General features: G+C 42.3%; 7 protein-coding genes across 11 annotated transcripts in view; 5 read left to right on the plus strand and 2 right to left on the minus strand.

Annotated features, from left to right (window-relative positions):
* Positions 1–14,158: 14,158 nt before the first annotated feature.
* Positions 14,159–25,048, plus strand: LOC135712749 (enolase-binding protein-like). The gene is made up of 5 exons (XM_065235799.1): positions 14,159–14,389; positions 14,465–14,740; positions 15,806–16,108; positions 24,298–24,462; positions 24,527–25,048. The coding sequence occupies exons 1-5, from the start codon at positions 14,273–14,275 to the stop codon at positions 24,878–24,880; spliced, it is 1,215 nt and encodes a 404-aa protein (XP_065091871.1). The 5' UTR covers positions 14,159–14,272; the 3' UTR covers positions 24,881–25,048.
* On the minus strand, positions 24,943–40,589 carry LOC135712762 (protein crossbronx homolog). The gene is made up of 4 exons (XM_065235819.1): positions 40,372–40,589; positions 40,255–40,319; positions 40,090–40,193; positions 24,943–25,560 (listed from the first exon to the last, which is right to left on the minus strand). Exons 1-4 carry the CDS (start codon positions 40,437–40,439, stop codon positions 25,105–25,107), a joined length of 693 nt encoding a protein of 230 aa, XP_065091891.1. The 5' UTR covers positions 40,440–40,589; the 3' UTR covers positions 24,943–25,104.
* A 151-nt stretch (positions 40,590–40,740) lies between these two features.
* On the plus strand, positions 40,741–42,396 carry Rpn8 (regulatory particle non-ATPase 8). Its single transcript, XM_065235830.1, has 2 exons — positions 40,741–41,076; positions 41,472–42,396. Exons 1-2 carry the CDS (start codon positions 40,905–40,907, stop codon positions 42,308–42,310), a joined length of 1,011 nt encoding a protein of 336 aa, XP_065091902.1. The 5' UTR covers positions 40,741–40,904; the 3' UTR covers positions 42,311–42,396.
* An 819-nt stretch (positions 42,397–43,215) lies between these two features.
* Positions 43,216–44,687, plus strand: LOC135712785 (uncharacterized). The gene is made up of 2 exons (XM_065235841.1): positions 43,216–43,725; positions 44,301–44,687. The coding sequence occupies exons 1-2, from the start codon at positions 43,216–43,218 to the stop codon at positions 44,685–44,687; spliced, it is 897 nt and encodes a 298-aa protein (XP_065091913.1).
* Positions 44,688–50,816: 6,129 nt separating this feature from the next.
* LOC135712804 (probable RNA-binding protein 18) lies at positions 50,817–51,877 on the plus strand. Of its 2 annotated transcripts, none has more exons than XM_065235864.1 (4): positions 50,817–50,905; positions 50,969–51,027; positions 51,166–51,240; positions 51,308–51,877. In XM_065235864.1, exons 3-4 carry the CDS (start codon positions 51,172–51,174, stop codon positions 51,704–51,706), a joined length of 468 nt encoding a protein of 155 aa, XP_065091936.1. In that variant the 5' UTR covers positions 50,817–50,905; positions 50,969–51,027; positions 51,166–51,171; the 3' UTR covers positions 51,707–51,877. The 2 variants fall into 2 exon arrangements, with proteins under 2 accessions (XP_065091936.1, XP_065091935.1); XM_065235863.1 differs by having other exon boundaries at positions 50,824–50,905; positions 50,969–51,035; positions 51,128–51,240.
* On the minus strand, positions 51,793–53,365 carry mRpS25 (mitochondrial ribosomal protein S25). The gene is made up of 4 exons (XM_065235862.1): positions 53,058–53,365; positions 52,870–52,976; positions 52,719–52,806; positions 51,793–52,098 (listed from the first exon to the last, which is right to left on the minus strand). Exons 1-4 carry the CDS (start codon positions 53,192–53,194, stop codon positions 51,924–51,926), a joined length of 507 nt encoding a protein of 168 aa, XP_065091934.1. The 5' UTR covers positions 53,195–53,365; the 3' UTR covers positions 51,793–51,923.
* Positions 53,366–61,942: 8,577 nt separating this feature from the next.
* The window catches only part of mahj (LisH and WD40 domain-containing protein mahjong), a 20,646-nt gene continuing 12,164 nt past the window's right edge, over positions 61,943–70,424 (plus strand). The window contains exons 1-6 of one of the 4 annotated variants that reach the window (XM_065235699.1): positions 61,943–62,541; positions 62,603–64,273; positions 64,324–64,823; positions 64,887–65,986; positions 66,136–66,426; positions 66,491–67,136. In XM_065235699.1, the coding sequence (XP_065091771.1) occupies positions 62,423–62,541; positions 62,603–64,273; positions 64,324–64,823; positions 64,887–65,986; positions 66,136–66,426; positions 66,491–67,136 (4,327 nt within the window). In that variant the 5' untranslated portion in view covers positions 61,943–62,422. The remainder of the gene's footprint in view (positions 62,542–62,602; positions 64,274–64,323; positions 64,824–64,886; positions 65,987–66,135; positions 66,427–66,490; positions 67,137–70,424) is intronic. The other 3 variants (XM_065235700.1, XM_065235697.1, XM_065235698.1) reach the window with 3 other exon arrangements.

Here is a 70,424-nt window from a genome sequence, read left to right on the forward strand (position 1 = left end):
GGCTAATCACGACCCGATTTGAAACCATTTAAGCACTGTGGAGCGAAAAAGTCAAATTTTGCATCAGTCTAATAACCATCTTCTTCTGCTTTCTTCGCATCATATTTTTTCATCTTCATCAGCTTCCATTTTTGCCCTAAGGCAGCGGCAACTCTTCTCCTTCGTCTTCTTGATTTTCTTTCGTTCTTCGCTTGATATTATGCCCCGCTTTCTTCATTTTGTTCTCCATTCATGACTACTCCTGCTCCCACTTTGTAAGTTTCTTTTCCATCATCCTCTGTTTTCTTCTGTTGTCCTTAACGTCCTCTGCATCCGCTTCTCTCTTTTCCTCGTTTTCACAATGCTTGATAGATATTAGCTTCATGCAGGAACTTCAGTAACCGCTTTTCACTGTCATCATCGTTGCATAGTGCCGTATAAAGACTAATTGGATCGATCTCATGTTTCGTCCTGATTGCACATTAAGATTATTTCACCGAAATCTGTGAAATTTTACCGATATTTCAACAGCTGAACCTTCGGTAAATAGGAAAAATCACCGAACAGGTGGTGAAAAATCACCGAACTGTTTACCGAACGTTCAGCTGTTGATATTTCGGTAAAATTTCACAGATTTTGGTAAAATAATCTTAGTGTGTGCTTCAAATTTTCTGCAGTGTAGAATTACGTGCCGGACATCCATAACCGTTCCACAGCATTCGCATGTTAGTGGTGATGATTTCTTTAATAGAAATTCGTGTGTCAGCCTGGTATGGCCGATGCGCAAACGAGTGAGTACTCGCTGGTCGGCAGAACTTTTCTGATCGATCCAATTTTTCGTGACACGTTTTATTTCCTTCAGCTTGACTTCTGTAAGTTGCGCCCATCGTGCCTCTCTCTGTTCATTGCCTTAATGGCATCTTTTCCTGGAATACCGATATTGATTGGCGGATTATTTCGTGCTTCTCCGGCGAGTCGGTCTGCTTCTTCGTTGCCACGGATACCGGCGTGCCCATAATTAATTTTAACATGGATATTATCCGGTTGGAAAGAAATGTGGTTAGGGATGGACTCCGTTTATTTCTATTCACTGGATAGGTCCATCCGGATAATTATATTATCCATACCATCCGGATAATTTTGAAGCCTAATCATTACGTTCAAGCTATGTCGTCAACCGCGATTGTTGCAACAAAGCTACACCGTTCAAAAAATTCATGTAAATTTCTGCGAGATATAGCGCACATAAAATTAACGCTAGATTTGGCATAAATTTACGCGGTATTTCGTGTAAATTTAAGCGCAATATCGCATCAATTAGCAATAGTGTATGCAAGATTGTACACAATTTCACTGTTTATGTCAAGTATACCTCAAAATTAAACGAAGGGAGATTTTACGCGATAGCTAAAATTCAGATTTTTTTTTCTGTGTAGCAAGCAATCCTATCGTTTCCTTCCACCTTTACGATCGAACTATATTATAGAGAAACTTTATCGTGGTAGTCGTCGCAAGGGTTATGTGTTGGTTGTTCTCTCTGTTTTGATGCCCTGATCGGGTGCGAAGCCTTCTTATTGCATTCCTTAGGTCGTCTGTGTTAATCTTCTTCTTCTTATTCTTTCCTTTATTTATCGTCGGTCTCTTTTCCGCAATCTAGTGCCAATCACCGACGGACATCGATTGCCATCCATTGAGGGCAATCGAATGTGCAGGAAGACAGCTTCCACACCTGCGTAGCATATCGCACCCATTCAACACACATGGGCCGGGACCAACGGCTTTACTTCCCTTCCGAAGGAAGACGTGACCAGAGATTTTTATGCCTGAGAAAAATCCCACCGACCTCAGCTGGGATTAAACCCAGACCCGTTGGGGTGAGAAAGCAATCACGCATACCACTACACCACCGGCGCCAGTGTCTTTGTTAATCAATAGATAAACAAAAAAACATTTGACAGATCCTCCAATCGGGGTCCTTTTTAAAAGTTGAACCGAGGTGCAGCTTACACTCTCACTCAAGCGCACCAAGGCATCTTCTGCTCAGTAAGCAAAAACGGTCGCTCTAAGGCCACCATGTCCCAACAAACACAACAAACTACGATCGACGATCGTTTAAGCCCGGGTACAAGAAGATATTCAAATGAAATGGCATCCCCGAAAGCAGTAAAATATGTTTTTCAAACCGAATCGTATACTTGACATTTTTCTAAACATATCACTTTTTCCGTACCTTTCCGCCCGAGTTCTGCCAGTAAAAATTTTCTACAATAGTCGGCCTATCCTAATATCTTCACCTAGCACGACTGAACTATGGGGTTCGAGTTGGAGCACGACTCAACATCCAATTCGAACATACAACTCTCATCAGTTGTATAGATTTACCTTATGAAAATAATGTTGACAAAAAAGTTAAAAAAAAAGGCGGCAGACTAGAATCGAACCATGGACATTGGCATTATGAGACTATTGCTTTGACCACTCGTCTATTAGCTCTAGTCGCGTTGAAGAATTATCTTGTGTAACAAAATAATCTTTCATAAGTCGCCCCAAAGAAAGTTCCTGCGAGCTGCAAGCGTGTTTTCGGAAATCGAAAACACTCGGCTGCGGTGTTTCCCGAAGTCAGAAACACTCGGCTTTGGTGCTTGCCGAAGATCCATACACCGGTGCAAACAATTATACACGGGCACCGGTACCGGTGCCTTGATCGCTGCGTTTGGTGTTTTCTATCGAGCACTGGTTAGGATTGGGCGATCTTCAGAGAAAGATCGATCTTGACGTATCGATCTTATATTTGGCTCTAGAATCGATCCACTGATCAAATCGGTACCAAAAAATCGATCTTTGATAGATCGATCTTATGGTTTTTATTTCAATTGACCTTTCTGACGTTTATAACTCGGACACTTGCATAATCCCAAGTGCTTAGTTTGCTATCCTTACTTTTGCTCTAGCCAAAAATGTTGGTTTGTTATTATTATCCTCACTTTCGGACTATGTATACGCTTGTTTACGTTGGAACCCCAAGAAATTCAATCAATTATTCTTTTATTTCATTAAATGTTATCGTAACGGTAAGAAGCAATGAGCACAGGAGAGAGGTAGCGAAAACCTTAAAATTTTGCTGAATTCATAAATATCACAAACGCAAATAGTGACGCCATTGTAGGGAGCAATGCTGAAGTCAATTTACCTCGCAGTCTGGTGTGAGAGTAAATCGTTTTTTCAATGTAAATACTATTACAAAATTTAACACCTATTGCTTTTTGAAGATCGAAAAGATCGAAACAAGAGATCGATTTTTTCGATCTTTTCGTGGACAAAGAATCGATCCGAAAAATCGGAAATCGTGATGAAAAAGATCGATCTTCCAAAGATCGATCCAAGATCGCCCAATCCTAGCACTGGTACGGAGCGTACATCTCAATGCTCTTCGTGTTGTGTAAAAGAGGCAGTACGCAGTGTAGTGTTGCGTTTAGACATGCCTGCTCGCAGCCCAGCTGCGATGCTGTTTCGATGGAGGAGTGTGGAGCTCCGCTGCTTCTGTATGCACACTTAGATTTTATTTACAGGAGTTAGTATTTTGCTGGATTTTTGGATTACTGACTCGGTTAAAATTTAAATTACTGTTATTCGTAAAGATTGGATAAAATCGATTTTTTTTTTATTTTTCATCATTACACGGGGTTAACAGAAGTTAGTCTGTAAATTTTCGTAACACATTTTCTCAACTTTAAATTTTTTAAATTTTACCGAAGAGTTCCGCAATTCAAAAACTCGGTAAAAATTACTGACTCGATAAGTGTGTACTGATGTATGGTTGGTGAAGAGGCTAGCATGTGGAGGGTATTCTCGGGCTAGTGAGTGCCACCCATCTCCACTTATAATTCAGTAATACACTATTTATTCATTTCTGTTTGATATGTTTACAAAGTTTGCAAACAGAAATGAGCATTGCAGTGTAGTTACCAATTTTCCAAGTCATAGACTTCAGATAACTGTTCAAAGTCCCAGATTTTTTATAACGGAATCATGAAAAAAACCAAAGACCACTATGACAAACGTGATCGGTCTGAAGGGATCTTTACATAGAAATTGCTTTAAGGTGATACGATCCAGAACCTCGGGCTCTGGTTCCACTTCGCTTTTTCCAGGAGTCCATTATCTGCTACCAGGAAATATACAATAACAAAACTGTGATGACAATTTAGTGCCTCAAATCACAATAGTGCCCGAGATTAACTCCCTAGGAAACTCGAAGTGGCAGTGAAAGTGCCTGTGGACGCTGGATCGTATCACCTTAAGAACTCAGTATGTTCCATTCCCAGGTTGGAAATTTTCTCAACTTCCCTGGGCATAGAGTATCACTGTGCTTGTAATAATACAGATCACTAGCCCGAGAATACCCTCCACATGCTAGCCTCTTAACTAGACTGATGCAAAATTTTACTTTTTCGCTCCACAGTGCTTAAATGGTTTCAAATCGGGTCCTGATTAGCCTCCCAAAGTTACAACTCATTTGGTTAGAAACAGACTTCGCACAAGCCATTTGAAGTTTACATGTAAATTACTATGGGAAATCTCAACTTTTTATTCATTGCCTTCTAGTCTTTTTCCATATTGAGCTGCGAAACGGTTCGATAACCATTCTTATAGAAATTTTCTCAGCTACAACTTTGCTGAAGATCGTTTCTATGTAAAACGAGACAGGAAAAAGTTATTAATTATTTAAGAGATTGGTAAACTTATGACATGATCAAGCAGCTACTCTGTAGGCAACACTGTATTTTGCAGTGTGACATAGTAGGCATGATGTTTGTGTCCGGATTTTCTACGTTAAACTGTAAGAGAATACTATAGAGAACATGAATACGAAATAAAAATAAATCGAATTTGCTGTAAACAGAGCTACGTTATCGTTTTTTTTAAATCATGCTTAGACATTCTGGGACACTCTATAGAATGATCAAAATAAACCTTAAAGGGCTCTGCACACTATACCGTACAGTGTCCGGGCCGAATGAGATTTGCGTTGTTATGAAAGAGGAAACTAAAGCTAGTTGACTCCCTTATACCACCGGAAATACCGTCCGGCCCGGACCTATAATATCATATTTCACTAAAGCTAGCACTCATTAAGTGAGTCGCTTCCTTCTAACGTCAAAATTTGAGGCTCACGTCAGAGAGCGGTGGCTACTTATAATTAAAAAAGCTTTCCACACACTGATGTGGCGGAGGTGTGGCATCTGCTAGCATGTCAAAACATCATGTCGACGTGTGCTACATGCCACATGAGTACGACATGATGTTTTGACATGTTGCATAGTGTCTACGATTATACCTTACCAATTAGGTTAACAACGTACGCAGCCAGCACAACTTTATTACTACTGTCCAAATCGTGGGTTACTGTCGGAGTTCACGGATCGAGGATTATCGTCGGGATGCTGAGAGCCTTGAGAGGAACGAATCGTCAACAATATGTGATCTATTCTAACGAAGCAGAGATCAGTCACCACTCGATCACCGTCGGATACGTTCGAAAAGGGCAAGACCCTCGCGCAAACCCAATTTTAAATTGTTTATATTTAAGAATAAATGTTGCTTTATAATAAAATGTTTTAATGTAGTAAACTGTTAATAAAGTGAATTTAATGTGTTAAGTGTAGTGTTTTGTAAAAAACTGAAGGTGCATGCTGCATGACCCAGTGGACATACAAACCAGAAGCGAAGAAGTCCCCAAGATACTGTTCTTATCAAGGTCAGCAGAGGTCAGCATTCGGAGGTAGGCTGCTGGGTACGGTTTTGGTCCCTCGAACGTACACATAGTGCCGCATCACCGCCAGACCAGTGGGCGCCCGGCTTCAGGGGAATCGCTGTACTCAGAGGCGATGGAAGTGGGTGGGACATGTCCTACGCATAAAAATGCCCGAGAGGGACAGCTTAAGCAATGTCCCACCCATAATTTTACAAATAATACAGATGCAGACGGCGAAACTATTAAGAAAATGAAGTATAGGTGATAGCGGCGCCGGTCAAAAGGCCTGGGTTCAACCCCAGTCGGCGCCGCCGGGATTTTTTGAGGCATAAAATCTCTGATCACGCCTTCCTTCGGAAGGAAAGTAAAGCCGTTGATCCCCGGTCTATGAGTTGATAGGTCGATAGGTAGGGTCCAGGAGTGGGAGTTGCCTCCCTGGCGTCGGTAGCATTGGTACTCAGTACGGAAAACAATCGACGGAAAAAAGTATAGGTGAATTGTCCATTGGTGACCCTGGTGAGTAGACACGGTATACTTTCAGGAGTAGCCAAACGGATCCGCGAATTGCAGCTTCTTTTTGCTTATGTACATTACAATACACATCCCCTGAATACTAATTCGTGGGGGTTCGGAATCTGAAGTTAATTTTCTTCTTCTTTTCCTTTATTTAACGTCGGTCTCTGTTCCGCAATCTAGTGCCAATCACCGACGGACATCGATTGCCATCCATTGACAGCAATCGAATGTGCAGGAAGGCAGCTTTTCCACACCTGCGTAGGATATCGCACCCATTCAAACACACATGGGCCGGGACCAACGGCTTTACTTCCCTTCCGAAGGAAGACGTGACCAGAGATTTTTATGCCTCAGAAAAATCCCACCGACCTCGCTGGGATTGAACCCAGACCCATTGGGGTGTTAGAAAGCAGTCACGCTTACCACTACACCACCGGCGCCGGCTAAGTTAATTTTATAAAACAATAATTTCACTTTTGAGTGCTTTGTTAAGCTGTTGAGAAAAATTTCACATGAAAAAAACCGAGGAAATTATGAAGCAAATTTTAAGGAGAATTCCAAGGGAAATTTTGTGAGATAAGTTAGGAAATTCTGAAGAGAATTTTAAATGGAATTTCTAAGAATCTTCTCGAATATTTCATGCAAATTTTCATAGATTACCTAGAAAATGGTGAGACTCAGACGACGAAACTTTTAATTCCTCCTCACACGAAAGTCTCGAGGAAGTTGTGGAAATGGAAACCTTTGACGTCCCAGTTGACTCGCTCTCCAGCAAAAATACTGGAGCATATCCCAAGAAAAAGTATCCTCCACAACCCTCTCCCCCACCATCTTCTCCTCGTCCACCTGCACCCCCCACACCATTGCCCTCAAAAATCTCTGCGCTCCCCCGCCTAAACGCTTACCCAGAAGCCTCGAAAGGCCCATGGGTTGTTTTTTTTCCGGCCCAAACAAAAACCTTTGAATATTCCGAGGATCTCTAAGGATCTAACAACACATTTTTCGGCCGTTACCGATATTTTCAAGGTAACACCAATAAAACTGCGCGTTACCGTTGATGACCGGAAGCAGGCTAACCAAATTGTTGCATGCGAGCTTTTTTCATTGGAATACCGAGTCTACATACCCAGTAGTGAGGTAGAAATTGAAGGAGTGGTCACCGAAGCGAGTTTGACTAGTGATGATTTCTTGGGTCCCGATTCCTTCGGAATCTTTGAAAACCGTGCTCTGCCGAAAGTGAAGATATTGGACTGCCTTCAAATGCAGTCAGTATCCGTAGTAGGCTCCAAAAAAACTTATTCCTTGTCAAACTCGTTTCGTGTGACCTTTTCGGGTTCAGCGTTACCTCACTACGTCGCTATTGGCAAGGTTCGGCTGCCTGTACGTCTGTTTGTACCTCGGGTAATGAACTGCTCGAAATGTAAACAACTTGGTCATACATCGGACTACTGCTCGAACAAACCACGCTGCGATCAGTGTGGCGAGCAACATCAAGAGGGCCCTTGCGGTGCTCCTCCAAAATGCGTGTACTGCAAGGAAAGCCTACATACCCTGACTGACTGCCCGAGGTATAAACAGCAGGGAGAAAAACTTAAGCGGTCTCTGCAAGCTCGCTCCAAGAGAACACTAGCAGAACTCTTGAAGAATGTCGCTTCATCTTCTCAGACCACACCAAAAAGCAGTAACACGTTCTCCATTTTGCCAGTTGATGATCTAGACTCTGACTCAGAGGTCGGTGAGGGTAGTCCGTTTGTCTTTAAAGGCAATACGAGAAAACGAGCAAGAAACACACCACCGAAAAGCCTCGTAAGGCCACTCGTACGGACCACCCTTCCACCTTAGAAAAATCAAGAGGTAACGGAAATGCACCGAAGCCCATTCCACCGGGTTTTCAAGCTTGTAATTATGACAAGAACTTTCCGTCACTTCCAGGAGCATCTAAAACCCCAGATGTCCCAGTTTTTCGGCCAGAAAAGCAGCTGAATAATCAGCAAGAACATGCTCCCATGTTCACGTTTTCTGGTATTGTGGATAGCTTCTTCAGTATATTCAATGTCTCTGACTCAACGAGGAGCATTATTAATTTAGTGCTGCCAATGGTGAAAACTCTTTTGAAGCAACTAGCTTCTAGGTGGTCCTTCCTTGCATCGATCATATCCTTTGATGGATAATTCTCCGAATGAGGTCGGGGATACGATCTCTGTTCTTCAGTGGAACTGTAGAAGTCTTATGTCAAAACTTGACACATTTAAATTTTTAGCTAACAATTTACTTTCTGATGCATTTGCCCTTTGTGAAACATGGCTCTCTTCAGACAACGATCTTGCTTTCCACGATTTCAACATTATTCGCCTTGATCGGGCAGGTTCGTATGGAGGGGTGCTTCTGGGGATCAACAAGCTCCATTCCTTCTACAGAATCGATATGCCTTCGGTGACAGGCACTGAAGTTGTTACATGTCAGGTTAACATTCGAGGTAAATGCCTCAGTATTGCCTCAGTATATCTTCCACCGCGAACTGCGATTTCTCGTCAAAGTTTCTCGGATATCTACACGGCTATGCCGGAGCCACGGTTGATCTTGGGAGATTTTAACTCTCACGGTACAAGCTGGGGGGAACTGTACGACGACAACCGCTCAACCTTGATATACGACATGTGCGACTTCTTCAAAATGACAATTCTGAACACCGGGGAAGCAACACGAGTAGCCAAACCTCCAGCAAAAATAAGCAGATTAGACCTCTCACTTTGTTCGAGTTCACTATCGTTGGATTGCTCGTGGAAAGTAATTCAAGATCCCTACGGTAGTGACCATTTGCCAATCAAAATTTCTATTACAAATGGTTCATCTTCTACTCGCTCGGTCGACATCGCGTACGATCTTACGAAAAACATTGACGCGAACAGCGAGAAGTCCGCCGCGTTTAAACGCTTCCGCAAACACGGTAAGGTCGAGGATTTCGAGCGGTACACCGACCTCGAGAAAACCTTTAAGGGCTTGACTAAAGTCAAAAAACGCGGTTACTGGCGTCGGTTCGTCGATGGTTTGTCGCGAGAGACTTCCATGAGAACACTCTGGAATGTCGGCAGGAAAATGCGAAACGCGTCATCACCGATTAACGAAGACATGGAGTACTCGGACAGTTGAATATTCAGCTTCGCACGGAAAGTTTGCCCGGATTCGGTGTCGGTTCAAACCAACGTTCGTGATCGTCCGTCGGGTAATAACGAAATAGATTCCCCGTTTTCGATGGTGGAATTCTCACTTGCTCTCCTCTCATGTAACAACTCAGCTCCAGGAATGGATAGAATCAAGTTCAACTTGCTTAAAAATCTCCCAGACGTCGCGAAGAGACGCTTGTTGAAATTATTCAATCAATTTCTGGAGCACAACATTGTTCCGGATGACTGGAGGCAAGTAAGAATTATCGCCATTCGAAAACCCGGTAAACCCACGTCGGATTATAACTCGTACCGTCCCATCGCGATGCTGTCCTGTATACGGAAATTGTTGGAGAAAATGATTATTTTTCGTCTAGACAAATGGGTCGAGTCGAATGGTTTACTTTCAGATACGCAATTTGGATTTCGGAGAGGCAAAGGAACGAGCGACTGTCTTGCGTTGCTTTCAACTGAAATTCAACTGGCCTATGCGCAAAAACAGCAAATGGGTTCAGTTTTCTTGGACATTAAGGGGGCTTTTGATTCTGTTTGTATCGATGTCCTTTCGGATAAACTCCACGATAGTGGGCTTTCACCAATTATGAACAACTATTTGAGCAACTTGTTGTCTGAGAAATATATGAGCTTTTCTCATGGAAACTCGACAACTTCACGAATTAGTTACATGGGTCTCCCCCAGAGCTCATGTTTAAGCCCCCTTCTTTATAATTTTTACGTTAAAGACATTTATGGTTGTCTTGATGAAAATTGCTCGCTAAGGCAGCTTGCAGATGACGGCGTTGTGTCCGTTATAGGGCCAAGTGCACCGGACCTGCAAGGACCATTGCAAGATACCTTAGACAATTTGTCTACTTGGGCTATGAAGCTGGGTATCGAATTCTCTCCGGAGAAAACTGAGTTGGTTGTTTTTTCTAGGAAGCATCATACTGCACAGTTACAGCTTCAACTAAAGGGTAGAACAATCACTCAAAGTATATCTTTCAAGTATTTAGGTGTCTGGTTCGATTCCAAAAGCACGTGGGGAAAACATATTGCGTATGTGAAACAAAAATGCCAACAAAGAATCAATTTTCTTCGTACAATTACTGGAACTTGGTGGGGAGCACACCCGGAAGACCATCTTGTCGGTTCTAGAGTACGGTAGCTGCTGTTTTCAATCCGCGGCAAAAACACATATCCTGAAGCTGCAACGGGTTCAATACCGTTGCCTCCGAATCGCGCTTGGCTGTATGCACTCGACGCATACGATGAGCCTCGAAGTACTCGCGGGTGTTCTCCCACTGACAGATCGTTTCGCGGAACTGTCCTTCCGGTTTCTTATCCGTTGTGAAGTAATGAACCCATTGGTAATAGAAAATTTTGAGAAGCTGCTCGACAGAAATCCTCAAACAAGATTCATGAGTCTCTATTACGAGTACATGACGCTGGAGATTGGCCCTTCTTCATTCAATTCCTCTCGTGTTTGCCTCCAAGACTTTTATAGTTCCTCTGTAAATTTTGATCTGACCATGTTGCAAGAAATCCGTGGAATACCAGATCACCATCGGTCGATGGTTGTTCCCTTAATTTTTGCAAACAAGTACCACCATGTTAGTAACAATAAGAGTTTTTTTCACAGATGGGTCAACTATAAACGCTTCCACTGGATTTGGAGTATTCAACGAATTTCATAGCGCCTCATATCAACTGCAAAAACCCTGTTCCGTATACGTTGCGGAACTAGCAGCCATATTTTACGCAGTAGAGCAAATTGCCTCACTACCATCTGATCACTATTTTATTTTCACTGATAGCCTTAGCTCGTTGGAGGCTATTCGATCAATGAGGCCGATGAAGCACTCCTCGTATTTCCTGACCGAAATCCGAGCTAAATTGAGTACTTTATCTAACTGCTCCTATACTATCACCTTAGTTTGGGTCCCATCTCATTGCTCAATTCCGGGTAATGAGAAAGTGGACTCGCTAGCTAAGGTGGGCGCTATGGAAGGCGATATTTTTGATCGACAAATCGCCTTTGTGGAATTTTTCTCAATTACCCGTCAGCACGTCCTCACCAACTGGCAACAAAAATGGAATGAGAGTGATCTGGGAAGATGGTTACATTCTATTCTCCCACAGGTATCGAACAAGCCATGGTTCAAAGGATTGGACATGAGCCGTGACTTTATACGTGTCATATCAAGGCTCATGTCCAATCACTACTCGTTTGTGCGCTTGTGGTAGTGGCTATCACGATAGCGACCACGTGCTTTGGTCATGCACCCTCCATTGTGTTGCTAGATCCGAGTTATCCGCATCCCTCAGGGCCCGAGGAAAATAACCCATGCGGCCCGTTAGAGACATCTTGGCGAGCCGAGATCTCGACTATTGCAATTTAATTTATGTGTTTTTAAAACGGATAGATCTGAGGATTTAGTAGTTAGTGTCATCTTGTGTTCCCCCAAGTTGTTAGCTGCCCATCGGTGTACCCCCATGTTTGTCTTTTTCATCAGTTGGTCGCTTAGTTCGAGATCAAGAGCACATTGCTCTCCAAACCTTGTGTTCTCAATCCCTACCCTGCCATCCATTTGTTACAATTTGTTACCCCTAACCTCGAGATAGCAGCGAGTAATCGGCCCCCGCTTTACTAACGTTAGTTTTAAGAAATTTTGTAACCTAAACAATGAATATCGGCTCCGCAAAGCTACGGCAAATGAGCCTAGAAAAATGAACGCATTAAAAAAAAATAAATCAACATTTGGCATTAATAGCATGCTGCGGTTATCAGTTACTTTAAGCTTTTTCATTGAAATGACAATAATTAAGAGTAGAATTCTGTGGAAATTTGACTTTCTATAGTTATTCTGAAAAAAAAAATCACTTCACGGGTATGGGAAAAAAATTTAAGCGTGTTCTTGAGATTCTTAATTATTGAATAGGAAATGAATTGTAAAGTGAATTTAAAGAGTTTTATGGAGAGAACTCCTAAAACTTTCTTAATTGGTTTTCAAGGGAATATCAGAGAGAATCTTAAGGTGATTGAAACAAACGTTATACAAGAACTTTGAGAGAATTGTAGAAAACTCCTAAGAAAACCTGTGAAGTATTCCAACGCAATTATTAAGGTAATTCAGTCGACGGCGCAGAAGATGCAGTTGTAAGCGTGACTGCTTTCTCACCCTACCCTAGTGTTTCTGGATTCAATCCCAGCCGAGGTCGTTTTTCTTAGGAGAAAAATCTCTGGTCACGTCTTCCTTCCGAAGGATAGTAAAGCCGTTGGCCTAACTCATGTGTTGATGGGTGCGATATCTACTCAGATGTGAAAGCCACCTTCCTGACTTTCGATTTCCGTCAATGGATGGCAATCGATGCCCGTCGGTGATTGGCACTAGATATATATAGGAATCAAGAATCAAGAAGGTAATTCAGTCATAGGAAAACATTAAAATTTCCAAGGTAGAATAAATTTTCAATATTTTAGAACTTGACTTGTGAGTTCACAAACTTAGAAAGGTTTTCCAGGAGATTTTTTTTTGTGATGCTGGAACAAACAAAAACATTCGAAATGCTGTACCTCGGAATATGATAAAGTTTGCGGACTTGAACAGAATCAAGGATTCTGATACTTGAATTTTTTTAAACCTTTCATATATTGGACAATTCGTACATCGATACATATTTAATTTCATCGAGAAAAACATAGAAGATAAATTTATATCCTTCGCTCAGCTTACATTTAGAATTCCAGACGAATTACCCCCGCTATTTCAAAAACGTAATTTCAACAATTAGGAAAGTGGTTACCACAAGCCTAGCAAACCCTTACTACATTGTCCTGCCCAAATATTCAAACGTGGATGCCCCTTAACAGAAAATCAGACAAAAATAAGGAAGATGACATAAGGTTGATTGCCTACTTCGGACTAATCCAGCTTGTCACGTCTCAATGAATAAATAGGCTAAAAAATTCCACCATTCAAATGAACGCTGCTTCCTCACCTAAGTGCTCTCCGAAACCATATTTCAACATGCATAAAGAAATATAAAATTCTTACAAGCTCCTCCCTTATCAGACAGTTCCTCAAACAGCAAGAGCAATAACAAAAATCAAACCTTCACAAGATTAATCACTCGACTCCAAAAGTTGCAGCGCAGGTATAGATAATAGGTACACAAGCACACACACTCACGGTGTCTCTGAAAGAAGACATTACATTTAAAAAAAAAACATTGCTGAAACACCCACCCCATATGAAAGCATTGGTTAGACCCTTTCATATGAGCCTAGTATCGAAATGTTCTTATCAGCAATCTATAATTTTCGAAAATAATGTTTTAAGCCCAAAAATAAAAATAAATGATACTGACCTCAATTGAAACCTCATATGGAGACAATAATGTCTTGTTCAGACTATAGACATATAGGGTAAATGTTCCAGTCAAGGCTTTACGTTCATATTATGGCATGTTCTAATAATTATCGACGAGAAAAAATACATCAAGATAGCCTTATAACATGAAGTAAGTCCACAGTCTGGCCAAAGTCTGGTCAAAGCTTTTGTTTGGTGGGTGCCTCAGCAATCTTGTTTTTTTTTATAATGCTGTTCTACCAGAGACACCGTGACACATACACGTACTGGCGACGAGTGCGCCTACAGGTTCAATCAATGCGGATCCCTTTTTCAAAATCGCAACACATGCCGACGGCTGTGTGATGTTGCGCTATGGCGATATCAGCTTATCAGCTCCTAATATCAGAGCTGAATCGATCCAAAGCAGTTGCAAAGCCCGATTTCACACACCTTGATTCAGTAATTTACCGCGAGCAGAGCTATTCGGGCGTTTTTACTAGGAAACTATGGAGACCAAATCTCGATCGTGTGCGATAGCTTCAGTAGTCCTGCTAGTGCTGCTGGGATGTGCTCTAGGTGAAAGTAACATATTCGAAGGCAGCCAACAGGAAGTGGACGTTAAGGTCAGAAGAAAGCAGTGTGAGTCACCGTCGCCCGCAGAGTGATCTAATTTGGTTCATTTTTCTCAACTCACACAGAAGTTCCTGTCGGAAATTTGTGATAACAGCTCGCCGTTGATGAGCGTCACGGTGAAATCATTCGATGTAGACCACAGTGACCGTAGTTTGGAACACGTTTGCAAGGAAGGTAACCATGGCCTACTGCTGTGGGTCAAGTCTACGCACTTTGCTGACCTACCGGAGTTGGAACCCGGCTTGAAGTACGTCGGCAGGGCAGCTTTCGATGAGGAATTCAACGGGTTCTGTACCTATGATCTTTCAACGCAGGTTTGCTCTAATGGGGATGGTGAAGTGGTAAGTCAGAATGATTACAGACTTATAAAGGATTACCGACTTTGGTATTTTTAACCGAATTTTCAACAGCTGAACTGTTTGGTAAAAATCAGGCATTTTAATTCCTTAGTTTTAGGGCTCCAAAACAAGGAAAACTTCATCACAATATTTAAGTAAGTCTGACAGTGGTTTGAAATTAAAATTAAGGGGGTATTCCCAATCTTTTGCCTTTTTTCGGCCTGTTTTTCAATTAATTTTTTTCAAGGAAAATGAATAGTAATGCGCCTAACTCTTTGGGATTCTTGTTTATTGAACATTAAAGTTTACAAATAAAAATTTTTCGACATAAAAAAAGACATTATTGACGTCACAAAATGGCGGCAAACAGACCCCTGTTTGCCGCAAACGCCTGGACGGGCGAAGACTTTTCTCGGAACGGCTTCATCTGAAACAGATTTCGTGATGAAATTAATAATCTGCATAAGATTCTCTGGAGCTTCTCCCGTTGGCAGCAAAAAATCTTGCAAATTAACAAAATGGCGGCTATATGAAAAAACAGGCGTTTTTTAGCCCGCTTTTTTGCAGCTTTAAGGTGCTTCAAACAATGTTAAATGTTAATATTTTTGGCTGAAAGTGGGAGAAGCTCCAAAGAATTTAATAAGGAACAAAATGCGCAAAGATTCAAGTCAATATCTCTTATAGTTTCTGAGAAAAATCTTCGCCCGATAAAAAAATGTGGTTTCGAGAAAAACGCGTTTAAAGTTTTGACTTTAGTTAAAACCATTTGGGGGTTCTTACCATTAGTCAGCTATGCCTGGACACCGAATTCGCTGATCGGAAAACGGCTTGGGGGGATGAAAGTATATAGTCTAAAGTACAAAAAAACGTGAAAAAAAAAATTTGATTTTTTGAAAAAAAAGATCGGGAATACCCCCTTAAGAGAAAGAGCCTTTGAAATGAGGGTCAAAGTTTTACCGAACGTTTGAAAGCTCGGTAAAAAATTACCGAAGTCGGTAATAATTTCTAAGCGTGTACGCAGACTACTGTCACATAACCTAATTTTGAACCTTCACTTTCACTCTTTAGTCTGCACCGGTGGTGATCCTTGGCGAAAAGTATCCCGAAAGATACGAGCTGCGTGACATGGTCTTCAAGAAATGGACCAATTCGACCCGCCTCGGTTCGCCTATTCTAGCCTACGCTACGCTGAAAAACCGCGATACAGCATACAAGTACATCGACCAGGATATTTCCTACCTATCGGATATGCGAATGGAGTTCCAGCTGCCAGCGACAGTTATAGCCAGTCTGCCACTTTCCGTCTATCGGGGTAAAGTGGAAACGTACAAAACTATTTCTGGCGAAACGTACTACGGCCGGAGTTTCAAGGTGAGTTGAAATAGCCTTAGTAGTACGATAAGAAGATTGCAGGCAGCTCATGAAAATACACTGTTTCGGGGTGCACGTGAAACCAGAACCGACAATGAGGTGTCGCCTCTGATTTGTAGTGGAATTTTTATTTGTCTTACTGATGGGACGTCATTGATGGGAATTTAACGATAGATAAAACCGACACAGCTACTGCAAATTGGTTGACGCGTTCGATGCTGATAACAGGTATCTGCTGCAGGTAAACTGGTTTCTCAATGTGTCGTTTTAATTTGGAAAATCATCGGTCTTGTATGTCGCATAAAGATAACATAATGTTGCAGGTCGTTAAATATCGATTACCAATGGAACCGTTTCAGAGATTCACTTTCCGAAGAATATTTAGAACGTTCATAACACTGCACAGAGGTCCAGGATGGGAATTTAGCGAGACAAAAGTCCTATAGTGCATTTGTCTTAAATTTTAGAGGTTGAGTGTCTTCTGTTAACTTTTTCAACTTTTGACCGTTTTTTAAATCTAATTCATGGTTTTGAAATTATTGATATAGATAAACTAACTTCTTTATTTTTGAAAGTAAAGACGCATGTTCTTCAGCAAAGTTGTAGTAGCTAAGCTTCTTTGCTGAAGAAACATTTTGGCGTAGAACCAACAATCAATACGAAACTAACGATTTCAAATTGGCTCACTACTTGACTAGCCTATTGGTCCCAAGCAAATCGACTAACGTACCCCATTCTAGTATAAATTCCAGTACTACACTATGTTTGTTTTGATTTGGTATGAAAGTTTGACAGATAAAATGAGGGGTAAGTGGATTTTCCTATGTTTCTAGGCGTGAATCGACTAGCTTAGGACCGAAGATAGTACCAGAGCTGAGCCAAAAAGTTGAACTCGTTTCTTCGGGACCTTCTGGTCTTAGAGTTACCTCTATGGTAGAACTACGTCTTTGTGGACTATACTGGGGTGAAAATTTAAAAAAATGTGTGGCTTTGTCATTTATAGATGCAATTAAAATCCAACTACACCAATCGATAGGAAACAACTCTACGAATCTGCTGCGAATAAACGTTTTCCCCAAACCCAGCCGTCATAATCGAGTACCACTTGGTTGCACATCGTTTTGCTTGAACCTGAAAAATTATAAAACACCGCTGCTTGCGTGCCTCTGCTCATTCCCGCTTCGAACGGCGTGGCAAGTGCAAGAAGGAGCAAGAGGTGGATTTTCTCCCTCTCTCTATCTACCGTCGTGATGAACATTCTCGCAGGCACAGCGGAGGCGTGATCACCTTGACAACCAGCGATGGGGTGGAAGGAGACACACGTCTTCAACGACTATCCGCACCTACCCGATATCCTCCGATCCGACTGGCGGTTTTACATATTTATCTCGCTCTGTCATATTTATCTCTCATTTGTGGAGAGTCGACCGGGTGATATCGGGCAGGTGTGGGATGAGCTTTAGGTTAAGAACGATGTCGTACCAAAGCTCATTTTCGCATCGGACAACGTAGTGGAGATAGAACAATCGGTCCTTCTCAGGACCACATATTTTTACAGAAAGAGTTATATTCCTGGGATAAATCGGTGGTATTGAACGATTTTCAGTGAGACTACAATATTATTTCCCTCTTGGGTCCCGTTCACATATCAAGAAAAGCGAAAAAAAAAAATTTTACAAAACACCCAGAACAAGAACTATATTCTGAGTTGGTTGGAAATGCTATCTAACATTAAGCTTGAGTGTGATAATTTATTAGCTTGATAATGGTCTTAGAAGAGGATATGTGGATATTTCCGTTAGAGTACGGCAGTATGAAAATTGAATAGAAGTTGAAATGCGACAGTACAACACACCATCGACTGGAAATGCTTTCGGCAACGTGGGGTTTTAGGTAGTGATGAAACGTCACTAGAACTATTCCACAGTCGTAGACAGGGTAAAGGCACACTGTTTTGCCTGTAGAGTTGAAGACATACTTCAAATCTCCGCGTATATCGTACGGGTTAAGCATAGAAGTGTACGTTTGACTTTGTACTGTCGCATTTTCAACTTCTATTCCATTTTCATACTGCCGTACTCTAACGGAACTATCTACCTACCCTCTTCTAAGACCATTCTAAGACCAAACTTCGCGTATGAAGTAACATAAAAACACTTTGAATATAAGAACTATATGTTGTATATAGGATGTCCCAGAATGTCTAAGCATGATTAAAAAAAAAACGATAACGCAACTCTGTTTACAGAAAAATCGAATTTTATATCGTATTCATGTTCTCTATAGTATTCTTTTACAGTTTAACGTAGAACATCTGAGATCCGATCAGTCGCAAGCCAAGGAGCGGATTATTGATCTCACGCTACTCATTAGCTTCAGCACAGATGCCTTTCCTACAATTTTGGATACTTTTCCCAGTCTCTCGTAAACTTTGTAACGGAATCCGCTGCCTTTACATGTTTCCGCAAATATGCTTTGGTCAGGGCCCGAAAAGTTAGGATTGGCCTGGCCTTGGGTACGAATTGGACCTTGTTGGCTTTATATCAGGCTACCGTGTCCTTGGAGTAATGAACCGACGCCAAATCCGGCCAAAACAGTACTGATGCGTCATGTTTGCGGATCATGGGTAACATACGTTTGTTTAAACACTCACGCACGTAAACGTCGGTTATCATTGTCTCCGTTGTCACAAACGGTTTGGAAAGCATACCACACTCACAAATTACTTGCCAAACCATAGCCTATTTACCGATTTTTTCGGTAAAAATCGACTTATCCGTGTCGTCAATACTGATCACCAGGAAGAGTTTTGTAATCAAATTTAACGTCGTTCATAATCACGCACACCGATTTTCCGCACAGTAATTGGTCGTATAACTTCCGCGCCCTCGGTTTGACGGATCCACCAATTCACAATCAGGCTAAGGCCTTGTTGTCCTCTACTCTCCGAAGAAGTCGTCTCCACTCTACTCGATCCATGGCCACACTTCGCCAGCCTCGTAGTCTGCGATGGGTCCGCAGGTCGCCTTCTACTTGGTCGATCCAGCTTGCCCTCTTCTTCTTGTTCCTGTTGGGTCGCTTTCTAGAACCATTTTCACTGTGTCGTCGTGCGGCATACTTACGATGTGCCCAGCCCACCGTAGTCGCCCAATTTTTGCAATGTGGACGATGGATGGTTCTCCCAGCAGCTGGTGCAATTCGTGGTTCATTCGTCTCCTCAACGTTCCGTCATCCATCTGCACTCCACCGTAGATGGTACGCAACACCTTCCGTTCGAAAACCACCAAGGGCGCGTTGGTTCTCCACGAGCATAGTCCAGGTCTCGTGGCCGTAGAGGACTACCGGTCTAATCAGCGTCTTGTTGACAGTCAACTTCGTGCGGCGGTTTATTTTAATCGACCGCAGCGACCTCCGGAGTCCAAAGTAGGAAGGATTCCCTGCCATAATGCGTCTTTAAATTTCTCTGCTGGTATCATTTTCGGCGGTCACCAGTGAGCCCAAATACACGAACTCATCGACCACCTCGATTTCGTCCCCGTCAATCTGAACTCGGGGTAGGAGGCTAACATTGTCTTCCCTAGAACCTCTTTCGCTCATGTATTTTGTCTTCAATGCGTTGATGGCAAGTCCAATCCGCCTAGCCTCAGCCTTCAGTCTGATGTACGTTTTTGCCTTCGTCTCAAAGTTCCGTGCCATGATGTCAATGTCATCGGCGACGCCAAGAAGCTGGATGGACGTCCTGAAGATCGTGCCACTCGTGTCTATCCCAGCTCTTCTGATCACACCTTCTAACACGATGTTGAATAGCAGACACGAAAGTCCATCACCTTGCCGTAACCCCCTTCGAGATTCAAAGGGACTCGAGGGTGTCCCCGATACTCGAACAACGCACATCACTCGATCCATCGTCGCCTTGACCAATCGCGGCAGTTTATCCGGAAATCCGTACTCGTGCAAGATCTGCCATAGCTGATCTCGATCGATTGTGTCATATACGGATTTGAAATCGATGAGCAAATAATGTGTGGGCACGTTGTATTCGCGGCATTTCTGCAGAACCACGAACTCTCTTGCAAATGGTGACAGGCGGCGGCATAGAATTTGGGAGAGTACCTTGTAGGCGGTGCTCAGCAGTGTGATCGCGCGGTAGTTGCAGCAATCCAATTTGTCGCCCTTTTTGTAGATTGGGCATACGACACCTTCCATCCACTCCTCCAGTAATATCTCCAGTGCTTCACCACCGTATTTTAATAGCTCACTGGTAGTTGATCTACACCAGTTGCTTTGTTGTTCTTCAGCCGACTGATCTCCTCCTCAACTTCTTGAAGATCAAGGGCCGGTAGCCTGTCGTCTTCTGCGCGTGCTCCAAGGTCCGTGCTCCCATCAAACCTCCGGAGTCAACTTCCTTGGCACATTTGTTCCACATTTTGGTCATTTGAATCGCGTGCCGAGCCGTTTTTCCACTTTTCTTAAGCTTCCGCTTCATTATTGCCCAAAATCTCTCGATGGGCCGGAACTGCGGGCAGTTGGGTGGATTTATGTTTTTATCGATGAAATCTACGTTATTATCGCGGTACCACTGGATGACTTCCCGGCTGTAGTGGCAACTCGCCAAATCTGGCCAAAACTTCACGGGACCTTTGTGGGCTTTAATGAAAGGTAGTACGCGGTTTTTGAGGCATTCTTCCTTGTACAGCTTCAAGTCCATCGTCTTATTCGTCACGAACACTTTGGTCTTTGCTCCGCAGCTGCATATCCCTTGCCAAATCATCAGTTGTTTGGCAAATTTGTCCATAAAAGCAAACTTAAACTTCGCAGGAACATCTCCTCGTGCCGTCGCCATGTAGAATTTTTGGCCAGGAAGCTGTCCGAAATCCATTTTGACGTAGTTTTCATCGTCGATGAGCAGGCATCCTTGGTACTTCGTCAAAACCTGCTGGTAAAATTTCCGAGCTCGAGTTTTGGTGACGAAACTTTGCTTCAACGTTTTGTTTGGTTGCTTTCTGGCTCGATAAGAACGATATCCTGCTCGCAAACGAATTCTTCGAACGGTATTGCGAGCAGCAGCGTATTTTTGTGCGATTTCATTATCTGATAGTCCAAGCTTTGCTCTGACGGTTCTCAACACCTTCTGGTTCAGCTTGCGGTCATATGTTTCACTACGACGCTTACCTTGGAGGCACTTTCGATCCACGCTCTTTCGCTCCCTGAAACGTTTGAGCACATCATACACGGTTGATTTGGCGATTTTCAACGTTTTTGCGATTTTTATTGCGGACCACGTTCGATTATCTGAATAATTTTTGACTCACTGCACGAAACACCGTGAAATTTATACCACAGAAAGTGGGCGCCTAGGTAAACAAACCGCTGTAAAATAATTCTTGCAGCGGTCACTTTCAGTGCCGCTGCAACACAATAAGTGATTCCGGATTCTAACTGGACAGAACTTTATCTATAGTAAACTATGATCGAAGACAAAAAATCAAGAAGACTGGCAACTCTTCCATTTTCTCATACGAACATTATGAGACAGGTACAATCGCGTCATTTGTCGCTCAAAGGTAAATGCTTCGAACGAATTTGATAGCAAAGATTACATCCTCAGAAGAAAGGCTTGTGTATTTGCTCATTTTTCTATGCGTTGCTTCCACCTTCACTCAAGCGCAGCGCTATTGTATCTGTCGCTTGGATTCTGGCAAAGTTGCCAGTCTTTTTGATATGATGTCTTCGCTATGATCCTAATGTACTAAACAAATTCCAACAACTTATGAAAAGTTATTAACAAATGAGCAGTTAGTGTGTACAGCTGTGCATGTCAAGCATGTCAACCGCTTCCAGTTTGTTTGCATCTAGCTCCAAGATATTGTCGGTCAAATTGGACAAGGAAAACCCCTCATGCGACATTCGAGTTTACTTTTGTTCTGTACGTCAAACATAACGTCGAACATAGTGCGCATTATAGCGCATCATTGTGTGAATACAGCACACTATGCCCGACATTATGTTTAACTTACAGAACAAGAGTAAAATCGATTTTCGCGTGTGGGGTTTTCAGGTTTTCAACTGTACCGATAATAACCCTACACACTTAGTTTTTTATACCGAGCTCGGCTGTGCAAATCTCGGCAAAAATAAGTTTCACTGAGATCTCAGCAAAAGTGACATTTGATTGCTGAGTCTCGGATAATGCTTAGCTGATTCTCAGCAAACAAATGAAATGTTTGCTGAGATCTCAGTAAAACTTATTTTACCGAGATTTGCACAGCCGAGCTCGGTAGAAAAAACTTAGTGTGTACTGAATTGTATCCCGATCGGACATTTGCTTCCGGAGCTATGATTCCTACTGAGTAGAGCTGTAGCTGATATGGTTTGCCTAAGAAACCGCTGATACGACTGATTGAGTAAGAGCCCTATCGTCGACACCTGGTGCCAATAGGCCATCAAAACTAAGCCTTTTGTGGCCATCTTGAAAAAAAGCTTGATGAAGCAGATTTCAAAATTTTGCCCGATGAGGTATGGGAAATTTTAAAATTCTTCTATGTCTCAATAAATCTTTTCTAATTTTTTTTTCGATGATTCTACGATGATTCTTTAATATTTGATAAAAGTTGTTCAAATAAGTAGATTTCGACTTTTTTTTTATCCTCCACAGTAACACTAAAATTAATTTAAAGAACTTTATTCTAAAAAATAGGCGTTTTAAAAACTTATCTCCTATGCCTTACAGTGCAAACTTTTGAAATCTACTTCAAGCCTTTTATCAAGATGGCCGGTCCCGTGTATGCTATAATAAAAATAATTGCACACCGTTTCAGTTTTTTTCTCAAGTCCATGGCTATTTCGTCACCAATTAAGCTATCAACCCCCATAAAAAATACTACACACGGAAGATAATACACTTCAATCCCCAATCAAGAAATTAAACACTAAGAGGTACCGTTGATTGCGGATGGACTTTTAGTCAGTATTATGTTTTCTGGATTCCATATTTGGTTTTTGCTATTATAGATACCATTTGCGGTTAGTATGTTTACTACCAAAGAATTTGGAAAACGAAATTCCTGCTTAACTCCATCCGCAAACAACGGTACCCCACTGAATTTTGCCGCAAGCGGTGCGATCCACACGGGCTTTCTATGCTAACTCACTACCTCGAAGAATCTTATCTGCAGGCACTACTTATAACGCTAGGTGTGCTAGCGTTCACCTATAAAAATAATCACTCGAAAATCTATTTATGATATAGGGGAAATGACGGCTTCGAAATGTCAGACTATTTTCGGCAACCCAAATTGAAACACTATTTTCACTGGATTTTCTTACGTAAACACTTCGCTGAATGCATGCAAACGATTCTTTATGCTTTCAGCTTCAATTTGATTATATTTTTACCACTGAGAAAAAGCAATCTAGCAAGGTTTTCTTGAAATGAAACACACGCACTACAAATTGTAGCTGATTTCGAGTTGCCGATAATAGAACAGCAGATTTACATGCAGTTCAAATGGAATGGTTGCCGACAATATTCGCTCTCACTAGAGAAGATTGGAGCTTTGTGAAAGCGTTTCAAAACAGTTTTTGACAATTCTTTCGACTGAAATTGCTAGAGCAGCTGGCAGCAAAAGATTGTAAACAAACCAATACTGCATATGTGTGCGTTTCTTAGAGAAAAAGGCTATAGAAAGAAGGTCGCTGCTTAGGTTGCCGAGAATACGTAAATTCCCCTAAATACAAATTTGGCAGTTACTTGACCGTCATTACAAATTTAAGAGCAGCAAATTTTTCGGCCACTTTATATTGTTCAAACCATATCAATTTGATAGTTAGCGTTCTGTTAACTTTGAATGACTCCAGTGTTGAAAAAACACACTAAAGGGTGTCCCACATCAAATTGCATCACGGAAAAAAACGCTGTAGAAAATTATCCATTGGGTATTTTCTCTTGAAAACTTGGGTAGAAGTAGTTTGAGTGTATTGTATACAATATAGTTTTATCGCTGTCAGTTTTTCGAAAGTTGGAAAAACTGAGAGATAAAATCAAAAGTATGTTTTTTTTCAGATATTTATTAATTGTTGTGCTTACAATACCGTGCAACCCTTTAATTTTGAAAATATTCCAGATTTTTAAAATTCTTCTTGCCTTGATACATTAAAAACTAATCATCGATAATTACTTGCATCTCCAGACCATCAACGCCGTTCGCTACATGAGTCCGGCCACGATCATCAACGTCACCGTCGTCGGTACCGAGGAGCGGGCCTACCGGGAATTCCGTGGAAAGCTGGTCAGCATCTACACCGACGAGGAAGGCTTCGGATGGTCCCGATCGCTATTGTCAGTTGAAGGAGCGGTAATAAGGGCGGAACCTCTAACATATCACGACAAGTTTTAATCCCCATTCTTTGAAATTGCAGTCGATCGAAACCACCCTGACGGAAACCCACGTCGAATACGGTGTGGTAGCGAATTTGTACGACGAATCTCAACTGCAACCGGGAGCGCCAACCCTGTCGCCGAGCATTCCCCACACGGACCACAAATACCCGGGGCAATCCAACTCACCCAAGGCGGAAGGCATTCACATCCACATCAGCGAGACCGAGCTGAACCAGGTTTATCCGGGATTCCGTAACATTGCCATCGGTGCCGCTATCCTATTTTTCTCCGTCGTTGGAATCGCCCTGCTGGACATCATCCGTCGAGTTTTCAATAATCGTCGTGCCAAACGGTTGCGCCTCGGAAAATACAGCAAGGTCAACGGAAGTTAAGCGGAAGGTGGGATTTCTTTTGCGCTCTATCCAATAGGTGGCGTAGCTTCATGCTTCATGCGTTAGTAAATTATAGTCTTTAATTAAATACGTATAAATAGCGAATATTATTGCCATTCTTGTTCATCCTAATTTCATTCTAAGTTTTAATAAATAGTTACACGTTATTTAATCCTCTTCGAAAAAAAATGTGTTTGAACTTGTGTTTTAGTACTAGAGAACCATTAGCCTTGTTTACTCAGCGGTTGAAATACCCCTTCTTTGACCCAGGAAAGCCCGGAAGCGGGAGGGGTCGTGACCTCGTTCGCTTTGCCCTGTTTCAGTGATTCCAACACCGGACCGTGAGTATCCTTGTCGAACCGATCGAACACGATGTAATTCCTATCCTGAACCGGTGCTGGGTCGAACAACCTGCTCTGGCTGAGCCGTACGGATTCTTCGACTTTTTGCAGAAACTCCGAACGGTTTTGGCCGTACAGTTCATAGGCCACATTGTTGGCGCTCTGTTCCGCCAGGGACATGTACTCATCGAAGCTGGAGAAAATGTACTGCATGAATTTAAGCAGCTGCCAGACGTGGTTGTCACCGGCCTTCCACTTTGGGAAGGCCTCGGTCAGCTCGAGGGTTCCGTTGTACGGGTCAATCAGCGGGTGGAAGGTTTCGCTTTGAAATACGACGGTCTACAGGATGGAAATGAATTTTGATCTTTTAGTAGGTATAGGAACAAGACAATTATTAAATAGAATAGGACGTTCTGTATCAAATTATGTATGGGAATTTTTATTTTAACATGCTTATCAACTAATTTTGTAACTTTTTTGCACATAAGATGTACAAGTTTGGCCCAAATAAGTGAAGCAAATATTAAAAGGAATAACGTTGAATCGGGTTGACATTTTTTTATTGGTACAAGTCGGCTTCTTTTACTAGCATATTAAAGAATGACGGGATACATCTTCAGTTCAATTGATTACAACGAAATAGTTTTCATGTAGCGTCCATTGGAAACGCAAATGATTTTCATCCATGAACAAAATTAATTGACTTTTTCTGAATTTCACATAACATTTATGCGATCACGTTAATGTTATATAATTTTTCATATGAATTTCATCGGCCTCATAATATTTCTGTCATTTTGTGGTGGGATTTTTAGCTATGTGATCACATGAAAGCTATGTGAAATTCACATGGTTTTCATCCATTAGATATGTGATAAATTTTTTGAGTGTACGACTGGGATTAAACCCTGGCCCTTTGGAGTAAGAGACCATATTTTTACGTAAAAGTTACGTGATTTGGTTGATGGTTTTGTCAGTATTTTGAGGTGGTAATTATTTTAAGGCTCGCTCTCAAATGCTGCCATAAGATTCACTATTTTGAATAGGTTTTCAAATGCTGAGCGCAAAATGCTCATTTTTTTTAAAATTCTAAATAGGATTAAGGAGATACGGCTAGTTCATCTCCGAAATACTCAAATACATTTATTTGTGATTCTATTCTATTCTATTTGCAGGTGGAGCTAGTGCTCTAGCGTATTCCAATTTGATTTTTTGGAAACAAATTTTGTTTGTAGCAGTTAATACCACCGAGCAGGAAACGGAAAATTCTAACCTTGCAAGGATACCTGCCGGCAAACCTTCGACGACTTTAAATCCAATCTTAGATTGTTTCGGAAATGTGATTCAACAAAGACGATGATACCTTCAAGGACACGAATAAAATTTGTCTGGTTTAGAAACTGGTGTACGATCTGAGTGTCCTTGGGATGACGTTGTTCAAGCCAGAAATTATTATTTGGTTTTCGGTTCGACAGGCGGCTACGTAAACTTACTTACCTTACCAATCAGGCTAAGGCCTTGTTGTCCTCTGCTGTCCGAAGAAGTCGACTCCACTCTACTCAATCCATGGTCACACTTCGCCAGCCTCGTAGTCTGCGAAGGATCCGCAGGTCGCCTTCTACTTGGTCGATCCACCTTGCCCGCTGCGCGCCTCTTCTTGTTCCTGTTGGGTCGCTTTCTAGAACCATTTTCACTGGGTCGTCATGCGGCATTCTTACGACGTGCCCAGCCCACCGTAGTCGCCCATTTTTTGCAATGTGGACGATGGATGGTTCTCCCAGCAGCTGGTGCAATTCGTAGTTCATTCGACTCCTCCACGTTGCGTCATCCATCTGCAGATGGTACGCAACACCTTCCGTTCGAAAACACCAAGGGCGCGTTGGTCCTCCACGAGCATAGTCCAGGTCTCGTGGCCGTAGAGGACCACCGGTCTAATCAGTGTCTTGTAGACAGTCAACTTCGTGCGGCGTCGAATTCTATTCGACCGGAGCGTCCTCCGGAGTCCAAAGTAGGCACGATTCCCTGCCATAATGCGTCTTTGAATTTCTCTGCTGGTATTATTTTCGGCGGTCACCAGTGAGCCCAAATACACGAACTCATCGACCACCTCGATTTCGTCACCGTCAATCTGAACTCGGGGTGGGAGGCTTCCCTAGAACCTCTTCCTTTCATGTATTTTGTCTTCGATGCGTTGATGGCAAGTCCAATCCGCCTAGCTTCTGCCTTCAGTCTGATGTACGTTTCAGCCATCATCTCAAAGTTCCGTGCCATAATGTCAATGTCATCGGCGAAGCCAAGGAGCTGGATGGACTTCCTGAATATCGTGCCACTCGTGTCTATCCTAGCTCTTCTGAGCACACCTTCTAACGTGATGTTGAACAGCAGACACGAAAGTCCATCACCTTGCCGTAACCCCCTTCGAGATTCAAAGGGACTCGAGAGTGTCTCCGATACTCGAACAACGCACATCACTCGACCCATCGTCGCCTTGACCAATCGCGTCAGTTTATCCGGAAGTCCGTACTCGTGCATGATCTGCCATAGCTGATCTCGATCTATTGTGTCGTATACGGATTTGAAATCGATGAGCAAATGATGTGTGACCACGTTGTATTCGTGGCATTTCTGCAGAACCTGCCGAATCGCTAATCCGTGGTAGCGCGGACACCCATGAATCCCCCCTGGTATTGCAAATGGTGACAGGCGGCGGCATAGAATTTGGGAGAGTACCTTGTAGGCGGCGCTCAGCAGTGTGATCGCGCGGTAGTTGCAGCAATCCAACTTGTCGCCCTTTTTGTAGATTGGGCATACGACACCTTCCATCCACTCCTCCGGTAATATCTCTTCCTCCCAAATCTTGGCAATTACCCAGTGCAGCGCTCTAGCCAGTGCTTCACCACCGTATTTTAATAGCTCACTTGGTAGTTGATTTACATCAGTTGCTTTGTTGTTCTTCAGCCGACCGATCTCCTCCTCAACTTCTTGAAGATCAGGGGCCGGTAGCCTGTCGTCTTCTGGGCGTGCTTCAAATCTATGTTCGCACTGCGGTACGTGCGGACGTTGATAATGTCGGAGAAGAATTTCCCGTCGATTAGAACGTGATCGATTTGGTTTTCTGTGTGTTGGTCAGGTGATCTGCAGGTGGCTTTGTGATATCCTTGCGGGGGAAAAGGTACTTCGAACTACCATACCCCGTGTCACGACGAGACCCCTCATCGCGGCGGCGCTGCAAACGCTACGGCCCTGCATTTACGGTGAATCAAATGACAGTGGGAAACGTCACTGGTTGAACTTAGAATAACGTCAAACGAAAAGAGGAAGAACAAACACGAAGAACAAAAGTTGACATAGTTGTTGATCTATTATTATCCTTATTCTAGTATTCTACTTATCTAATATACACATTATTTGCCGTGTAGTGCTTAAATCTAATCATAAATTATAAACACTGTAAGTACGGATGAAATTAACGGAAATTGAACTTAACGCTAGTATTAAATTAAAATTATAGTACGGTCTAAATTGAAGAAGTAGAGTGGGAATTCGAGCCATACCACTTCCAGAAAAAGTACACCAAATTTGTAAGTCTTAAAATTAATAAGTTACGCATCTTTACTGAAATAAACTCTAAATTGCAGCTTTAAGCTATCACAAACACAACTCACGAAGTGTAGCTATAAAGAGTTGGTAAACGCATCCCAACATTCTTAAAGAAATTTGTTTTGGGTATCGGAAGTATGGCAGATGAAAATTCCCCTCGGAACTGCCAGGCATGCGAGCGAACGGATTCAGCAGAAAGTGAGATGGTCCAGTGCGACGTGTGCAAACACTGGGAGCACTTTGGCTGCGCAGGTGTAGATGAGGAAATCCGGCAGCCGAACGCCACTTATGTATGCAGACGATGTTCGAAGCAGGGCAAATCCAACGATGATCATCTGAAAGTTCCCGTTGTCCAACCACGTTCTTCTAAAGGATCTAAGACGAGTTCAAAAGCGAGCTCTAGAAGGGGAAAGAAGAATCCCAACCCGCCGGGAAGTACGACTTCCAGCGTTCAGGCTGCTTTGCTGGCAGAACAGTTTAAGCTCGTCGAAGAAGAACAGAAGATGGAAGAGCAAGCACTACTGGAAGAGGAAGACATCAGGAAACGTATGTTGGAGGAAGCAGAGCGTCAGATGGAGGAGGCGAAACAAATTCGTGAGCTCAAACTGCAGGAGGAATTGGAGCTGAAGCGCAAGCAGCAGGAAATCAGGAAGGAATCTTTCGAGAAGCGACAAGCTATTCTTCGTCAGATGGCAGAAACTAGCAGTAGAGGTGGCTCTGTAATAAATTCAGACCAAAGGGTGAAAGATTGGCTAGACGAACAGGACGCTGAAAGATCAAATGGAAATCGGTTTGGGAAAACGAAACACCCCAATTTGAATCCGACTCCCGCCGACTCAGCGGATCTCCCCATTCCTCGGCTGCCATCAATATCGCTGAATTCAATCCATCCAATGCCAAGTTTGGATGCGCCAGCTCCACAGGATTTTCCACCTCAATTGCCACAGCCTCCAGCCCCAACCCCCACTCCACAGCATCTTCCCGTTCCTATATCGGAGCCTCCAATTCCAGCACCTGCTTACCCCATTCCAACGCCACAGCCTGCGCCGACAGTTCCCGTTTCCTCTGTTCGCACACTATCGCAGGTGCAAATTGCAGCACGACAGGTTTTAGGAAAAGACCTACCATTATTTAGTGGAAACCCGGAGGATTGGCCCATTTTCTTCAGCAACTATGAACAGTCTACTGCTACCTGCGGTTACTCGGATGCGGAAAACTTGGTTCGCCTTCAGCAATGCTTGAAGGGAAACGCCCTGGAGTCGGTGAAAAGTCGATTACTTTTGCCAGCAAGTGTACCGCACGTCATCCAGACCCTGCGTACTCTTTTTGGAAGACCTGAGCTCCTCATTAAATCGTTGCTGTTCAAAATACACCAAATCCCTCCACCGAGACACGATCGCCTAGAGACCATCATGCACTTTGGCCTAGCAGTGCAAAATCTGGTGGATCACCTCAAAGCAGCGCAGCAGGCAAACCACCTTGCAAATCCGGTTCTTATGCAGGAATTGGTGGAGAAACTGCCTGGCTCGTTGCGACTCGATTGGGCAATGTACAAGAACCAACACCCACCTGCGACTCTCGACACTTTCGGTGAGTTCATGTCGGGGTTGGTAACAGCAGCAAGCGAAGTTTCCTTCAACCTCCCAGGACTTGGTTTTCAAAAGCTCAGCATGCAGACAGAAACCCGCAGCAACAGGCCGAAGGGGGGAAACACGGGTATTCTACAAGCTCACTCCACGGATCAAACATCAAATCTCACCTCCAGTAGTATTACCAGTAACACGAAACCTGCCAAGCAATGTCTATCGTGTGGTCGAGTCGGTCACCGAGTGTTCGAATGCCAGCAATTCAACGGTGCCAGCGTGGATGAACGTTGGAAGCTAGTTCAGTTAAAAGGGCTGTGCAGAACGTGCCTGAACAGTCACGGCAAATGGCCTTGTAGGTCTTGGAATGGCTGCGGTATCAACGGGTGTCGTCAACGGCACCATACTCTACTGCACTCCATCACATCTCCCGAGAGAATAAATACAACATCTAGCCACGTCACGTCAGGTAATTTCCAGTGGCCACTTTTCCGAATTGTTCCCGTTATTCTATACGGCAACGGTTCCTCCCAAACTATTTACGCCTTTATAGACGAAGGTTCGTCGTACACATTGTTGGACGAAACTGTAGCAATGGATCTGGGCGTCAGTGGGAAAACAGAGGCACTTACCTTGAAATGGACCGGAAACGTGACACGGGTCGAACCCAAATCACAATGTGTGCAGTTCGATATCTCCGGTAAGAGCACTCATTCTCGATACGCACTTTCCCATGCTCGCACGGTAAGCCGCCTGGTGCTGCCAACTCAAAGTTTGAAATATCAAGATCTTGCTAATCGTTTTCCACACTTGCGTGGCCTCCCGCTCGAAGATTACGAGTTAGTTCAGCCCAAGCTACTAATTGGTCTAGACAATCTCCGACTATGCGTTCCACTAAAGCTGCGGGAAGGAGAGTCAACCGATCCTATCGGTGCGAAATGTCGATTGGGTTGGAGTGTATATGGATACGTCCCACATCGATCGACCCAGTCAGCGATTATTGGGTTTCACGTCGCAACAGTTCCTGATCGTGATCGTGAACTAAATGATCAACTACGTGACTATTTCACTCTAGAAGATGCCGGAGTTACCGAAACACGAGAAGTTCTGGAATCGACTGACGAGAAACGTGCGAAGATGCTGCTGGAACAGACAACACGACGTACGCCTGACGGACCGAACTTCGAGACCGGCCTCCTATGGAACACTGATAATCCAAACTTTCCCGATAGCTACCCCATGGCTATCCGGCGTCTAGAGTCCCTAGAGCGTCGGCTTCAACGAGAACCAATGCTGCGAGAGCGTGTGCGTGAACAAATCTCCGAGTACGAAAAGAAAGGTTATGCACACAAAGCTAGTCTGGCCGAATTGACTTCCGTCGATGCCAATCGTGTGTGGTACCTTCCTTTAGGCGTTGTCATCAATCCCAGAAAGCCTGAAAAAGTGCGGTTGATCTGGGACGCGGCAGCAAAGGTAGGCGACGTATCCTTTAACTCCAGACTGCTCAAGGGTCCTGACCTACTGACACCGCTTCCGATGGTGTTATACCAGTTTCGCCAATACCCCGTAGCAGTGAGTGGTGATGTCATGGAAATGTTCCATCAGTTGAAAATTCGCTTCCCTGATTGTCAATCGCAACGCTTCGTATTCCGTGAAGACTCGACCGACCTCCCATCAATCTACGTTATGGATGTAGCAACTTTCGGATCGTCCTGTTCTCCGGCATCGGCGCAGTACGTGAAAAACATCAACGCAGACGAGTTTGCTAACGACTATCCAAGAGCAGCAGCAGCAATCAAGGAGAGGCATTATGTCGACGACTACTTGGACAGTTTCCCGACGATCAAAGAGGCAATTACATTGGTTAACGAGGTTAAACTGATACATTCCCGTGGGGGCTTCACCCTCCGCCGCTTCTTGTCAAATGAACCCGAAGTCTTGCGAGGAATTGGCGAGCTGGCTGAACTGGACTCTAAGAGCCTACATCTGGAACGCGATGGAAAGTGTGAATCGGTGTTGGGGATGAAGTGGATGCCTAACGAAGATGTATTCGTTTACACATTCAGCACAAGAGATGATCTGCAGCGTATTCTACATAGCGGCCACATTCCTACCAAGCGAGAGGTAGCAAGGGTGGTTATGAGTCTGTTCGATCCACTCGGCCTCGTTGCATTTTTTCTGGTTCACGGTAAAATGTTGATCCAAGAGCTTTGGGCAAAAGGGACAGAATGGGACCAAGAAATTCCGCAGGACATCAATGAACGCTGGCGACAGTGGGCTGATCTTTTCCAGGCGTTAGACCTGCTGCGCGTACCGCGGTGTTATTTCAACTTATCCAAGGACTTCGCCCGTTTACAAATCCATCTCTTCGTCGACGCGAGTGAGGCCGCATATGCCTGTGTGGTGTACTTTCGCTTGGAGACTGATCGTGGTACAGAGGTGGCTCTTGTTGGTGCTAAGACCAAGGTTGCGCCGCTGAAGACGCTCTCAATTCCTCGACTTGAACTTAAAGCGGCTGTCCTTGGTGTCCGATTAATGGAGACGGTTCAAAAATACCACTCGTACACGATCCACCAGCGCTACTGTTGGAGTGATGCCAGCACTGTGCTCGCGTGGGTGCGCTCAACCGATCATCGACGTTATCACAAATTTGTCGCCGTTCGAGTCGGTGAGATTTTATCATCAACGCAGCAGTCGGAATGGCGGTGGGTTCCGTCCAAACTAAATGTGGCAGATCTGGCCACTAAGTGGAACACTGGACCACAAGTGACGACCGAGAACCCTTGGTTCCAAGGACCGGCCTTCCTATACCAGCCTGAGGAGCGCTGGCCTGTTCAACGTAAGGTTACTTCAACTGAAGAAGAACTCCGACCTGCTCACTGTCATGTCGTCCACTTCGTTCCAAACATGAATTTCGAAAGATTCGATCGATGGATCAAAATGCATCGGGTAGCTGCGTACGTGTTTCGCTGTATTGATAATCTACGTAGAAGTAGAACCAAAGACAATTTGGAACTCGGCAATCTAACCAGCAACGAACTCAGAAGAGCCGAAGAAGCACTTTTTAAAACAGCTCAAAGTGAGTACTACGCCGATGAAATCGTCATCCTCGTCAAGACCCAAGGGCCTCCTGATAATCGGCACGCCCTCGTAGACAAATCCAGCACAATCTACAATAAATGTCCGTTTCTGGATGAGAAGGGTATCCTACGCAGTCGTGGTCGAATCGGTGCGGCACCGTATGCACCGGCCGAAGCTAAGTTCCCCATCATCCTACCCAAACAACACCTAATTACTTTCCTTATTGTAGACTGGTATCATCGCCGCTTCCGTCACGCCAACCGAGAAACCATATTCAACGAGATTCGTCAACGCTTTGAGATCTCATCACTAAGAAGGCTCTTGGATAAAGTCGCAAATGCTTGTGCATTCTGCCGCCTAACGAAGGCGATTCCAAGACCACCAGCAATGGCTCCGCTTCCCGAGATGCGCCTGACAGCTTTCGTTCAACCGTTCACGTTCACCGGGGTGGACTACTTCGGGCCAGTACTGACCAAGGTGGGTAGGAGCAGTGTGAAACGTTGGGTGGTCCTCTTCACATGTCTCACAATTAGAGCGGTACACATGGAAATCGTGCATTCACTAAGTACGGAGTCGTGCATTATGGCTGTTCAACGCTTCGTGGCACGCAGAGGCAATCCAAGAGAGATCTGGACCGACAATGCCACCTGTTTTCAGGGCACTAGCAACGAGCTGAAGGCGCAAACGGATGCCAAAATCAAGGCCCTCTCGGAAAGGTTTACAACCGCCGAAACTGCTTGGAAATTCATCCCACCAGCGGCACCACACATGGGCGGTGCATGGGAGAGGCTCGTCCGGTCCGTAAAAGTAGCAATTGGAGGCTTGCTTAACGGTCCACGAAAACCAGACGACGAGACATTGGAGACAATCCTTCTGGAAGCGGAGGGGATGATCAACTCCAGACCGCTTACCTACATCCCTCTGGAGTCGGCAGACCAGGAGGCCTTGACACCCAACCATTTTTTGCTGGGCAGTTCTTCTGGGTCCAAGTTCCTACCCACCGAGCAGTTAGACTATAGGTCAACCCTTCGAAGCAGCTGGAAGCTAGCTAGGTATATCGCTGATGATTTTTGGTGCAGGTGGCTTAAGGAGTACCTTCCTGTGATCACACGGCGATGCAAGTGGTTCAACGATGTAAAAGATCTGGCAGTAGGCGATTTGGTTCTGGTCGTTGGCGGAACGGCGAAGGACCAGTGGAAACGTGGACGTATCGAGCAGGTGTTTCCCGGCAGGGACGGTAGAGTGCGCCAAGCTCTTGTGCGTACATCTTCGGGGATTCTACGAAGACCAGCAGTGAAGTTAGCTGTATTGGACGTCGAGTTTAACAGTAAACCCGGGTTCGGTACCCCAGAAGTTTCGAACCTTCACCAAGGTTTACGGGCGGGGGTATGTCACGACGAGACCCCTCATCGCGGCGGCGCTGCAAACGCTACGGCCCTGCATTTACGGTGAATCAAATGACAGTGGGAAACGTCACCGGTGGAACTTAGAATAACTATTTGTTATATGCGACAGTTAGAAGATACTGAGAGGTTAGCACATATCATCGGCAAGAGACGTGCGTGTGAGAAAATTTGCGAAAAAATCTAAGGGCACCGGTGGGATTCGAACCCACAATTCCCATTCAGTACACGGGTGCATTGCCAATTATACAACGGTGGACCTATGGTCTACGGATGTATTTGGCTAATGACATATGAGTTTCGAATCCGTTTCCCTCCCTTAGTCTTTTTGCGCAAGCGTTCTCAATACACAACAATCGTCTATTACCGACGATATGTGCTTGTACCGCAACCACTCAGTATCGGTCGATGTGAACAAACACAACTCGTCCAAAGATGAATACTAAGATGAAACTGTCGGAAGAAAAACTTTCTATTTTAGTGTCTTCTTTCACGGTCCCTTTCATCCAATGAGAACCCCTCGTATTCAAGGTAATTTTGTGGTTTTGCTGCCCCCTCGGAAGAGATGAAAGTTTGCGCTCATTTTTATCAAAACAATCACACCAAAATCAGAGATGTCCCATTTTTTAATTACTCGATTAACAACTAATCGAATATTTTTTGTTCGCTGTGCTGCCATTTTTCCACCAATGAGAGTGCAGCACATGTTTGAAACGATCGGTGATGATCCTGTGGAGGTGTTAATGCTTATATCGGCATGATATAACCGATTATAAATAGTTTACTTTTCGGTTCGTTAATCGATTAAACGATTATTCGAATGAAAATCGGACATCACTAGATGAATGTGAAACGTCATTTTAAATAAAAGGCCGTTCATAAATAATGATACAATTTGAAAGGGACCGGGGCTAATCACAAATTACGTCTCCATGGTAACTGAAATAAACACGAGTGTTCACCGGTTGACTCGTCTCTGTTCTACATCACACATGTTGGATACGGGATGTCCAATGCAGTATGAATAGAGCAATGAGCTGCTGGCCTCACCTCCGACCACCGGGCCATAGTGATGATTTATCATCAAATTAATTTTCGATTTGGGTTAGCGACTGGAAGTCAATTTTTATTTGTTATATGCGACAGTTAGAAGATACTGAGAGGTTAGCACATATCATCGGCAAGAGACGTGCGTGTGAGAAAATTTGCGAAAAAATCTAAGGGCACCGGTGGGATTCGAACCCACAATTCCCATTCAGTACACGGGTGCATTGCCAATTATACAACGGTGGACCTATGGTCTACGGATGTATTTGGCTAATGACATATGAGTTTCGAATCCGTTTCCCTCCCTTAGTCTTTTTGCGCAAGCGTTCTCAATACACAACAATCGTCTATTACCGACGATATGTGCTTGTACCGCAACCACTCAGTATCGGTCGATGTGAACAAACACAACTCGTCTCTGTTCTACATCACACATGTTGGATACGGGATGTCCAATGCAGTATGAATAGAGCAATGAGCTGCTGGCCTCACCTCCGACCACCGGGCCATAGTGATGATTTATCATCAAATTAATTTTCGATTTGGGTTAGCGACTGGAAGTCAATTTTTATTTGTTATATGCGACAGTTAGAAGATACTGAGAGGTTAGCACATATCATCGGCAAGAGACGTGCGTGTGAGAAAATTTGCGAAAAAATCTAAGGGCACCGGTGGGATTCGAACCCACAATTCCCATTCAGTACACGGGTGCATTGCCAATTATACAACGGTGGACCTATGGTCTACGGATGTATTTGGCTAATGACATATGAGTTTCGAATCCGTTTCCCTCCCTTAGTCTTTTTGCGCAAGCGTTCTCAATACACAACAATCGTCTATTACCGACGATATGTGCTTGTACCGCAACCACTCAGTATCGGTCGATGTGAACAAACACAACTCGTCTCTGTTCTACATCACACATGTTGGATACGGGATGTCCAATGCAGTATGAATAGAGCAATGAGCTGCTGGCCTCACCTCCGACCACCGGGCGCTAACCCAAATCGAAAATTAATTTGATGATAAATCATCACTATGGCCCGGTGGTCGGAGGTGAGGCCAGCAGCTCATTGCTCTATTCATACTGCATTGGACATCCCGTATCCAACATGTGTGATGTAGAACAGAGACGAGTTGTGTTTGTTCACATCGACCGATACTGAGTGGTTGCGGTACAAGCACATATCGTCGGTAATAGACGATTGTTGTGTATTGAGAACGCTTGCGCAAAAAGACTAAGGGAGGGAAACGGATTCGAAACTCATATGTCATTAGCCAAATACATCCGTAGACCATAGGTCCACCGTTGTATAATTGGCAATGCACCCGTGTACTGAATGGGAATTGTGGGTTCGAATCCCACCGGTGCCCTTAGATTTTTTCGCAAATTTTCTCACACGCACGTCTCTTGCCGATGATATGTGCTAACCTCTCAGTATCTTCTAACTGTCGCATATAACAAATAAAAATTGACTTCCAGTCGCTAACCCAAATCGAAAACTTAGAATAACGTCAAACGAAAAGAGGAAGAACAAACACGAAGAACAAAAGTTGACATAGTTGTTGATCTATTATTATCCTTATTCTAGTATTCTACTTATCTAATATACACATTATTTGCCGTGTAGTGCTTAAATCTAATCATAAATTATAAACACTGTAAGTACGGATGAAATTAACGGAAATTGAACTTAACGCTAGTATTAAATTAAAATTATAGTACGGTCTAAATTGAAGAAGTAGAGTGGGAATTCGAGCCATACCACTTCCAGAAAAAGTACACCAAATTTGTAAGTCTTAAAATTAATAAGTCACGCATCTTTACTGAAATAAACTCTAAATTGCAGCTTTAAGCTATCACAAACACAACTCACGAAGTGTAGCTATAAAGAGTTGGTAAACGCATCCCAACACCCCGAGTGGCTACGTAAACATGGCTCCTGATTCGTTTCCCCGTTTCCAACGCAAGCATATTTGAACGCTGCGCCAAACTGTAAAGAATCGTTACTCCCAGCCGCATAGCGTCCTCGAATTCCGAAAATAAGTTTTCCCAGCAAGCCATAAAAGAGAGTTTAACCAAAGATGAATACTAAGATGAAACTGTCGGAAGAAAAACTTTCTATTTTAGTGTCTTCTTTCACGGTCCCTTTCATCCAATGAGAACCCCTCGTATTCAAGGTAATTTTGTGGTTTTGCTGCCCCCTCGGAAGAGATGAAAGTTTGCGCTCATTTTTATCAAAACAATCACACCAAAATCAGAGATGTCCCATTTTTTAATTACTCGATTAACAACTAATCGAATATTTTTTGTTCGCTGTGCTGCCATTTTTCCACCAATGAGAGTGCAGCACATGTTTGAAACGATCGGTGATGATCCTGTGGAGGTGTTAATGCTTATATCGGCATGATATAACCGATTATAAATAGTTTACTTTTCGGTTCGTTAATCGATTAAACGATTATTCGAATGAAAATCGGACATCACTAGATGAATGTGAAACGTCATTTTAAATAAAAGGCCGTTCATAAATAATGATACAATTTGAAAGGGACCGGGGCTAATCACAAATTACGTCTCCATGGTAACTGAAATAAACACGAGTGTTCACCGGTTGGTTTAACCACGTGTTCGGGGTATCATCCAAACCATTTGTGGGATAGTTTACCCATCCGGGATACAGTTCGTTTATGGTATTTATTTATAAGGGAGGACCAATGAGAAAAACTCGAATCTCAGTTGTATCACTTCAACTCAGTTGTATGATAAATTTATAAAAACTGCAAGTACTCAGCGCTGAGTTTCTGAGCAGGTTTTAGAAATGTCTCCATACCTGAGTTGAAGTGACTCTCGCTCTGAGTTATTTTTATTGGTTATGTGTGCTATAAATAGCAGTAAGTGAGGCCTCTGAACCATTTGGTGGATTATTTTAACTTTTGGTTAAAATTTGACAGATGGAACGTTATCGATTAACCCTGCTCTCCGGCAAAATGGACCAACCACGGTCTTAGCCGTCATCAGACACCAGCAAAAAAACCCCTGTTATCCGAGCGTGGTTACTTCTGGCAGAGAAGAAGTTAAATTTTGAAAACCTTGGCTAAGTTCTTCTCGTAAACCGGTCGATCGACAGTACGGGGATTTTCGAACATAGAAAATAACTTTCGAAATGTCACTTTTAACCACGAGCTAAATTTAACTCGGCAAATGGTTCAGAGCCTTAGTAGTAGGCTACCACTTTAGATACGTCAGCTCGGGTAGAATAAATTGTGCTTCTGGAAGAGTAATACCCCGTTCACATTACAGCCTATATCACGTAATATAGGCTGTCTTGCAATGAGTACTTATACATAGGATTTCCAGTGAAAACCTCGGTGAAAACAAGATGTAACGTGTTTTCTTTACTACTGTGTAAATCTGATTCCGTGCAATTCCCATTCTGCAATAGTTGCAACTTTTCTTTGTTTATGTAAACAAATAAATGCTTGTCATGATCATGATAAATTAGACGTTTGTGATCACTCGACATTCAAATTGACCGTTGCATATTTTTGGTCATGGTCTGGAAACTAGTGTCACGTCGGCTTGTCGGTTGTATTAAGATGAAGGTTCATGGAATCCCTCCACTTCTCGTTTTCACTGGCACTGATCTTGCTATCCAGAAGTCATACAGAAGTAAAAACTTAATGCCATATTTGCTTCTCTGCAGCAGAGGTGTTCAAGTACAAATTACAACAAAAAAAAAACAAAATTGAAAACCTACTGACTTTGAAACTTATTCAACATGAAACTAAAAATGTTTCATGAAACTTAATGCCCGTGTCCAATTGTCCAATACTTGAAGAATATTTTGGACAATAATAAGTTTCAATAAGTATCCTCTAGGTGAAAATAACATACTGTTGTATTTTCTACGAGTGACTTCTGAAAGGTTAAAGAAAATTTTTTGACGAATAAATTGATTTTGAATGGTGCTCTGGTTTGGTTTAGCTAAGCTGATTCCGTTAACATATTTTCTATGCAAATGCGCGCTTGACAAATAATTTAATAATTTAAATTGAACTAACTCGCAGCGAATCATATGATGTCTTAAACTGTATCCCGTTAATTAACATTATTAAAATTTTAAATGATTCGTCTTTGTCATCATACTTACCGGAACACTGGCATCATTTGGAAACTTTTCCGAAAAGGATATCGTAAATCGGAGAACCCCATCTTTGTAGGGCCCATTCCGAACAAATATTACCCCAAACCATACTGAAATCAGAGAACTATCTGTTGAATAGTTTTCAGAATTATAAAATCAAACGAATCTTACAAAAGCTGTTTTCGAACGATGGAATCACGTAGAGTCCTCCCAGGTCTTCGTTTAGTAATCTTTTACTGGAATTGAACAATTTATTAAATGCGGAACCAGTATTTTACATCAACTTACTATTCACTCAAAATTTTGTACTCCTGCAGGACGGTTCCGAGCAATTTGTCGTACGAATCCAGGGTCATCTTCTAGCAAACGGTTCTTAGCTTCTGGTAAAGCGCACGTCCCCACTTAAAATATACCTTGTCCTACAAATATTAACTACCTCGTAAAACTTTAATCATATCTAGCTAAATTGCACAGTAATTTTGCAGAAAATCGAAATTTTGCTACGAAAAATGTAAACAAAAACAATCTGATTTTGACAGCTGCCGAATGAACAAAAGTGTTCACCATTTCGATTACACCGTCCTCGCACGGCATTGCCAACCTGACGGAATTAATCAATCTCACAAATCTGTCAAACACGCGAGAGAGCAAAAGTTGTTTTGTCATTCTGTTGGTGGGTGATTTGCCGAAAAAGCATTTAGTTCGCTTTGTTTCGGAACGCAAAATAAGGTAGATTTAATTCGGCTGAAAGCAGTGAAATCGATTGGTTTTTGTGAAACGTTTGACCCCCCAGCGTAAGAAAAAGGAAGCAATCCAGAAAGATGCCATCGGAGACGAGTACGACGAAGGTGATTGTCCACCCGCTGGTGCTGCTAAGCGTAGTGGATCACTTCAACCGGATGGGCAAAATTGGCAACCAAAAACGGGTCGTTGGAGTTCTGCTCGGGTGCTGGCGGGCCAAGGGGGTCCTGGATGTGTCCAACAGCTTTGCGGGTAAGTTTTTCAGTTGATTGGGATTCGAAATTAGTGTAAAATTTGGGTCATTTCTCGTTTTTGTCGGCCTAGACGGGCTCTCGACGAATGTTGTGCCCAGGTGGTTCAGTCTGTATGATTGAACGATGAAAAATGGTAACCCGATTAAAACATTCTCAAGGCAAGTCTTCCTTTTATTCGACTGGCATTGATTCGGAAGCGGGAGTTTTCTGCGTTTTACTGGTTATCAATGAACCATAATAAATGTGGAAGCATTAATGAAAGTAAATTGTTTTGGTGTCTGATGCACTTATCCCTTTGATTCATAAACTATTATTATATATTCATGATTAACGTCACAATTTTTAGTCGAAATACACCTAACATTCTCTAAACTATTTCTTCCCCCCTTGCAGTCCCCTTCGACGAGGACGACAAGGACAAGTCGGTCTGGTTCCTCGATCATGACTATCTGGAAAACATGTACGGCATGTTCAAAAAGGTAAATGCTCGCGAACGCGTCGTCGGCTGGTATCACACCGGTCCGAAGCTGTGCCAGAACGATATCGCAATCAATGAGCTGATCCGCCGTTACTGTCCGAACTCGGTGCTGGTCATTATCGATGCCAAGCCGAAAGATTTAGGTCTACCGACGGAGGCGTACATTGCCGTGGAGGAGGTTCACGATGATGGATCACCAACGTCGAAGACGTTCGAACACGTTCCGAGCGAGATCGGAGCTGAAGAAGCGGAAGAAGTGGGCGTTGAACATCTGTTGCGTGACATCAAGGATACCACAGTGGGAAGCTTGTCGCAGAAGATCACCAATCAACTGCTGGGTTTGAAAGGTCTCAACGCCCAACTGAGGGATATCAAGAACTACTTGCTTAAAGTGGGCAACGGACAGCTCCCAATTAACCACCCCATCGTATATCAGCTTCAAGATATCCTTAATCTCCTGCCGGACATCACACAGGAAACGTTCACCGATACTCTGTACGTGAAAACGAATGACCAGATGCTCGTGGTATATCTGGCTTCGCTTGTCCGATCAATTATCGCGCTGCACAATTTGATCAACAACAAACTGACGAATCGTGATGCCGAAGAGGGCAAGAAGACTGACGATTCGAAGGATAAGAAGGATGCTAAGGATAAAAATGATAAGGAAGGCGACAAAGATAAGAAAAAGGATGATAAGGACAAGAAAGATGATAGTAAGGGAGATAAGACGAAAGACGAAAAGAAGAAGTAATGTTTAGGAGAAGTTTTTTGGCACTTTTGATTTGTCACTTAATGTAAAATCATACTTTAACTGATTAAAATCGTATATAACATTAACATGCTGGTTCTGTGGCAAGAAAGAAATTTTCCTTTGAAGTTTTGATCGGTTTGACGGTTTGTAATCGGCTTAATATCGGTTATGATGATATTTTGTATTTGTAAGTTAGAGGTTGTTCATAAACTACGTACACCGACTTTGAGAGGCTTTCGAAAAAAAAATTGAAGATTTGTAGACGCTTGCCAAATCCCTCCTCTATAGTGTCTACGTAGTTTATGACCAGCTCCTAACGAAAAGAGGTTGTAAAGTATGTGTTTGACACATTAAACCCACAGACAAATCGACATAATACATGGAATATTATTTACTGTAAAACACCGTCGCTAAAACACTAACGTCATCTGTTTGAGTACACTGTTATCAGCAGTACGCTCAACAGATGGCAGTAGTGTGTAAACGTTAAATGCTAGGTAAATGACCCAGGCGGCGGTCCTACCAACTAAGAAAAATTTGAATTGGCCGTTGAATGCGTGATCGATGAACAACATGCGAAAGTTATGCCTGTTTGTCTGTGTTAAACTTGTAAATTTTCATTTCAGAGAGCCTTTCATGGTATAAACTACTGTAATAATGGTTTAACAGCAAGTAAACATTGAATAACTATACCAGACAAAAAAAAGGTTCAGTTGTGGTCAGCAACATACTTTTACCACAGACAATTGGCCGATCTCTGGCAGCGAATCAACGCCCTTAGTGGGAAACGACTTCACGTCCAGGTTAATGGTTCCACGGTTTCCGATCCGGAAACGGTAGCTGATGAACTCGGTACCTACTTCGCCGAGCTCGCAACGATTGACAAAGTATGACAACCAGAGCGTATGGTCAATCGAAGACTGAAGCAACACCTCGAAGCCGGAAATTTCCTTGATCACCGACAGCACGCTTTCCGACAAGGTTTCGGAACGACCACCTATTTCGCAACCCTAGGGGAAGTTCTCAAGAACGCTTACGACAGTGGTCTGTACACCGAGATAGTATCGCTCGACATATCGAAGGCCTTCAACAGAACGTGGACGCCCCTCGTCCTTAAGCAGTTAATCGACTGGGGTCTTAACGGACCCATCGTTCACTTCATCCAGAACTTCTTGTCCAACCGCTCATTCCGAGTCGCAGTCGGCAACACCAAATCCCGGCTTTTCCCCGAGGGTGTCCCACAAGGATCGGTTATCGCTGTTATCCTGTTCCTCGTGGCGATGAACGGAGTCTGCCGTCAACTACCGAAAAACATATGTGTTCATCTACGCCGACGACATCCTCAGCGTAACCACCGGACCCACGCCAGTACGTACAAGGATGAGAGCCCAAGCGACAGTCTCCGCTATCGCCAGGTGGGCCCACTCACTAGGCTTTGAATTATCAGCCTCTAAAAGTATCAGGTGCCATGTCTGCCCTTCTCAACACAGAGTTAGCGGACCACCGATCAAAATCGACGAAGAAGACCGCCCGAGTTCTGGGAGTTCTCGTTGACCGATTTCTCAACTTTGAACAGCATTTAAGTGCAGCCAAGAAAATTTGCCGCAGTCGAGTTAATCTCATCCGGACCATTTCCTGACAGAATAGATCGAACAACCGCAGCATCCGTTTTCACGTGGCGAGTGCAATTATCGGCAGTCGCCTTCTATACGGGTTGGAGATGCCCTGCATCGCAACGGATAAGTTTTTAGCTACGTTAGCACCGACCGTTAGCAAGACATCCGGAAATCAAGGGATCTTCCTCCTCTATGAGGGGAACAGACTCCTCCACACGGCTGCCAACGAAGATCTCCCCTTAGTAGCCAGGGTCCACTGGCATGGAGACAAATGCTGGCAAACACCATTACCGCAAATCGAAAGCCGGAGACAATTCCGTGGCCATGAAAATGACTGTAGTTAGGAGAAAAATACCCCACGCACTCATTGATAGACGGACGGATCTCGCTCTCGGGCCGGGGTCGGTATCGGTCTAGCCGGAAACATCACACCAACCAGCTGGAACTTACCGCCGCAATGTTCTGTCTTCTCTGCTGAAGCTGCTGCCATCTTCATCGATGCTACAACGCTCTCCGACGGACCGATCCTGGTCCTCTCGGATTCGCACAGCGTCATACAAGCCCTGACATCTGAGGCCCCGACTAATCCCCGGGTACAGGTGACGATGAAGTCCGCGCCACCAAACACGGTATTCTGCTGGGTTCCGGGGCACTGCGGAATACCAGGCTACTCTGAAGCTGACTTTCTGGCTGGGGCAGGACCATCGCCCCTCACTATACCAACGAAGTACCGTTACACGATGTCAAGGGCGGGATCGTGAGCAAAGTACGGGAAGCTTGGAACGCAGAATGACCTGACCCCCACCCACCCCCCGAATTCGTAAATGTCGATACTTTACCGTACTTTTCGGTTCAGTCTTCATTTCTACTTTACCGAAATTCGGGTCTGCTTCGATAAATACGCCTGAAAAAATGTGTTTAAACCAATTATTCGGTAGAAGAAAATTAAACCGAGTTCGGTATTATTTTCTAAGTTTGATTGTACCATAGAGGTAACTCTAAGACACGTAGGTCTCGAAGAAACGTGCTCAACTTTTTGGCTCAGCTCTTGTACTCTCTTCGGTCCCAAGCTAATCGATTTACCCCTCGAAACATAGGAAAATCCACTAACCCCTCACTTCATCTGTCAAACTTTCATAGCGAATCAAAACAAACGTTGTGTAGTACTAGAATTTTGACTATATTTGAAATAATTTCGGTAAAGTAGAAATGAAGACTGAACCGAAAAGTACGGTAAAGTATCGACATTTACGAATTCACTACGTGAAAACCGAGAAATTCGGTAAACTGAACCGAATATTCGCTAAAACGTGTTAAACGTCAAACGTTCCACTTGCGCTCAACTTTACGACGGAAAATTTAACCGAAAACTTGGTTCTCTAAGCTGAGTCTAAAATTAGTCAGCCATTATTTCTCGCGTGTGCTCGTCGGACGGGTGCAAAACTTAAGTAAAATGGAAAAAGTTCTGCAGGTGCAACAAGAGGATGCACGTTTGAATGAAATCTTTGGTAAGTATTTGAAACTAACGGTATGATTTTATTTGCAGGCATCTTGTGCTATAGTTTGTTTCTACTGCCGTGAAAATGTACAAGGCTATGTCGCTATGTCTCTGGCTTGCAAAGGCATTTTAAAAACCAGTTGAATAAGAATTTCTTCAAAGTCAGAAGCGTTAAAGAAGTTTTTTAGTTGAATAATATACTTGTTGAATCATTACTTTAATAAAACATATTTCCATTTCATTAAATCCTTTTGTTCCACTGCACATCTATGCCTGAAGTAATAGTTGATTAAATAACTTTACTAACAAAAAAGTTGCTTTTGTTCCAATAAACATTGATGGTTAAACAATTAGCAGCTTAAAAGCTTTTGAAGATTCTACTAACTGATTTGATCAGCTAATGCATATATGCTTAACGACATATTTTACTAGAGTTGTTGTGTTCTGTACTAAAGCTAATTGGCAGCTTGATTATTTAGATAATAAAACAATGTGAATAATAGCATTGCAATACACTGTTATTCATACAAAAGTAATTTGATCTTGAGTAATGTTTTTTTGAAGCGTATCAAACGTTTTTATAATACTGTAGGTGATTTAAGTAGAAAAGCGATTTAACAGCATTTTTGTATCCGAGTTCACCTTTGTTCTATCTCGTCCATCAGTTCGGTTCGTTTTATTTTGCTGCTCAAAATGGATAAAATTTACAAAAAATACAAAAAAAGTTGATCATTTTACAGGAAATTGAAACGTACACGTGAAAAATACGAAGTTATGTTTAAAAATATTTGTTCTAACCCCGGGTTCAACAAACAAAATGATTACACAATTAATACCGCATCTGTATCCGATGAATCAACTCGTAAGTCGATGAAAATGTATTAGTACAACGGTAAATGTTTAAAAAATCTATTTGACCTATTTTCTATTTAAGATCTCGGCAATGAGGATCATGAAAATAGCATGAGTATGGCAGCTAATAGCGATATATCGGATTTAAGTGGAACATCGTGTACCTATATCTTTGAGGAAGTCAATGGAGAAGGCTTAGTAGACCTCGCAAAGCTGTTCGATAACCCTGAAAAGGAGGACATCCAAACTGCTATCAAAGAGTGGTCTTTACGCCACAACATAACTCACAAAGCATTGAAAGATTTATTGCAACTTATGAGACTCCAATACAATGACCGACGATTACCCGCAGATCCTAGAACATTACTTGCTACTCCACAAGATACGGGAAAATTATGCATCGAAATGGCCGGTGGACAATATTGGCATTTTCGACTCCAGAAGTGCTTAGAATATTGGTTCAATAATCTAGTTGAGGACATTTCAATAAGTATCAACTTTAATATAGATGGACTCCCAATACACAAAAGCTCAAAATGCCAATTATGGCCAATTTTATGCAACGTCCATGGCGCACCTAGTCTGAAACCGATGCCTGTGGGAATTTTCTTTGGAAAACACAAACCCTCAAACATAAATGAGTTTTTAACGCCGTTTGTCAACGAAATTATCCCTATTCTACGGAACGGTATTGTTGTAAATGGCTGCACAATCAATATCAAAATTAGATGCTTCATTTGTGATTCTCCTGCTAGAGCTTTTGTAAAAGGTGAATCATATAATAACTTGATATTAAATCATTTTTAACATAAAAGTAGTTTTTCTACATTTTTAAATCATATCTTATATTTTAGGAGTTGTAAACTTTAACAGCAAAAATGGATGCCTCAAATGCACGATAAATGGCGAATATTCTCATATCTCACGAACAGTCATTTTTCCATCCTTACGCTGTACGCTAAGAACTGACGAAAAGTTTCGAAGAAAAATGTATGGGAAACATCACAATGGCGAGGAATCTCCTATCCTGAGAATTCATGATGTTGACATGGTAAAGGATTTTATTGTAGCTGATTCTCTGCATCTCCTAGAGCTTGGCGTAATGAAACGACTTCTAACCGGCTGGAGAGATGGTAAATTGGGATTTACCGGCAAACTGAGTGCATTCCAAATCCAAAAATTATCAGATAGGATTACTAAAATCAGATTGCCTTGCGAATTCCATCGTAAAATAAGATCTTTAGACTGCTTAGCTTTTTGGAAAGGCACTGAATGGCGATCGTTTTTGAATTACATCGGAATCATCGTACTGAGTGATATATTAGAGGAAACACTGTACTACCATTTCCTTGTTTTGTTCACTGCGGTCACAATCTGTTCGTCAGACTTCTATATAAATTTAAGACCGTTGGCGCAAGAGCTTTTTGAAAAATTTATCGAAGAATTCCAAAGCATCTACGGAGAAGAGTATATTACTAGTAATATACACAATCTAGAACATGTGGTAGCTGACGTTGAAAGGTTCGGATCTTTGGATTCCATTTCAGCGTATCAATTTGAAAATTATTTATGTCAGCTAAAAAGATGCCTAAGACAAGGAAACAACTGTTTAGAACAAGTGGCCAATAGAATCCTGGAGAAAAGTACTGTGAAGGATACACGAGAAACGCCCAAAGGACCATTTCCAAACTTGTTCAAGCGAAAAAATAACCTACATTGCTCAGTTAGAGATGGCTTACTACTAAATCAGTCTTTTGAGAATTCATGGTTTTTATCAAAGCAGAATGAAATTGTTAAAATGTGTGATGTTTCATCATAATCGTGTTGCCTTAACTTTAACAGTATCTGTAGGTTGATTTATTAAAAGATCTTTAGAACCGATTGAATGTTACAACAACGATTAGAGGAGATAAAATTTTGCCATAGCCTTATAATATTTGATGCAAAGTTTCAATGACAACAAAACATAATTGTATAAGACTCGTTGACATGATATAGTTGTTTTTCTACAACAAAGTGATGTAAGTAAATACGAATTATGAAAGCTGCTAGAAACTACTCTCAAAACTATATCACACGTATAAAATGTTCAAAGAACTTATCCGTAGTCTTAAATCAGCGTAATTGAAAGCGACATAGTAGCAACTTAAACATATGATTTCAATTACTAATAGACCACAAACTGAATAAATTCTCCAGAATTGTGTGAAGAATGTGTGTGTAGCAGCTGCATACCAAGATAAAGCAGCAACTATTCAGTAAGCAACTAAATAAAACATCTCAATAAATGTTAATTAGATATGCAATTGTTTCTTGGGTGGTACTCTCTTCGGTCCCAAGCTAATCGATTCACCCCTCGAAACATAAGAAAAACCAATAACCCCTCATTTTATCTGTCAAACTTTCATAGCGAATCAAAACAAACATTGCGTAGGAATTTCGACTAGCATGGGGTACGTAATCGATTTGTTTGGGACCAATAGGCTAGTCAAGTAGTGAGCCAATTTTAAATCGTTAGTTTCGTATTGATTGTTGGTTATGTGCTCAAGTTAGAACCTAGGACCTTAGGACCTAATGCAATGTTCAGCTTGAATTCCTTAATTACAATGGTGTGTCGGTTTGTTTGACAGCGTTCGGTAATTCCTGAGTAAACCGATGTTCGGTTATTTCTGCTTAAATTTATTTTTCGTCAACCGAGATATTCGGTAACTTTGACAGATTGTGGGTAGCAAAAAGAACTAACGACAGCTCGGTTATTCCTCTGAAATCAAACCGAGTTCGGTAATATTTTCTAGGTGTGACGGTAGTACAACAGTGAACTTTGTATGTCTGTTCAAGGTATAACATAACGGCGCCGGTGGTGTAGTGGTAAGTGTGATTACCTCTCACCCCAGTAGGCCTGGGTTCAATCCCAGTCGGCGCCGCCGGGATGTTCTGAGGCATAACATCTCTGATCACGCCTTCCCTAATAAAAAATAACCATACACGAACGATAACCCAAATCATTGAACTATTCCACAAATGGTTTGGATGATACCCAGAACCAGGGCTCTACAATTTCGAAGCTCTAAAATGAACTCGTGTTTTGTTTCTCTCATACATGCGTGTTCGACGCTTCATTTCTATAACGCCTAGCTAGACTATCAGCAAGAAACGAAAATAAAAAAGAAGGACGCTTGGAAGTAAAGGCTGGCTGTGGAACTTCTCGTCGTTGCTTTGCTCATCGCTTTCAATGTAAATAACTTCGATTTTCTAGTTAAACGAACTTCATTATGGCTTTCAATCCCCTTTCACGAACACTCTATCGCCGCTCTTTCAATTTGTTTAAAATGCGTTTTGTCCCGTTTTCGATCATTTTTTTTTAGATATATATATGGATGGAAGATAAATTAGAAATATGACGTGTAATCTTCAAGTGTTTTGACGTGAGAAATGCTTTAAATGTGTTATTTCATTTTCCGTCATATACGTCATGAAACCTCTGTTGATGTGTTTCATGAAAGAGAAAACTATCAAAGTCGAGCGCTCTTTCGCTCATCCATTTCGACGAAGCTTGAAAGGAAGACCAATGGAGCGACGGGAGAAAGAGAGACAAGCGATTGAACATTTGTTTGTGCACGCCGACTGAGGTTCTAGAATGCTGCGAAGCTGTTCGACTTTAACAGAAAAAGAAAGCCAGCAGTCTCTTCGTCGCATCGATTTGGTCGATTGAAGCTGATATTGTGACGCCCTGCCCAGAACACGTCGTTAAGCAAATTAACCATACAATTTTTATTAGGGTTCCTTCGGATGGGAAGTAAAGCCGTTGGTCCCCGGTTCATGAGTTGATGGGTCGATAGGTAGGGTCAAGGTGTGGGAGCTGCCTTCCTGGCACGTCGGTAGCATTGGTGCTCAGCACGGAAAACAAGATCGACGGAAAAAAACAAACCAAAGGAAAAAAAGGTCTAACATACTTTTAGTTCAGATACTAACTAGAAGTCCATAGATGTTTTGAGTTCTTGGTAGAATTAAAACTTTTGGAACTTTGATATCTTTATCCAATATTTTTAGAAAAATCTCAACGCATTTTGTTCTGGGCGATTAACAGGGCTATTCTGCGCGGCGTGTGAGGTGAAGTGACAGTGAAGTGATGGTGAAGTGACAATTGTCACTGAGGTGACTCTCCATTTGATTTGCACGGAGAGTCACCTCACCCGAGGTGACAATTGTCACTTCACAAGTGAGAGCGTGTCACCTCACCTCACACGCCGCGCAGAATAGGCCTGTAAAGCTTTCCCCTCGGCTTCCCCTTAACGAAAGAGAGTCGGTAGAGCGAATCGATCGAAGCAGATACGGCATTTTGGAATATTTGGCTAGCATTAATTTTTAGTGCAGCACAGATCTACTAATGACTTTGCGATGAACGTCACCGACCTTGGATGAACTATACAGAAATGACAGTTCTTAAGCGGTGTAACTTCAGAGAACGGTGTAGTCGACATTGAAAACAAGTTTACATAAAATTTTGCGAGCGTATTATTCAGTTTTTCAAAAATTAATTCTTGTTTTCACGTTGAAATCGTCACATTCTCAACCGATTTTAGTGCTTACAAAGATTCTAGTCATCCAAAGCTCCAGGCAATGGCGGAGGTAAGTGATTTTCTTCGATAAACACGACCATTATCTGCACCATACAAACATTCTCTTCTCCAGCCCCCAGCGCAGGACGATCGCAGGCTTTGGATCGGAAACCTGGACAGCCGTGTGACCGAGTAAGTTGCTTATCCTTTTTGATCATCATGCTGAATTTCAAACTTTTAAGCGAACATAGTTTAACCGCCTCCCTTTTCTTTTCCCACTATCGGTATCAACTATTGAAAATTGCGCAAAAATGCGGTAAAATTGAAAAGTTCGACATGCTGTTCCACCGTTCCGGGCCGATGGCCGGATATCCGCGGGGGTATGCCTTCGTGACGTACGAAAGGGTTAAGTTGTTTGATCTTGAAAATAGTCTGTAGTTCATTGTCGTTAATATTAAAATACCTATTGCAGCAAAGAGATTCGGAATCTGCACTGGGGGTGCTCAATGGCAAACTGGTCGGAGACAAGCATATGGTCGTTCGGTGGGCAAAAAACGTCAATCGAGACGAAATGGAGAAGACCAAACCAAAGCTGCAGATTCCGGCATTGGCCGGTGGTTCTAAGGCCGGTCCCAGCGGCCCGTTGAGTCAACAGACTAAAATCCAAGCTCTGGAAGCCAAACTGAAGATGATGGAAAGCAAGTCGGATGATTTGGTCATTAACAAATCGATCAATGCAGAACGGCCAATCATCGAAAAGTATCAATATAATAAGAACCAGCCACTGCAGCGGCCAGATCCTTCCAAGATGAAACGCAGCTCTAACCGAGGCGGAAGAAGTGGACCGTACAAATCCAGTCGGTTCAAGTGAAGGGATACTGTAAGCTAGTATAGATAGCATAAATTTGTCGGAGATTTATTTCAATTCTATCATGTCTCAAGTAAGTATGTGTCCGCTTCGGTCATTTGCTAGGTAGGATGTTTTTTATTCTGATATTTATAATACACTTAGGCAACGAACTAAACTATGTAACTGCACGTACCGGAGGGTCTTCCGACCGAGAACTGGTAGAAAAGAAAGTCCCTGCTTATTCCTTCATCTGGTAGATGTACTTTCCTCGCATGTGTTTCGGCACTGGAACCACTCCGGGGCAGGGCAGCTGACCGGGAACTTCGCAGATGCAGTGCTTTGCGCAACCTACGCCAAAGTTGGCCGGATTGTCTTGCTTCTCGGCGAGCTTGGCTTCCGCTGCCAGGGTTTCTCTGGAATGGAGGAGAAGATGTAGAATAGGGGTACTTCAGGTGGCAGCCCAAGTCTAGTAACGAGATTCGTTTGGGCCTGAAGATCAAGAAGATTAAAGCAAACCGGAAGGAAGGAAGTAGTAAATCATACTAAGGCCATAGCTAACGTAGAAGTCGATGAATATTTCAAATGGTCCTATCTGGTTTGATCGATTCTCTTAATAGATTTTCTCTTTTGATAACCACTGTTATGCACACAGATTTTGTGCTATTTGCACCACATAGTTTGATAAAGGAGGTTCCTATCTAGGGTCCAAATCTTCAAATACAACAGGGAAAAGTTTTTGCAGTCGAGTTATCAACGAAAGAGAAATTCGATCAATGCAGACAGGACCTTTTGAAATTTTTTATCTAGATTTCCAAGGAGATCCACAACGGAAACCAGCAAACCTTGCCATTAGCGAGGAAGAAACCTTAGGTGGACATTCCAATTCCAACAAGAAAAATTAGCTGCAGAACCGCTTATACAGGCAAAAATTGGCTTATGCAGCTGTTAACCGGCTAAATTATTGTTAGCTGGGATCTCTGGGATTGTGTGTTCAATGAAAAGTTCATTAGATTAAATTATAAGAAGCACTCACGATGATTTCCCCACGACCTTCAACAAATGTTGCATGATTTCATTCCGGTTTTTACTATCAACGTCGATCAGAATTTGTTTGCCATCCTCTGGAATTATACAATTCACCATTAGTAACATCTGTTATAAACCAAAGTGATCACAAGCATTACCGTAATAACACTTGATGAACGGAGAAGGTGTCATGTTCTTGAATGTTACAACCTGAACGCCCGGGTTTTTGTACTGTATCTGGGGAATGGTCCAAAATACGAAATCCCTGTCGGAAGAGGGAAAAAAAAAAACCCTGTTATGTAATCAACTAAGCTTCCAAGGGGACAACTTTCTTAGAGCAGCTTACCTCGCTCCCTCATGATGATCTCCGTAGGTATTGTAGTTTACGCTGAAGACCTTGATCTTCTGCTTGAGTGCTAACCGGCCGGCACTAAGATATTGAATCGATCGGCGAACCGGAGCCTTTCCCTTCATGAACGGCATGGCGGCTAATTTGGATGGCGAATTTCACACAATGTTGCAGCAATTTTTAGGATAATTAAAAACCGCCAGCCTCTGCGTGATTATGCAAACGATTTTACACTGAATAGTTAAAATTTTGGGTGGAATAGTTAAAAGAGAATCGAATGTTACGCGAAAAATATCCCATGAAGCACGTTGTTTACGTTTAAATTTTAATGCAGATGTTTTTTTTTTTTGTTATGACAGTTTTGGACGAGTGATCAGTCGAAGTCACGCGGTTTTGGGTTTGACCCGTTACACCGTCGTTTGTGTTCATGAGATAAAATCAAGCTGAACAATGCATTAGGTCCTAAGTAGCATTGACAGATTCTCTTCGTCGACTTTCTCTTTGCATCCTCGTACACAGCAAAAAATTGAAATATCGATCAACGTAATTCCAGCTGATGTATGCAGGCCAGTGACAAGGCCTATAGAGCTTTTTGACGTTTAATCGGCGCACACTACTGCACTATTTAAATCGAACGAGTACGAGCAAGAGGGAAACAGATTAGTGGGAAAACAAACCGTCCATTCATTTATGTGTGCTAGATAGAGAAAGACGATTAAACGTCAAAAAGGTCTATACCAACAGCAGCGTTTGACAGTAGGCAGCATGTCCCGGGCTCAAATCGTTTATTTTGCTGTGCTGGGCCCGCTGTCACGGTACAACATGTTGCCTACGTGCCTGCAACTGGGCTGGATGTATGAAATAATTATGTAATTACACACAAAAAACAAAAATTGTTGGTATAAAAATAATGCAAATTCAAAATAAAAGTTTCCCAAATTTCGTAGTTTTAACAGTGAAAATTTTCAAAATGAAAGCTATATCTTTGGTTTGAAAGTTTTTCTTTCACTTCTGACTTGTAATTTTAAAAGTGTATTTTTTAAAATAAAAGTTGTTCAACTGTCAAAAATACTTCTTCATAGTAACGTTTTTGGCAGCACTGGACCTCACATTATTTGCCGCCAAAGTAGAATTGACGCGACGAAAATAAAATCGTTCCACGGAATTTCATTTTTTTAATGGGTTAATTCGATTAATTCGGTGTTTGGAAGCTGCCTCCGGTGATCGATTGTGATTCAGCCGCTGCAACAGGGCATGTAGGTGAGTTGGAAAATTATTTTTCTTAGGATCGATTACATTTATGTTTACATTGTAGGTACGCTATTACTTGACAAACAAGCGCTTACATCGGATGGTTCCGGCCAACAAATCCCGTAACAGAGTGAAGCGTCTCGACCGAAAAAACTATCCTTACAACAAACCCCGTTACATGGCACCTAACTCATCATTCCGGAAAGTGACCACCAAACGTACGTGGGCGTAGAACATATGAACGTACAAGACAATGATGTACAGGGAATTATCCACCAGCTCACTGTTTTGGTGTTGGTGAACCCCCACTATATTGTATTGTATGTCGTTGTCTTAAAGGATGGAAACACGAGGAATGCTTCGAAATGAACGTGGAGCTTAGGTTCGACTCAATACTTTGACCATTACAAGACGGACAAGAATCTGACTCAACCCATGCCACTTAGAAGACTCAGGACGATGAACAGTAGGATTAGCCTTCCTTAGCCTAATAGGGCTAGGACACAATCTGCGCTGGTAACATAAACTATGTTTTATTTTCTTTGTTTTTTTTATTAAATAAATGAATAAATTTATGTTTTAAATATGATACAAACATTAGTTTGGCTACTTTTCTTAATCTTGAAAATCATTAATATGATAATATTTAAAATTTAATATAACAAATATATTGTCATAATAAAAACAACTCTTTTCGAACTGAAACAGTTTGCACTTCATTTTGAAAGCATTGGTTTTCCTTTTGACAGTTCTACAATTTGATTCAAAAGCATCAACTTTTAAAATTAACGAAGAGCTAAACTTTTGATTTGACAAGTTACACATTTTTATTTTGAATGCTTCAGACTTTCTACCAAAAAGAACCAACGAAAACTTTTAATTCTACCAATGATTTTTTTAATTTTAGTAGTGATTATTTTTTGTGTGTAGGTATTACAGCGTGACGTCACAAATGAACTCAGTTTTCATCGGACAAAATTGTTGATAGTTCAGTGGTACCGATTTGTTAGGGAGGGGAGTAAAACTACAGACGGTATAGTAAACACAGACCGGCGGATACGAATCTAGTGGAGCCAAACGAACTGTCAAAATGTTGAGCCAAACGGACAAACGAATAATGTGTGGAGAGTATTGTAATCCCGAACATGGTTTTCCGTTATTATGTTTTTAATGATAAAAACGTTTAATCTTCTTGGTGTCTTGGGTGCATTTATTCTTTATAATGCAAGAAATAAGCGCACCGAAGACACCAATAACATGAGACGTAAACGAGCATTTTTATCACACTTTTTAATAAGTTAAAATGCTGTCATTTGTCCAGTTAGACGTGAAGTACGCAATAGATTCACATTGATCTAACACACAAAATAATCACTATTTGATCTCACAGAACTTTATTTTTGACACTGTTGACTCTGGGTTTTGTTCCAGACAAATTGGTTACATTCAAGATTCTCCGGAAGATTTGATTGCATACTTGTATCATTAACGGATTGAGAATAATAAACAAAATCGGCACTATTTTCGCCGTCATGTTCATCCGGGTGTAGGAAAATTTCGTCGAGATATTCAATATCTTGATACTGCATACTTGATACTGTCGAGGTTTGTGGGCTTGGAAGTATGTTCTCAATATCATCAACGTCATCCTCCATACTACGATCAGTGCGTTTTAGATGAGAAATTTGCTGGACATCTGAGTAGCAGGGAATCGCCCCGGAAACTTTTCCGATTTTTCCTCCACAGTCCAAATACACATGCTCCTCGCCAAAGTGCAACTAAAATCGGTTTGAAAAGCTTTGTTGTTAAGTCTTCACTTGTGAAAAATAAGTTTACTTACGCTACAAAGTCGGTTACTTCCGACTATTCGAAAATCTTCCGGTAGTCCGCAAAACAGTTTTCATTGTTTCAGAATGCCATTCTTCGCGGGGAATCGGAAAAAAACCCAACATTTTTTATGCCATAGTGGGAATTATTCATGCAACCTTTATATAAACACTTCATTTTCAAACCAAAATTAAAGCTTGTTTACATAACAGCTTGCTGCACTGAATACGAGTCATTCTATGTGTAAGCATTTGCAATTGTAGCTAGACAATAGGAAAAATAATGTAAAAATAACCGTGCTGCCATTTTTACGGAATTTCTATCCGCCAGTCTGTGTTTACTATACCGTCTGTAGTAAAACCACTGCGTCCATTATTTGAACTAGCGGTCAAGCTAATGGTACCATAGAGGTAACTCTAAGACCACTGGGTCCCGAAGAAAATCATTATTATTTTTGGCTCACTCAGTACCAGAACAACGGTCCCAAGCAGTCCCAAGCTATTCACTCACCCCTGCATGTTCTGCATGAATCCACACACCCCTGATGTTATCTGTCAAACTTTCATAGCGAATCAAAACAAACATAGTGTAGTAATAGAATTTCAACTAGAATAGGGTACGTTAATCGTTTGCTTGGGACGAATAGGCTACTAAAGTGGTGAGCCAATTTAAAATCGTTAGTTTCGTATTGATTGTTGATGGTACCTTAAAAGTTTTTCCGAAAAAAATATTTTAAAATTTCCGAATTAAAATTTGAGAATTTGCTCACGTTCCTCGTGGACATTACAGAAGTGCGGTTTACAGAAAATCAAATAATTAAAAAAACAGACTAAGTCTACATAAACAGTACCACCAACCGGTGGAAACTAATGATTTTAAATTGACTCACTACTTGACTAGTTGGAAGCGAACCAACCCCAGGCTGAAAGCCTCCCTAATAAAGATAAATAATAATAATAATACTTGACTAGCCTATTGGCCCCAAGTATATTTATAAGCTTACCCCATTATAGTTGAAATTCTAGTACTGCACTATGTTTTTTTGATTCTCTATGAAAGTTTGACAGATAAAATGAGGGGTTCGTGGATTTTCCTGTGTTTCCAGGGATGCATCGATTAGCTTGGGACCGAAGATAGTAGAGCTGAGCCAAAAAGTTGAGCACGTTTCTTCGGGACCTACTACACGGAAACGAATTTTGTTCATTTAAATCAAAAATATAAATGTTCATTCTATAAACATATTATTCATTCAAGATAAATTGACAAAATGTTTGCATCAAAAATATGTTTTTTTTTTATTAAATTCATGAGCATGTTTATTTCAACAATATATGATTTGAGTAAACTATTTTTAGCGTGTCATGTCTTCCTCGGAACTCAACCGAAAACGACCAGCAAGCAGCGAGACCGAAGTCATCGATCAGGAAACCCATGTAGGCAATCATCCAAATAATGTTCCAGCTCGACAAAACCAGCGGAGCCCGAGGCGAAACCCCACAATTCAACGTCACTCCATCGTTTCGCCGAGCGTCATTCGACCCTCCCCCATCACATCGAGAAAAAAAAAACGAAAACCCGAAATGGATTCTGAATCTATTCCGAGTATTCAATATGGAAAAATACAAAATACAACTTTTCAATTCGAGGAAATGAATGAACTCCATCGCCAGCACTGTCGATTGTGTATGGCAATTTTTGATATAATCAATCGTCCTTCGTCCTCGTGTTTATTCGTGAAATTCACATCACTTACGTAGGAAATCAACATGGCAATAAGGCATTTGTGACCAGCAGAAACTTTCTGGTCATATGAAATAGGTTCAAATCTGTCAAAATTCGCCCGTAAACTTTTTAGTTTTGGCATTGTTTATTGCAAAATAGTGAACTTTTCATGAACATTAACGGAAAATAACTCACCAACACCAGTGGACCGTGAGTTCCAGCCTTAGACTGCACACTAAGATTTTTAAACAGTATACCGAGGGAGGCGACACATCTAAATCTCAATTCTTGATTCTTAAAAAATCTCACAGTAGCGAATCAATCTTAGGAAAATCGTCTTTTTTTTTCTCGCATCTTCTTGCATCTACTTGCATCGTGCATCATAATTTTGCAGGAAATCTTCAGAATCATCATCAATCTTCTTTCAATCTACTCAGCGTGCGCGCAGCTAGCCACAGCAAAAAACTATTTTTCCTGTATCGTAGATAGAGTCGCCCCCCTCGCAGTATACTGTAAATTGTTACCGAATATGGAACAGGTGATGTTTCTGTAATCCATTCGGTAATTTTTCAATTCGTTAAATTTTCTGTCAAAATTTACTGACCTGCGGACTGTAAATTTTACTTAACGATCAGTTAAGTTTACCATAGCGTTCAGTATATGTTTTACCGAATCTACTGTACTTTTTTTTCAGAGTAAATCATAAAGAATTTTTATTGATTAATTATTTGTTTCTTTCATTCACCAACCCAAACATTCATTCGACTATTTAACCATATATATTTTTAATAGGCATTTCCATATTGCGTTCGTACAAACATAATAATAAAAAAACAGTAATGAAGCCGGACTCAGCAAACCGTGGACTTTTGAGCCAAACTCAGCACTTTTAAGGAGGATATTGAGTTTCCTAACGTCTATGGCGTTTGAAAGAAATTGACCCAAAAATGAAAATAAATAAAATTTTCGGTGTAAATTTAACACAATCTAGCAAAAAAAAGTAAAGTACTTACATTCCACAACATAAAACCGAAGAACACTCAACATCGAAATGGCAGCAAAGGTTGTGTTTGACAGTACTAAGTTTACAAATCTGTTCAGTAACTTTTACGGAAATGCTGTACTTTATTGCAGTTTGTTTTTGTAAAACATTATTTTTACAGTATTGTGCAGTCCAATTGAGTGTGAAGTGTGCAATACATTCGTTACAATTTTTACAGAATGGTGGAATCGCAGCCATTTATACCATTGACAGACATACAAAGCAGTACCGTTGTACTCCTTTAATCGAGTACATCAAAAGGTACAATTTAAGGTACTAGCTTAAAGAAATACAACGGTAGTACAACCACAAACGAAGTGACAGACGGAGCGGCTCGAAAACTTTGGTGACTAACCTGCTATTTCAATTTTTCAGTGTACCACATGACAACACCACAACTACTGGATTGTACCACATGGCAACACTACTACTGGATTGTACAAGCATTTTCACCAAATGTATTAGAATGTTTTGGTTCTATCTCTTTCACTCTACTCAAACTGAAAACTGACAAAATGATACACTCTTTGCACAATGTCAAAGAATCATTGTACACAAAATCAACTTTGTTCAAATCAAAACAGAAAAACTAACCCATCTGGTGGATGATGGCACAAGCTTCCAAGAAAATTCTATTACAGTGAACCACATTATTTTAATGGATTTCTTCGCCAGTTAGTCGTCTGTCACTTCGTTTGTGGTACAACAGTGTACTTTGTATGTCTGTACAAGGTATTACAGGTTCAATCGGCAAATTCATGCATAACTTTTCAAAAGGACGTAAGTCGCAAAAATAAACAAATCGATATTTTGCATCTAACCGAATATAAAATACATGCTTTCCTACGAGTTAATGAAAAACAAGGTTTTAAATTGTAATGCATTATGGAGAATATATTTAATGAACGCCCTATGTGACCTTCTTTCATTGTTTTTAAAATGGTGTTGATACACCCTTTTATCAACAATCAATACGAAACTAACGATTTTAAATTGGCTCACCACTTTAGTAGCCTATTGGTCCCAAGCAAACGATTAACGTACCCTATTCTAGTTGAAATTCTATTACTACACTATGTTTGTTTTGATTCGCTATGAAAGTTTGACAGATAACATCAGGGGTGTGTGGATTCATGCAGAACATGCAGGGGTGAGTGAAATAGCTTGGGACTGCTTGGGACCGTTGTTCTGGTACTGAGTGAGCCAAAAATAATAATGATTTCTCGATGAACATTTCAAATGGTCCTATCTGCTTTGATCGATTCTCTTCATCGACTTTCTCTTTTCATAACCACTGCTATGCAAACAGATTTCGCGCTAATTCTACCACATAGTTTGATAAAAGAGGTTCTTATCTAGCGTCCAAAACGTCAAATACAATAGGGAAAGGTTTTGCAGCTGAGTTATTAACGAAAGAGAAAGTCGATGAAGAGAATCGATCAAAGCAGATAGGACCATTTGAAATGTTCATCGAGAATTTTCTTCAGGACCCAGTGGTCTTAGAGTTACCTCTATGCTTTTATTGTCAATATGACTTAACTGTTAAATTTTGATGATAACACAAAAACTGCAGATACGCTCACAGTGAAGCGTCGTATGTGAAAAAACAAAGCAACCACTATCAATCAGCAAATGCGTCAAGTTTGTATGTTTGTTTTTGTATTTCCGGGAGCAACATGACTATTATTTCAAAAGTATTCTAATAAAATTGCACTTTAATCTTGACTTTAATATTGAACTTCACATACCAATCTGACCAGTGCTTTCTTAATACGAAAAACACAAAACGTATAACATCTGACGGCAGATTATGCGGTGACCCTCTCATCTCCGCTTTTAACATCGATTTTTTCACAACTCTGGGTAGTTATGTAAATAAACCAACCAACCGACAATTCCTCAATGCTTTTCGAGCTGCCGACGTATCTTCACTGCAAAACAAAAACCGGTGTATCTGATTTGACGTATGTGAAAACCCTTCTGTCAAATAGACGAACCATGCAGGGTGTATGTAACAATCAAGGTGTGATACCGACGAATCAATCAGGGTGTATGTGAGTAGTACACAAGTAAAAGGTGTATGTTTTTGTTTTATCAAAAGTCTTGTCCGTGTTTGCAAAACTCGACATTTTTCACAATTCTCTTAAACGCTATCCCTTTATCCATCTAATAGCACAAACAGATTAAAAAAAATAGCATTAACTTTTAAATAGCATTTAATAATCTCATATAAACATTGCTATCCAATGTTTCTAATTTCCTATCCAATGTTACATACACAAACGAAGTGACAGACGGAGCGGCTCGAAAACTTTGGTGACTAACCTGCTATTTCAATTTTTCAGTGTACCACATGACAACACCACAACTACTGGATTGTACCACATGGCAACACTACTACTGGATTGTACAAGCATTTTCACCAAATGTATTAGAATGTTTTGGTTCTATCTCTTTCACTCTACTCAAACTGAAAACTGACAAAATGATACACTCTTTGCACAATGTCAAAGAATCATTGTACACAAAATCAACTTTGTTCAAATCAAAACAGAAAAACTAACCCATCTGGTGGATGATGGCACAAGCTTCCAAGAAAATTCTATTACAGTGAACCACATTATTTTAATGGATTTCTTCGCCAGTTAGTCGTCTGTCACTTCGTTTGTGGTTACATACGTCGTTTTGAAAAATTATGCTTGAATTTGATTTACAGTAAATTTCGGTAAATTTCTGCAAATTACGGAAATTCAGCAGTTATGATTGCGGAAAATTGGTAAAAATAATATTCGGTAAAAATTATATTTCACCGAACAAATCCAGCAAAAAAATACCGAACAAGATTTAAGAAATTTGGTGTGTGGACCTACTTTTGCCAGACGTCCGTACTTTTCTTAAAGGACTTTATCTCGCACGGTAGCACACTGAACATCGATTACACCGCTCTTCTGTTCATCCAAAATCGATGAATTCACGTACCGTCAGGTTCATTCCTGTTCCGTCCGTCCCGACGCAAAACGTTCGTGGTGCACGTCTGTCTGATGAAGTGAAAGCACAGAGTTTCCAATCATTTTTAGCGAGCGTGCGTTTCGAACATTCGCGGATTTCGCGTGCGAAATATCCTGCAAATCGGTCCAAATACTCGGTAAAAATACTGCGATTCGAAAGCTTACGCGACGGGGCTGCGATTGTGCCAGCAGATTCCTTCCGGACGGTGTTGATTGTGACAAAAACGGCATTGGAAAATAGTGCTGCGGACGGGAGTAGTTCCATTATTTCCATCAGTCGAGTCGAGGAGGTACGAAATCCACGACGAAAAAGCAAACCGAGTCGAGGTAGGATTCGGAGTTGAGGTTAGGGAAGTGTGTTCATTTTGCTTCGTGTTCGTCGAGTGCACAACAGCTGGCTTCGGTTCGCTTTCGTGCGTGTGGTTGTTGTGTCAAAGCGGGGTGGCCGTCGGTGGTAAATATTTTGCTCCGTTGATAAGCGATAGGTTTCCGTGTGCACTGCTGAGTGGAAAATGGCATCACCACCTGATCAGGTGGAAATTTTACGCGGTCGGGATTTATCGCGAATTTTCCAACTATGGGAAGAACGGCACAGCATTCCCGGGTACGATCCGGAGCCGATTGTTACGAGGTAAGGATTATTGAGGGATAATCATTATTATGGTGTTGTAAAAATGTGTTCCATTTCACAGGTTAGCGGAGATCTTCGAAGAGGAAACCGAGGTTTACATGCGTAAGGATCCAGACCCATTCGATGAGCGGCATCCGTCGCGAACCGATCCAAATAGTGAACTGGGTCGTATGTTGAAAACACTCTTCCGGAAGGATCACTTTATGACTCGATTGGTCAACGATTATCTACGGGATAACTTCTTTACCCGGCAAAATGTGCAACAATGTTCGCAACCGTTGAATATTGCAGCATGTCGGTTGATTTTGGTGATTATGCCAGGTTTGGAGACGTCGGCAGTGTTTCAAGCGGAATTCGATCACCTGATTACGAGGCTGTACGGATGGGCGGAATCTAGTCCAGAACCGCTGCAAAGCTATGCCACTGGGTTGTTGGGTGCGGCAATGGAAGTACAGGAAATTGCCGTTAGCTTTCGAGAGCAGAACATTCGCCTCTTGCCGATCATGCTGAGACGGCTGCACGTGCTTCAGCTGGCTCATAGAAATCGTGATCGGTTGGCGGAGGCCGGTGAGGGAATGTCTAGCACTGCATTTCAACGAATGTTTCAGGGGGAGGCAGCTATGATTTCCCAGAAGAATTCTTTCGAAGGTCAGAATGATTCGGTAGTAGTAGACGGGGAAGTGGGTGATGGAAGTCCGGAGAGGCCTTTCGCTGATTTGGGGCCACCGAGCACGAGCGAGATCCCTCCGAATGGGGTTTCTTCGGTATCGAATTTAAACACTCTCTTTCAGAACGAAAACAGCCAGCACACGCAGGATGGTCAGAGTCGACAGGCGCATCGGAACATGATTCCCATCCATCCGGCTACGATTGCCACTAGCCAGATGTTGATTCTGCGTTATCTCACGCCGATGGGAGAGTATCAGGAATTTTTGCCGCACGTTTTCGAACACAATGCCATGAGTTTGATTTTCCGTTACATCGAAACTCTGGACTCCAAGGATACGTGCTTGGCGTTTGAGGCATTGAAATACCTGGCATCTCTGCTGTGTCACAAGAAGTTCTCGCTGGAGTTCATCGCTAACGGAGGTCTGGAACGTTTGCTGAAAGTCCCTCGACCAAGTCTGGCAGCTACTGGAGTGTCCATTGCCTTCTACTACCTGGCGTACTGCGAAGATGCAATGGAAAGGATCTGTTTGATGCCTCAGAAGATCATCACGGAACTGGTGACCTACGCGCTGTGGCTTCTGGGATGCACACACGATTCCGGACGATGTCATGCAACGATGTTCTTCGGTCTAAGTTGCCAATTTAAAACCATGATGGATGAGTTCGATAAACAAGATGGGCTCCGTAAGCTATACAACGTTATTGCGGTGCTACCGATCTTGATGCCAGCCGATGAGTACCACCTAAACGACGACGAAGAGTGTGCAGCACGGCAGGTGGTCCGTCACGTTTGTGTCGCATTGAAAAAATACTTTGAAAACCATCTGTACTACAAGTACAATCAGGTCACGCGGCAGCAATGTCCCTCGGGGACGTTGGCCCAGCCAGTTTTCAAATCGGTGAAGAATTCGTCGGAGGTAATTAGCGAACAGATACGTACACTGCAGGAGCTGCTACCGATGAAGGCTCGATGGTCAGCGGTGGACGAGTTTCTGGATCTCGGAGGAATCAATTTGCTGCTGCGAATCATCGCCCTGGCCTACGAGTGGAACTACAGTGGACGGTGAGTATCATGTTTCAAATGCTAGACAAAGCCCACTTATCACTTATTAGTTTTTGCAGTGGTGAGACGGTGCGAACTGCTTTGGATGTGCTGAACGTGTGCTGCGTGATTCCACGGGTACATGCGGTGTTTTGCGAGCGGATTGAATTTCCCGACGAAGGTTCCGCCGCGGGTATCAACATCGTGCTGGGTGCAGCGGAAGGTGAAATTGTAGCAGATGCGGAAGTACAGAAATCTGCGCTGGCCGTCCTGGTGCATACGGTTTGCGCTCCGCTGCATCGCCCCAGTGGATCGCTGGCACGCTTCGGATCGGCAAAGAAACGGATGCCGAACAAGAACTCCGAAGAACTGTTGCAAAAGGTGTGGGAAAGTGTTCGTTCGAACAATGGCATCATCGTGCTGCTTTCGTTGATGTGCGTCAAGACGCCGATCACCGATGCGGACTGTATTCGGGGGATGGCCTGCCGGGCGTTGGCAGGTCTGGCGAGGTCCGAAACCGTGCAACAGATCATCGGAAAGCTTCCGTTGTTCGTCAACGGGCAATTGCAAAGTGAGTAGGATGGAACTGGTTTTGTTAAGTCTGGCAGTGTACAAACATTTTCCTCTCCCGCAGGTTTAATGCGTGATCCGATCCTCCAGGAGAAACGAGCCGAGCACGTTCAGTTCCAAAAGTACGCCTTGGAATTGCTGGAACGCGTCTCGGGCAAGGCGAAATCGGCCAACAATCAACTGGATACATCACTGGCCGACATTCACAAGGCGAATGTGGTAGCCCAGACGAAGATTCAATTCAACGAGCAGCAACTGCTGGAGCTTATCCACCAACATCTGGTCGTACGCGGTCTAACGGAAACGGCTGCCACGCTAGTGCGGGAAGGTGGCATTACCGTTCCTAATGCTCTCCTGCAGCAGCACCAGCAGGTTGCTAGCATAAGTAGAAATTTGCACCACTCACCCTTTGCTTTCCGGTCACCCAATGCGACGATCATTCAGCGTTCACGGATACGAAGTAAGACGACTGATGGTACTACATTCAATCACTCAATCGCTCAAACTAATCTTCAAGCAGCATTGGCCGCAGCTAGCATAGATGGTTTAGCCCCACCTAATGGCGGTGAACAAACGAAGGAAGATACGGCAGGTGGTGCCGGTCATAGTTCCGGCCATGAATCCCCACCAGTGGATCCGTTCACACCCATTAAGCTGATTAAAAAGTCCACTGCGGGTAGTGTCAGTGCGGGAGTTGCTGCTGCTGGCAGCACTTCACACGGAGGCGTCCAGGGAACTCCCTTTTCGTCATCATCCAGCAGTCATCAACGTACGCTCCAGAAGCAACTTTCGGCCACGACCGACACGGCCTCGTTCCTAGTCCCGGCTTCGACGTCTTCCAAAACAGCCACCACAGAAGTACCCGGTAATTCCATCTCGCTGGACACGATCATTACCGAGTATCTCACCAATCAGCATGCTCTGTGTAAACACCCGATGTCGACGTGTCCGCAGTTCGATCTGTTCGCACCGCACAAGTGTCCGGATCCGCGGCCCAACAGGGCCTCCGGAATGAGTATAAACTTTGCGACTAGGTTTTTCAAACGGCATGCCGGCTACTCCTCGCGCCGCTTCGACCGGAGGTTGGTTCACTCGAACTTTTCCGCCTCGCGGGTGCTGCGACCGCAGGATTCGGAGTTCTTCTTTACGTGTTGTGATTTTACGGTAAGTTGCACCATGGTAGAATGTTTCCTTAAAATATTTCAGACAGGATTTCACCGGATGCCCCTTCATTTTACTGCCAGATGCCATTATCAATGTAAAAAATCAAATCTTACCGATCGGTTCAATTCCTTCCGATTTCCACGTTTCAGCCCTGCGCCACTAAACTGATAACCGGTTCGCACAGCGGTGAGGTCAAAATATTCAACCTGAGCGATAGCAACGAAGAGTTCAGCTACTCTTGCCACGAGTCGTACGTCAATTCCATCATCTGCAGCAAGGACGGCCAGTTGCTGTTGACTTCGTGCGCGTGGCGATCGCCAATGTCGGCGCTGTGGAACATCGAAAACAGTCGCTTTACACAGAAGCTCACCTGGGAAGAGGAAGAGTACGTGGAATTCCCGAACTTAAAACAGGACAAGGTTCTGGCAACCACCGGAGAGGTAAGTTCGGAGCGTGCTTCCGAAGGGCTGGTTCAATTCTAACCGTTTTTGTTTATCCCTGCAGACTGCCACCATCTACGATATCAACACGGGTCAGAAAGTCCTCTCGCTGGTACCGAGTATCTACAACCAGTACACTAAAAATCGTGCCACATTCTGCCCATCGGATGAGCTGATCCTTTCGGATGGAGTGCTGTGGGACGTCTCGTCCGGCAAGGAGATTCACAAGTTCGACAAGCTAAACCAAACCATCTCCGGTGTGTTCCATCCGAATGGGTTGGAAATCGTTTCCAACACCGAAGTGTGGGACCTACGGACATTCCACCTGTTGCGAACGGTCCCAGCACTGGATCAGTGCCACGTGAAATTTTCCACGCAGAATGTGATATACGGTATCTGTCCGGAGGTGGAGACGGAACCGAGCGCCGACAATGTGTGCTTCGAGTCTAGCTTTAGGGTATTGGATGCGTACGATTACAGTAGCATTTCCACGGTGGACGTCAAGCGGAACATCTACGATTTGGCCATCAACCAGTACGGTTGTCAGATTGCGATCGTAGAAAATCAGGGCGGCTACAATTCGGTACAGGAATCCGTGGTGCGCATCTACAGCGTAGGACGGAAGAAGAACACCGAAGACGACGCCGAGGAGGAGGAAGAAGAGATGGAGAATTCCGAAGATAACTCGATGTCGGAAACGGAATCCGTCGGTAAGTAGTCGTAATCGATCATTCATGAATGAATGAGGTTGAGCGTGAGGTTGTGCATGTGTATGTGGAATATGTAGGGGTTTGTGGGGACACCGCGAGTAGTCTGTTGACGGTGCGGCGGGTAGTTCGGTGGTAAGCAAATATGACAAAACGTGTTCTTCTCTTCGTAGGTCGGTTCTTTCAAAATTTCCTGGGCGGATATTTAAGATCTCCTCCCTTATTACTTGAACACTATTGATTGTTGTTATGGCGGATATCGTAGGGAAGAAGGAAGAAAGATAATAAATTATCTTTATAGTTTGCATGATTCGGTTGCTTTGTGTTATTTGAATCAAAATTTAATTCGAAGACGTATATTTTGGAAGATAAATAGGTACCCATATTATCGGTGTATGAATGAAAAATATGGCTCGGACGAAAACGAGAATATGGAGGAAAGACTCACGGGCTATCGACTGGTTTAACAAAAGGAATTTCCAACAATTTTCACGTGAATTGTTTTAGTGACCCACAAGGACTGCTAAACATGCCAATAGCGAATTCGTTTATTATTCAGATCCAACCTGGATCAGGTATCAAGATTGGGTCTGCTTATTTTCTGATAACCGTCAGTTTGATCATTTGTTTTTAAATTGAAGCGATCCTTAAAATTCGACGCAGCGCACGGTAGGGATTTCTGAAACCAAAAGGATTAACATTCTCTAACTTAAACTGCCGCTAATATCGTTATAGGAAACACATGTTTCCTGTAAGAAAAAAGGTGTAAGGAATCGATGCCGGGTGGTTTTATTTTTGGACAGACCATGATGGTTGCCCCGTATTTATCTGAACATCGGTGAACATATCCAAAGTTTGCATAATTTTCCTGAAGTTTGCTCAACTTCTCTAAAGCTCGTTGAAAGTCCATGAGGATCGCTGAACTTCACTGAAGAATGCTGAACTTATTTAAAATCCTCTGAATTTTCCTAAAGTTTGCTCTTTTCGGGAGATCTTAGAATTTTCCAAACGTTTGTTGATCGTTTCTGAAGTTCTAAGAGTTCTATGTTCTCTTCAGAGAAGATCTGCAAACTTTAGGAAAATTGTGATAACTTCAGAGAAAATCACGAAACTCCAAAAAATTAGTACTTTGGAGAAGAGCAGAAATCTTCAGAGAAAATCAGCAAACTTCAGGAAAATTCTGAGAAGATGAGAAAATTTCAGGAATACTTCGGAGAATTTCAGTAAACTTCGAAAGTTTTCTGATAACTCAAAGAAAATCTGTGAACTTAAGAAATATTCCGAGAACTTTAGAAAGGATCAGCAGATTTCAGGAAAAATCTAAGAACTTCCGAGGCGATCAGGATCTCCCAGAAAAATTTGAGAACTTCAGAGAAGATCAGAAAACTTCAGGAATATTCTGAGAAAATGAGCGAACTTCAGAGAAAATGAGCACTTCAGGCAAATTCTGAAAACTTTAGAAAGATTAGCAAATCTTCAGAAAAGATCAACAAACTTCAGGAAAATTCTGAGAACTTCAGAGAAATTCAGCAAATTACAAAAGATCAAAAAACTTAACGAAAATTCTGAGAAAATTAGACAAAATCAGCAAACTTCAGGAACATTTTGAGAACTTCTGAAAACAGCGAACTTCAGAGAAGATCAGCATATTTCACGAAAATTCTTAAAACTTCGAGGAAGGGGCTTCCCTTAGCTCAGTCGTTAAAGGCGCACCAACACCTACAAAGCTAGACCATGCTGGAGGTGACTGGGTTCAATTCCCGGTCCGGTCTAGGAATTTTTCGAGTTGGACAATTTCTCGACTTCCCAGGGCATAGAGTACGATTGGACTTGCCACACAATCATATCAATGCAAAAATGGTACAGGCATCGAAAGCTCTCAATTAATAACTGTGGAAGTGCATCTAGAACATTAAGTTGAGAGCACGCAATAAGCTAATATGCGATATGCAATAAGCTTGAAATGCGAAAAAGAAGAAGAAGAAGAAGAAGAAGAAGAAGAAGAAGAAGAAGAAGAAGGAGGAAGATAAAAAACATGAAAATTCTGATAACTTCAGAGAAAATCAGCGAACTTCAGGAAAATTATCACAACTTCAGAGAAAATCAAATCATCAATCAGCGAACTTCAGGAAAATGAGCTTATGACAACTTAAGAAATATCTCCAATTTCACGTAAATTCTTCGAACTTCAAAGAAGATCATCAAACTTCACGAATATTCTGAGAACTTCTGAGAAAATCAGCAAACTTTCGGAAAAATCTGAGAACTTCTGAGAAAATCAGCGAACTTAAGAAATATTCTGAGAACTTTTGAAAGGATCAGTAAATTTCAGGAAAATTCTAAGAAATTTCTAGAAAAAATGTAGATCAGAAAACTTTAGGAATATTCTGATAGCTAAGAGAAGGATCAGCAAATTTCACAAAAATTCTGAAAACTTCGAATAAGATCAACAAACTTTACGTAAATTCTGAGAACTTCAGAGAAAATCATAAATACTTCAGGAAATTTCGGTGAACTTCAGAAATTTTCTGATAACTTCAGAGGAAATCAACGAACTTAAGAAATATTCTGAGAACTTAAGAAAGAATCAGAAAATTTCAGGAAAATTTCAGGAAAATTTAAAGAACTACAGAGAAGATCAACAAGATTCAGGAAAACTTTAAAAACTTAAGAGAAATCAGCAAATTTCACGAAAGTTTCTTAAAACTTCAAAGAAGATTAACAAACTTCAGGAAAATTCTGAGAATTCTAGAGAAAATCTGCAAACTTCAGAACATTCTGAGAACTTCTGAGAAAATCAGCTAACTTAAGAAATATTCCGAGATCAGCAAATTTCAGGAAAATTCTTAGAATTTCAGTGAAGATCAGCAACAGTCTTCGGTATTGAACATACAACGTAGTGTTCGAGATGAACGTGTTTTCGCTGTGTTGCTGCTTTTCATGTTTGCACTCACACATAATCTTTTGAACCTTATGTTCGAACATGTATCACACATGGGCGCGTCCTATGTTTGTACATGATGTTTGAACATAGTGTTTTCAACGTCTCAAACAACAAAAGTGCAGCATTCACTAAAGAAAAAGTAGTTAAGTAAAGCGATGATCAAGTGTAATGTCAATGCGAATGAGCGATCTTTTCCTACTTTCCAATTTACAGTATTTTTCATCATACTCCCAGTGCCTGTAAATAACAAATCTCACACAACACGAGAAAAGGGCCCATCATTGTTGATCGATTCTCTTCATCGATTTTCTCTTTCGCGAATAACCCGACTGCAAATGAATTTCCAA

This window comes from Ochlerotatus camptorhynchus, unplaced genomic scaffold (genome assembly GCF_037179485.1).
Source record: "Ochlerotatus camptorhynchus isolate MF236.1 unplaced genomic scaffold, CSIRO-AGI_Acam_v1.1 ptg000503l, whole genome shotgun sequence".
NCBI classification, from domain to species: Eukaryota; Metazoa; Arthropoda; class Insecta; order Diptera; family Culicidae; genus Ochlerotatus; species Ochlerotatus camptorhynchus.

Excerpts from the sequence above, each read along its gene's own strand:
- LOC135712749 (XM_065235799.1), top strand. The coding sequence starts at position 14,273 with ATGGAGACCAAATCTCGATCGTGTGCGATAGCTTCAGTAGTCCTGCTA. Across the intron at positions 16,109-24,297 it reads ACTACGGCCGGAGTTTCAAG|ACCATCAACGCCGTTCGCTA; the intron begins GTGAGTTGAAAT and ends TTGCATCTCCAG. Across the intron at positions 24,463-24,526 it reads TATTGTCAGTTGAAGGAGCG|TCGATCGAAACCACCCTGAC; the intron begins GTAATAAGGGCG and ends TTGAAATTGCAG.
- LOC135712762 (XM_065235819.1), bottom strand. The coding sequence starts at position 40,439 with ATGACCCTGGATTCGTACGACAAATTGCTCGGAACCGTCCTGCAGGAG. Across the intron at positions 40,320-40,371 it reads TACAAAATTTTGAGTGAATA|TAAAAGATTACTAAACGAAG; the intron begins GTAAGTTGATGT and ends GTTCAATTCCAG. Across the intron at positions 25,561-40,089 it reads CAAATGATGCCAGTGTTCCG|ACCGTCGTATTTCAAAGCGA; the intron begins GTAAGTATGATG and ends TCCATCCTGTAG.
- Rpn8 (XM_065235830.1), top strand. The coding sequence starts at position 40,905 with ATGCCATCGGAGACGAGTACGACGAAGGTGATTGTCCACCCGCTGGTG. Across the intron at positions 41,077-41,471 it reads TGTGTCCAACAGCTTTGCGG|TCCCCTTCGACGAGGACGAC; the intron begins GTAAGTTTTTCA and ends CCCCCCTTGCAG.
- LOC135712785 (XM_065235841.1), top strand. The coding sequence starts at position 43,216 with ATGGTCAATCGAAGACTGAAGCAACACCTCGAAGCCGGAAATTTCCTT. Across the intron at positions 43,726-44,300 it reads ACAGTCTCCGCTATCGCCAG|ACGGACGGATCTCGCTCTCG; the intron begins GTGGGCCCACTC and ends ACTCATTGATAG.
- LOC135712804 (XM_065235864.1), top strand. The coding sequence starts at position 51,172 with ATGCTGTTCCACCGTTCCGGGCCGATGGCCGGATATCCGCGGGGGTAT. Across the intron at positions 51,241-51,307 it reads CCTTCGTGACGTACGAAAGG|CAAAGAGATTCGGAATCTGC; the intron begins GTTAAGTTGTTT and ends TACCTATTGCAG.
- mRpS25 (XM_065235862.1), bottom strand. The coding sequence starts at position 53,194 with ATGCCGTTCATGAAGGGAAAGGCTCCGGTTCGCCGATCGATTCAATAT. Across the intron at positions 52,807-52,869 it reads GTTCATCAAGTGTTATTACG|AGGATGGCAAACAAATTCTG; the intron begins GTAATGCTTGTG and ends GTATAATTCCAG. Across the intron at positions 52,099-52,718 it reads AAGGTCGTGGGGAAATCATC|AGAAACCCTGGCAGCGGAAG; the intron begins GTGAGTGCTTCT and ends CCTCCATTCCAG.